Source organism: Pyxicephalus adspersus, chromosome 5 (assembly GCF_032062135.1).
Source record: "Pyxicephalus adspersus chromosome 5, UCB_Pads_2.0, whole genome shotgun sequence".
In the NCBI taxonomy this organism is placed as follows: domain Eukaryota; kingdom Metazoa; phylum Chordata; class Amphibia; order Anura; family Pyxicephalidae; genus Pyxicephalus; species Pyxicephalus adspersus.
This window is the reverse complement of record NC_092862.1, coordinates 78,607,527-78,679,615: the sequence shown is the minus strand read 5'-3', so window position 1 is coordinate 78,679,615 and position 72,089 is coordinate 78,607,527. Positions and strand designations below refer to the sequence as shown.

Below are 72,089 nucleotides of genomic sequence, written 5' to 3'. Positions count from 1 at the left end.
ATTAAATGATTAATGTTCCTGGTAATGTGCACGTAGCAAATATTTAATGAAATTCATAAAAATTGATGTATGTTTAGAAAATAATATTTGATATTTTTCTTCAACTACAGGAAAATGAAGGGGAAAATTTATCAGGGATAGCACAGTGTCATCAGACTAGAAAAGAAGAGGACAATGACCCATAAGAAGGGGTGGAACTTTTCTATAGATTTGACTCTTCCCAGAGTAGTCAAATTTTTTTTTAAGGCTCAAAGGCATAAAAAAGGGAAAACACTGCAAGAATTTAAAATGCTTGAATTTTATGTGACCTGCAAACGAGAGGTTGCATTAAAGATATCTGTGATGTAAGTTCATAATAGTATTTACAGTTGATTGCCAATGTTACTCTAATTTTAAAAATTGCAACTATACAATTCTACATGTTATTTATGGAACAATTGTGAGATCCTCTGAACTGAAAAATATTATCTTCTGCGCTTTAGATTTTAGTCAAGACGTTGTATGTGGCTGTAGGAATTGTCAAATAATTCACGTTTGCCAACAGTCCCAGCATTAGTTGAATTTCCACTACATGTTTGTGGGATTTAAATGTTTTAAATAAAGTTAACATAAACACAAAATACATTTAAAAATAATATAATATAAAATAAAACGCTTTAATTACTAGACAATATGTGCCTTGAACAAAGAATTGTATTAAAACAAGCATCATAAAATGACCTTTCTATTTATTTTTGGTAGTGTTCATTGAAGATAGTGATGAGGACTCTGGAGACTGCTTTAATGTTTTCCACTAGACTTGCCTCACCTCGTGCACAGGCAGAAGTGCAGAGGTGAAGAGATTTAGATAACAATAGCATAGGGGCAAAACACAGATGTGTTGGATGTTTTTGTAGTATTTCAAGGATGTAATTTAAAACACAACCAGGAAAGGAATTATAAGATTTACTTACAATATTCACTTGTAAATCTATGAATAACTCAATGAATGTATAATATAACATGAAAAACTCAATGTATTTGTTTGTTATATGTTTAACTGTTTATTTTGTAATCCACAATATTTTAGGTTTTAGTTTGTTACAGGAAACATCTGATATGCTATAGTGATGAGGTTAGGGCTGGTTCATTTTAGGATAGGACATAGATTGGCCATAGCAAACTTGAAGCGTTTTTATATGCACCTGCAGTTTTAGGTAGCTACAAGATCTTTAAAAAGATCTTTAATGAAATGATTACTATTACCCCCATATCAGTCACTATCAACTCATGAGACTTTCTTTTCAGGAAAAAGCATGACTGTTTTTCTTGTGGTGAAGGAAACAAAGATCTTGCCAGCTTGCAAGCGGTTAGGCCAAGTTCCAGGTCTGTGTGTTTGTATTGATTCTCCACCAGGGAATGTTTCAGTGAATGTCAGAATCCCTGCTTTATAAATAGAGCCCTGTTTTAAATTTGTGATTAATCATTTCATTGTGAATCAATGTAACAGAATATTTTAGTTTTTATTCTTTTTTCCAAATTAATAGTAGATAATTCTCATACTTTGATCTTTGCGCCTGTGACAGTTTCTTTTTAAAGATGATATTGGGTCCTTTAATGACTAGTTTTATTCTATCTCAAACTCTTCTGTTTTTTGTCATAGACAATGATGATGCTGTAAATTTAGGATGAATTCAAATTAATATTAGTCTTCATGTAGAAATAAAATGACTGGTTTAAGACACTCACATAGTTATATACTCCCAGCGATAAAATGATATCTAAAGGTCACATTTGCAATAAGAACGAGTAATTGGATGAAAACTCTGTTAATACATATGCAGACCATTAAAAGCAATCTTTTGCACCTCAAATAATACATTTTATAGGTAATTAAAAGCTGGATATGCATTTTATTTAAAGTCAGTGAATCACATTCAATGTCAAAAACTGACACAAAGGTAAAAATAAAAGCTTGAAAACCAAGGAAAATGAACAAAGATAAGATGATAAAATAAAAGTAAGATTCTTATACTAATATGATCTAATGTACAAAGGTTCTATTGTTGCATGTATAACCTACAATAAATATTTCTGTAAGTAATATTGTGTCACAACTGTTTACCATAAAAAAAGGTTTAGATGATACATTGTCCTATACTCACTTTAACAATAATTTAAATAACTAAACAAACATTACAGTTCATGTTACGTTAAAAATATTTCAGATTCAATATATTTGTTGTTTTGTTTTGTTTTTTAGTGTGTTTTTAAATGGAATTTCTTTCTTTGGTGAATTGACCACCTAATAGCATTATAAGTGTATAAGTGTGAACTTCTAACATTTTCATGTTTGGTGAAAGTGTTGCACTTTAGCTGCATTCAAAATGTACAGGCATTGCTGAACTCTCTATGTACAATTTTTTCTTCATCCAATTCCTAATAATTTGTTTTAAGATACATATTCTATGGCTTCAGCTGGCATAAGTTGTCCTTGATCCATATTGGTCTTTGCTTTCCATTCAGTGAATTTTGCATTTACTGAATTTATCCTGAGTTTTACATAATAGGTGGGGGTTGGCAATTCTCTCCACAGTAGGACTGTTACAGTCTAAAATTAGGGAAATTGGGGACATTGTTTACAGGGACAACTGCCTAACAGAGGAATCCCTGTTTTTGTTGTATTACAGAACAGACAGAAAGTGAAGGAAAATGACTGTATTATTGTAAATTATGGTAAAACTGATGGAAACAATAAAAGAAAAACTTGGCAAAAAATGCTAGGGAATCAGCCATCCTGCGTAAAAACGTCTTATCTTTGGATATCCCTACTAAAATCTGGGCTTTATTCTCCCAGTCCTAATATAACATTTACAGTCAATCATTATAAGTGTTTCATTTTTTTAACAGTTTGAAGATTTCAATGTTATAAAAAACATTCAGTATGATATCGCTTACCTTTTTTTTATGTGGGGAGCCAGGGTTTGGGAAATATGAGTGAAACAGTGTGAGGAAGTTTAGCTGTGCTTAGATTTTTCCCCTCCAAACATTGCAGTGGCCTGCTGAAAATAAAAGGCATCTCCAAAATCAAATGGTTGATAACGATTTGTGGTGGTCAGACAGTAATGTTAGTAGCTATTATAGTACTATAATGGGAGAAATTACTTTTGGGAAAAAGTTTGGTAACAGTGTGTCTCTTAACAATGTGAAATGACAGCATTTTGTTTCAGGTATTCACATCAATCTTTTCCCCACAAGTTTTGTGTAGTAAAACTTTGCCTATGTTCGCAGCAAAATTAGATGTGAATCAAACAAGGAAATAGATTTAGAAAATAGGCGTTGATTACTAATGGAAATGAAAATACACTTTCTAACAGACTTCTAACTCTTCCTATGCATTTTGTATGCTTTCCCTAGCTCTTCCTAAGAGCAACTTCCAATTCACAGATTCTATGACTGCTCTGTGTCTCCCCTCCAACAATATACTAAAAGCTTATTTTAACCCCACCACATTAATCCATCTAAGCTTGCTGATCATTGCCCAAAGCCCATTCATAGCATTATGGTTTAAAAGAAAATTCTATACTTTACAAATATGTTCAAAAATACATTGCCTGGACAACAAATGTAAAAGCTGTAGGATTGATAAAATCACATGAACACATGGTGATGAAAAGTGATAAATGGAGGAAGGAAAATTGCCTAAAATATTCATGAAAAGAACATTTTGTACTCAAGGGCAGGGAGAGATCATGTTCAAGATGGATGAAGGATATAAGTCCTAGCCAAGGTGGGGACAACGATGAGCCTAAAAAGAGCAAGAAAGATCAAGGCAAAGTGTAGAAAAAGCCAAACCTTTCTCTAGAATTGATAGAAGAAAAGGAACGCTTATCTGTTTGTCATTGACCCACAAGTCAATTACGAAGCAGCTCCGCTCCTCTGATTGCTGTTGCAGTCCTGTGCTATGTGTTCCTGCATAGAGTTTCTCTATCCAGGAACACAGTGTGAGTCTCGCTGGCTGCTCATGAATGAATGCAGCGTGGGAAAAATCCTCTGTTTTTTCCCACGGCCACGCTTATTCATAAACGCAAGTTGCATGACTCACTCTGAGAGGAGAGCGGCTGCATTTATGAATGGAGCCGTAATAGTCATCCTCGCAGTGAGATCCACGGGCACTACAGGTCAGAATGAGGGCTTGCCCTCATTCTGACCTGTAGTGCCCAGGGATTGCTTAATGACAAGGGGATTCCCACGGCTGTATTTATGAATGCAGCCACGATAATTCTCCTATAGTGGTTTCCTGAATTCCTGATGGTTTTGCAAAATTTCTCTGAAAGTTTGCGGATCCATTTGAACTATGAGGAAATTTTTGCGACAATGCCAGAGGCATTCTCGCTCATCCCTATTTGCCACTTAAATCTGTCTATCAATACAATCTGCTTGTCACTAATTGCCAATTGGCTGCCACCTTGTCAGTCTTTCACTAGAATTTGCATGTCACTAAGATACCTGTTGCTGGGGAATGCCAGCCACTAGAGTATTTGCCTGCTTGTAGAATGTTGTATAGATATTTTCCTGTTGTTGGCAATATAATTTCAAATTAATTTCGAGGATTTTGACTGCTGTTGGTAATATTTGCATGTCAATATTATCTGCAAGTTGTTAAGTTGTAACAATTTTGTTTGTAACTGTAACTGTACTTCATAATACATCCTTTCTATCTAATGTAAAATGTCCTTATATGCTCCCTTTGTAAAAAAAGGGTTTTGATAAAGCAAGATACTGATACAGCAATGAATAAAAGAGAAGTATGACAATTTTAAACAAATGGTTCCTATGTCCAAAAGAATAAAGAGTAAAGTAAAATAATGTAAAAAATTCTGTACATCACATTTCAAAAACCCACTCCACTCTCCACTTTTATGCAAATAGAAATAAAATCACTCATACTACCAATTACAAATTATAAAAGTTCTCAAAATCATTTATGTATATTTTATAGAGATGTGTGCATTTTGAAGATGATCAGCTAAAACATAATTGGTTCAGACATTATCATTTTAAATTTTAAATACTTTTACAAAAATGAAAATTTAAATTTGACTGTGTCTAATAAATTAGTACTATAATGCTGATATTAAGCTCTTAGGAATCAAACCAAGTTTAGCATGACTAAAGTGGTCTGTCAAATGTTAATTTTTTCAACTCTCTTTCCAACCTAAAATTCCCTCCCTTAATTTCAGCAAAAAGTTTAACACAGGCTTTTGACCACCTGAAAATAACCTCTGCATGAAATTACATACTGGAGTCTGTGCTGGATTTATTTACTACATCCCAAGGTCCGCTTTTAACTAATAAACAATCTGTTACAAGATTGTCCATAAAGCGACACACACACCACACATCAGATAATTGTCACCTGTGATGATTAGTCGATCTTGTCTTGGGCAAAAATCTGGCATGTGTACAGTGGACCACCAACATTATTCATCAATAGGACATGGAAGATTGATGAACATTGATGACTACTATGGAGGATAGCACAGCAGATTACCACATCTGAAAAAAACTGGAGTCTGTAATGGGTTTAAGTGTTATGAACAATCATACTTCTCTTGGGCACAAAATCTGACATGTGTACAGTAGACCACTAACATCATTCTTTAATAGGCCATGCCAGATTGATGAACATTGTTGGTCACTGCTATGGAGAATAGCAGATGGGGTTTCCACTTGCTCATCCTTCCTCTATTAATAGAACAGAATAGCAATGTGTATTCATTTGTTTATCTGTCACTGGAAACAATCACAAAAGATTGTTTCCACTGACAATTCTCTGACATACACTGGACTAGAATCATCTACCATTCTACTAGCAGGTAAGGGAAGGGTACAAACCCTATTTTCATTATGTTTTGCTGTTTGTGTCCCATTGATGAGATTGTCCATTACCACATGTTCCTGAGATTTGAAGCAGAACTATCAGAAAAAATAAAAAACACCACTTACCTTTAGTTTCACAGAGCCCCCGATCTCTCCACACATGGCACTCGAATCAGTCCCATACCGTCCTGGAATGCTCCTTTATTCCGACGTGAAGAAATTGCCAGGCGCCACCATCTTCTTCCGTCTTTTTTCCTTGTCTGTCTACGTAACCTGATCTTGCATTGCCCAGACTCGAGATTGGGTGATGTAGCCTACTGAAGATGGAAAAAAAAGAGTTCCGATCTCACTTTGCATGTGTGAGCTTCGCCTTTTTTTTCCTGTTGCAAGAAAAAATCCCTTCTGGGAAGGAGCAGCCCAAAGCCTCCTGGGAAACGTAACTTTTGTATCCCAGATAGCTTCGTCCCATGGTGGTAAAGACAGAAGTGGAGGGGCTCCCCCTTAGGAAAAAACAAGATAATTTGTACTTAATATAAAAGGGTTATCTACATTTTTATATAAAGTAATTCTGGTGATAGGTCCGCTTTAAAAATAAGAAAGAGGAAATCTCTAGAAAATGGGAGAAATTCTTCACCTATACAACTGTTACTGAAATAGTGGTTACCACTAAAAATTTTTAGATTTCTCAGAAATAACTGTTACAAGAAAAAAATCAAAAAGAGAGAATCTCCCTATCAGAGACACAGACAGCAATAAAAACCCGAAAGAGTTATTTCCGCTCAATTTAAAATGTTTTGTTTATACATACACCTAAATTAGGCTAGAGCTACCCTACTACACAGGATAATGTTAGTTTTCTATCAAGTAAACCCTAAGCAGTACCAATAAATCTGTAAACCAGCTTCACAAGTGATATTTAGTATAATCCTGATCAACTGATCCTATATAATGTGCAATTATTCACAAATGAAATGAGTTACTAAGTGGAACTCTATATCTCACTCATTTTAGCATTGGCAGCTTGTCCTTGCAATCGAATTAACAGACGGTGTAAATTCGCTGATCAAGATTAAATTTTTATTAAAAAAAAAAAAAAACTTCTAAAAAAAAAAGCACGGGCTGTGCTGATTACTAAAGGTTTTGAATGGGGAGACTTGTCCCCATTTAACCTTTAGTGCCTGGGGATCGCACGCAGGAGGATTCCCAGGGCTACAAAAATGAATGAATGCAGCCTTGGGAATCCTCCTGTAATGATTTCCTGAAACTACCAATTGGTGCACGAAATCGGTTTGCCGAAATTTTGCGGACCCATCAAAAGTTCAAAGAAATGCCTTTGGCATTCTCGCTCATCCCTAGTGGAGAGCCATGAGTAAGGAAGAAACCTATATTTGCTGATTTATAGGGAAGAAGAATAACAGGTGTGATGATAGTAACTATAGGATGGCCATTGTACTATATTATTATAATATAAGTGATAGACGTGCGTGGACATATTTTATTAATAATACTCTAGTGCACTTAGTGACTGGGATCTTTTAAAAGCTTTCAAAACAGGGTGATTTTTTTTCTTCCCAATGCCCCTTGCAGAGCTGCAAATTTAAAATTAAATGGGAATATTTAGCTTCAGTAAAAGTTTGATCCCATCCCTAGTGTTCTTGAATACATAGAAAAGTGAATAGAAATGTTCTTTGGTTGACAAATTTTTCTGTTAGTATTGGCATAGTTTACAATACATTATTTGGATAGTGCTGACTTTTGTTCCAGAAGGTATAAGATGAGTTACAAGTAACATTCTGGCCTTTTGATTAGAGAAAGATTACATTGCATACTTGGTTTATCTATTATAAATTGTTTCTCTTCTGTAAATTTACACTTGTACTGTAATATGCAATGTTAAACAGGCCATAAAAATACAGCTAAATATCATAAATGACAAAATCATAAATGACAAAAAACCCTAAAAACAATCAGTTTCCATATTGTTTAGAAGAAATTATTCATTTTAATGAAATTCTCAACTGTTTAAATGCAGTTCTAAAAAAACTCTGAATCAGTTCCCAGTATATTACTTACAAAGTTAATACTATTTCATTTGTCACTGCCATCTGCTGGTCTGCTTTGTTATATTACAACTATTACCTATAGATACAGCTACAGTTTTAAAACTAAATATCATCATTTTAAGTATCGTACAGTCAATTTTACAATATCATCTTAACCACAAAATAAAATAAAGGCAAAAAGCCTCAGTAATAAGAACAATTTAAAAAATAATTAAATGAGCCAGCAATCATGTTATAGTCTCATGCAATTCATTAAGGTTTCAGTAAGTTCTTTTGAGCGAGTCCCACCAGGACCTGTAAGATAGAGTTCTTTAACAGATGCAAGCTAATTATTTTTTCAAGTTCTTTAATTTCACAAAGCAATAAATCAATTAACAATGCCTAAATTATAGCCCGAGATAGGGCCCCCTTCTTGACAGGAGCATTTATAAAGGGTTTATAAAACTTATATTACAACATAATTCATAATAAAAAACAACACAATTTTTACAATATCCACAATATGTACAAACACTGATATGCAGAAAATACATTGTGGGCCTGTAATTCTTACTGGGCATAACTCACTGAAATATGTCCAAACAAGGGTCTGAGTATAATAAAGTTTGAAACACAAAATCATGTCAAAATATTAAAATAAATGTAATAATGAACTTTAAATAAAAAACAAAGCAAAAATCTGGTAAAACAAGGGTGCATAAATAAATCAAAATTACTAAAACATTTAATATAACTGTACAGTAGTATATATTTAAAAATAATATTTACTTTGTATTGGATTAAATACAGGTATTTTGTAGAGGATAGGATCAGACGGGCAGGACACTGGCAGGACCAGGTAAATCTTTATTCATTATTTTTTAACTACCCCGAGTGTGGCTCGGGGTTAGCGCTATCAGCCGTGTTTTTTTACCCCGAGCAACACTCGGGGTTACTGCTCAGAAGGTTAATAATAAAATCCAGCTTGATCATTTAGCAAATACCTAAGCACAGGTTATTCCTGCAGAAATAGGCAATAAAAAAATCAACGTTAGGATTTCCTATGGTTTAAGGAGAAAGACAGAAAGAAGGAAGAAGTTTTCCTTGCCAGCAAAGAAAAAGAAAGAAAAGTTGAAGCGCACGGGTTAAAGTCTAAAAAATTGTCACATATGACATATGTTACAATTTTAGGATAGACCAAACAAAGGATTTCATGCCCAGCATATAAATATACTTGGTAAGGAATCCTGTCACATCCCATATATATAAGTACAATCATACAAATATCCACTTTCAAGACAGATATAATCGACCAAATAATGAATTTAAAACATAAAATGTATTATATTACTAATAAAATCACAAATGATTAATTAAAAAGCTCAGACAGATCTCAAAATTTTCTCTCGACGCACAGGTATAGGCTGCTTCCTCAGGAGATTATTTGAGATCTAAACATAATGTAAATACAAATTCATGAATTATACAATTCAATATTATTTCCATTTCAATACAATAAACTAATTAATTGACAATCTTACATGTTAATTTTAATCGAAATATCTCATTTTTGCTACCTTCTCATAAAAATCTTGGAGTCAGTGTAAGGAAATTGGGACCAACTGCCAGAGCATCCCACAGCACAGGCAAGTGCTATAACAAATAGGGGTATAATTAAACAACCCAATCAAATAAATATTGATTAAATTGTCACCTGTGAATAATCATGTGCTTTCTCACAAAAATCAATTAATTTAATAATGTGTATAAGTAATCAATTAATCAAATCATGACTTTGTACTCATTCAAAATAGGAAACGAACATAAACAAATCCATAATGAAATAATTAAATCACCATATATAAACCATGATTGTGTTAATTGTGAACCATAATTAAATAACCAAAACTATTTAAATACTTTTAAAACTTATACCAATCAATTATACACCATCATTAAATATCATAAAGTGTGTAACATAATAATTCATTTAAGTAAAAAAAATATATACTTTATCGTATCCAAAATTTGAATAAATTACCACATTGTAAACTTTTTATTTAGCTTTTTAATTAATCATTTGTGATTTTAATAAAATTGGTATATTAATGTTATTTTAATAAATTTTAGGTTTTAAATTCATTATTTGGTTGATGATAGCTGTCTTGAAAGTCCCCTCCTTTGGATCACACTTTTAAGATAATTAAGAAATTGAATTCATTAAATAGGATATTTTCTTAAAATGTTAACATATCAAGTCAGAAACATTTCTCAATGCCAAATCCAAACAGATAAATGCATTGTTCTTTACCTGTTCTATACTAGATTATAATGAAATGGATGCAGATCTAATTACCACCTGGTTTTTCTGCATTGTAATGGAGTTAGGCCAAAGAGGTGGATAATGATCATTTACCAGCACCTATTCCAATATGTAGTTCTAACCACACACAACTATACTTTATTTAGAGGGACTGTCCCTTTCATAGAGCCAAGTTCCCTTTTTTGGGTGGATGTCTTGTTTAACTTGACTAAAAAGTAGTATTTTTCACTAAACCTTTTATTCAGCCTCTAAAATATTTAATTTCTTCACTGTAAAAACTAATATAAAATAAAAGTAATTTTGAAAACAATACAGTTTCATATTCATTTTTACATATTGATTTTAATGGCCTTTAAAATGGGGGTGTGGCGGGTGTATCAACATAATTTGAGCTAAAAATCATTTCTCTTTCTCTGGGTGCTTTGTCCTATCAGATTCCAGACCTAGAATGGCTCTTAAACCAACTTCAAAATCATTTGTTTGGACACTGAAGGCTTAAGAACAACCTTTTCAGAATATGGTACAGAGCATATCTTTATTTTAGGGGGATATTTTTAGCATTCTCTACTATGTATTATATTTATCACTTGGATCTCTCCTTCACATATTTTGGGATTGCCCCATTCTCCAACCTTTCTGGTCCGCAGTTAGGGACATCGTCCAACAGATGAAGAATTGCCAGATTCTAGAGGAACCTCCTTTTTCCGTAAACATAAGTCCTTTTCAGAGAAAATGTATAAGAACTCGGTGATAAGACACCTTCTAGTGGGAGCAAACTCTTGTATTGCTGCATATTGGAAGAAGCTTGAACCACCACCCATTCAATTGTGGTTACGAAGGGTCAATGAAATAAGTCACATGGAAGATTTAACCTCCTACTTACGGGGAACAAGTTTGTTGCTGTTCTTTCCTTATGTTTCTTTTGTTAATCGACTCTTGTTGGGATTTGTTAACAACCCTTAATAAAGAATAAAATAAAAATAAAGAAAAAAAAGGAAGAAGGTATCTTTATTGGGAGTGTTTGCATAAGGTAAAAAAAACCCTTAGCAGAATGTTAATTTTCATGGTCTAAATCTTACCGAACCAAGATATAGTCTGGGACGTCCATTTGTTTAGGTCCCTAGAAATGGTTGATAACAAAGGGCCAAAGTTGAGCTTTTATATCTGCAAAAGATCTGCTGGTATAAGCTAGCCCAAGTACTCAAAAGGTTATCCCTGTCGTGTTCCATTTTGGATGATGAAGGCCTCCGCCAGCATCCCATTAACCCTTACAGATGCCATGGGATTAGAGTACAAGGTTGCAATCCAAGACATAAAACGTCTTTTCCAGGCTAAAATGCAGAAGAGTCCGCTTCATAAACAGCCAGTTCACCCTGACGAAGGCCTTTTCCGCATCTGTGGAGAGTAGCATTGTGAGTTTCCCCATTGTCTTGGCCGCCGGGGCCAACTGGTCAGCTGAGTCAAAGGACTTGCCCCCAATACAACAGCACCACCTACTGAAGAATATCAGCGGACACGTGGGAGCAGGGTGTTTCTAGAGTTAGGAAGACAAGGGTTGGATGCATAGGTGTGGCTGAATGTGGCAGGGGGTCCCGGAGAAGTATAAAACGGGACAACTGCCCCAAATCTCTCCTTCTCTCTTGAGCCAAGGTGCAGGGTACAGAGGACGGACTCTTTGCGTAACGTGTCTTTCAAGAAAAGGGATAAGGGAAACAGATTTTGTGAGATGTTTCCAGTACTCAGCTGCGATGTAAAAGTTTAGTTATTTCTGCCTGTCTCCCCCTTTTTAGTCATGACCCATGTTTTATCTGGAACCCTCTGACCTCAGCCTTATGGGCCTCCCAGACTATAGTGAGGGAGCACTCTTGGTCACTGTTGGCCTCAAAATAGTGCTGCAGTGGGACGAACCTGACGTGTCCAGGCCATGCCTTAGGGCAAAACTAAAGACCCGTGAGTGGGACATAGAGCGTTGCAGGAGTCACTGCTCCCCTCACCAACAAACCCTTCACAAATAACAACTTGATTATTTATCTTTCTAATTCAGCCCTTTAACATTGTAAGTCATTATTTTAATCTTTTGCATGTACGTATTATCCTGATAAAACTCCAGAACAAAAAATCAACTAAGTGCTTATAGGGGTAATGGAGTAGGAGAGACATTGGATCAGGAAATCGGGGGGAGGGGGCTCCCATATAAGCCAGCTTTAGGTTACATCATAAACACAATATAGCTTGGACCATAATAAACAGTATACTGTTTGCATTCACAACCATGCAAATTCAAGAAATTCAATTCAACCGGTAACAATAAAATACTTTTCCTTTAGGACAACAAACAAAAAGTATACTTTAGCCAGTGAGTGGTGTCAAAACGAGGTACAGTGTTACAGTCTAGATCCGTTGGGGATCAAGTCCACAGCTTAATGAACTCGTGCAATCACCCAAATGGGTGTGTAGAGAAAGTCCTTGGGGATCATCCAATCTCTTCAAGCAGGTTTGTCCAGCTTGAGATTTCTTTTGTGGAGTGGGCCATTGGGATCCAGAATAGCTGAAAAGCAGACGCTGTTCCATCGGTCAATTCAGAATCGCCACTAGGGGGAGGTCAAATACTTACAAATAGGAAGGTCAGAAGGCTGTCAGAAAATCACAGTTTTGCTTTCTTCGTGGGCCACCAATTGAAAAGGGAATGCCCACCGATATTACACAGAATGCTGTCAAAATAATTCCATCACTGGTTTGAGTGATTTCCTTAGTAGAAGGGTATGGCGTGAAAGATCTTGCAGGAGGTATATCTTGCTCTCCTGGAACTTGATAGAATCCTAAGACCTGGCCACTCTCTTAATGGCTTCCATCTCTGGGAACTGCCCAGAGTTGTTCTGTGAAGAGCGCGGACAGGAGAAGAACGACTCTATCTCCTGTGACTGCTGGCTCTGCCCGGTTCTCAGGTCGCTTCTGTGTAGCTTCTTCCACATGGTTGCTGCAGGGGATCACTCGGTCTGCTATAAGGCATGCTTTACAGAGCTCAGAGCGTGAGCTGGAGAATTTCGCTTCTACTCAGCCACGCGCATGCTCGGTCTTCCAAAAGATATTTTAATTAGTTCCTTTACACAGCTGTTTTCCTTTCAATTTTGTGTTGAACTGTTGATTGCATTATTAACACTGGTGAACAATTATGAAAAAGTTTTTGTTGACTTCAAATTTTAGGCCTATTTACACTAAAATAGGTATGTTGATTCTGAAAGTGCAGTTAGTTTTCTTCAATCACCTCAGATTTTTTCTCTACCGCTTATTTTAATGCGATTACTGTAGCATGAATTTGTATAAGCTATTCATTTACACGCAAGACAGTGTGGTCAGAGGTTGTGTGCTGGTCTACGTAGTGAATAAGCAAAATTTATTTTTCCACTTACACACATATTTTCTTTCTTTCAGATCATGCCAGGCTCTGCTGTTTCTTGTCGTAAGTACCTAAACAACCAAGATTCATTTTGTAATATCTGTGGCAGTTTCACCATTCCCAGTCAAAGGGTGAACATCAGCACATTTTTAGAGCAAGCCTATTTGGCATATTTCAAAGTTAAACCTGGTGATCAAGATAAGTCTTGGGGCCCTCATAAGGTGTGCAAACAGTGTGTCGAGGGTTTATGGATGTGGACAAAGGGAACACATGATAAAATGGTATTTGGTATACCTATGGTTTGGCGAGAGCAAGATCATTTCAATGACTGCTACTTTTGTATAGTGAAAACTTCAGGTTATAACAAAAAAATAAATGTAACATAGAGTATCCAGGTCTACCATCAGCTATATGCCCAGTGGCTCATTCAGATGAAGTCCCAGTGCCGGTTTTCGTTACACTACCCTCTCTTGAAGAACATGATTATAGTGATGATCTAGGTGACAACAATGATGAAGAGTTTGAAATTAAAGAGGACTGTTTATAAGGAATTTGATCAGCATGAGTTGAGTGATTTGGCACGTGATTTGGGAATATTGAAGAAGGGTTTAGAACTCCTAGCATCAAGACTGCGTGAGAAAAACGTACTTGAAAAAGGAACAAAGGTATCATACTTTCGAACCAGAGGAATTGCATTTCTGCAGTACTTTAGAACTGACAGTGGCTTTGTGTATTCCCATAACATACCTAGTTTGTTGGAGGAATTGGGAATTGCAATCTATAACTCAACTGAATGGCGACTATTCATCAATAGCTCAAAGCGGAGCTTAAAGTGTGTCCTCCTTCAAATTGGCAATATATTTGGGTCAGTCCCAATTGGCCATTCAGTTTCTCTTTGTGAAGAATATGCAGACATAAAGAGAGTCATTGAGTTGTTGTAATCAGCAACACAATTGAGTGATCTGTGTTGACCTTAAAATAGTATGCTTCCTTCTTGGTCAGCAACGCAGATACACCAAGTATCCCTGCTATCTGTGGAAAGGAATTGGCCTCCAAGATGTGCCCTAAAACCGGGTGATTTAAATATTCTACATGAGCCACTTGTTGATAGAAAGAATATTATATTCCGGCCTCTGCACATGAAACTGGGTCTGATGAAGCAGTTCGTTAGATCTTTTCCAACTGACAGAGACTGTTTCAAGTACCTAATTTTGGCATTTACTAGCCTATCATTTGAAAGACTAAAGGCTGGTATGTTTGATGGTCCACAGATTCTGCAGTTTATCAAAGATTAACATTTCATCAGGACAATGTCAGAAGTCGAAAAGAATGCTTGGGTATTATTCAAAGCCATTGTCAAGAAATTTCTTGGAAACACACAAGCAAATAATTACACAGAAATTGTCCAGAAACTCTTGGAGAGCTACAAAATGCTTGGTTGCAATATGAGCATCAAGGTGCATTTTCTGCAAGGCCATCTTTCTAACTTCCCGGAAAACCTTGATGCAGTCAGTGATGAGCAAGATGAATGATTCCACCAAGATTTGAAGGTCATGGAAGAATGGTATCAGGGTAGATGGGATGTACATATGATGGCTGACTATTATTGGAGCATCTGGCGGGATTGTCCTAACACTGAACACTCCAGGAAAAGCTACAAGCGTAAATTTTTACCCATAACCGCTTACCCGATTAATTTTCAAATGTTTTACTGTAAAAAAATGTCATAGAGTAACAATAAATCATTTGTATGAACAGAAGAAATTTAAATAAACAGTACATTAAAGTTATTATTTCATAATTTTTTCATTGTATGTAAAATTTGTATATTTTTTGACAAAAAATGGATTTTACCCTGTATCGTAAAAACTGGATGTAATAGCGCAAAACTGGGGTCATTTCTGGATTCACCACCCAAAAATTAGTAAAAAACAAGTGTAAGATCTAACTCAGCAAAAAATGCGTTCCCCAGCGTAAGTTTTTGTATGTATTTTGTAATAAACCCAAAAAAAAAAAAGTTTATAACTTTCATACCTAAAGAAAGGGCTCTGAGAAATGCCAACCTGTAATGCTCCACCAAATCAATTTTGTTATCCCACCGTAATCTGTTTTACAATTCAGATGAATTATTTGGATCAACAGGAGTTTGTAAGAGACAATTAAAGAGTGGGATGAATCAAGGAGGAAAACTAGGACATCTGCTGTTTAAAAAACAGAACCCCAGCATGTGATGTGGCGTGTACTATTCTAGCTGATGGATGTGCGTTAAACATTCTACTTTACAAGAAAATTATACAGAAACACATTTATAACAAAGAAGGGAAAGAACTAATTTATGATATGTTAACTAGACAACGTAGTTCAATAAATCACACTGATAATACACCTCCAGAGGTCTCTGACAATATTTTAAGTTAAAATATCAAGAGGCACTGAAAAACTGTCATCTTCAACATAGCAACAATACAATTATTTCACAAGTGTCCGCATGCCAGGGCATTTTTGAACTACTTTGGTCACCTGAGTTAAGAAATCTCTTGATAAAAGAATAAAGAATTATGGATAAGCCATTAAGTCACTTCAATAAAGAGTTCAGGAGGAATATATAATGGGAACTACATTTAGGCATTGCTCTACCTGCTGTTATGAATGATACATGAAACACTTTACTTGGTATCATGGGGTTTGTATTGATGAGCTGCCAGTGTGACTTTCATTGGCTGTGTGCGCACACTATCAAGAGATTTTGCGCAGTCATGCTTTATTTGAAGACCCATTTACAGAAGCAGGTTGCAAGGCTTTTGCTAGCAATAACACTAACAATAACACTACAAGTTTGTATGCCACAATTTACTAGCGTAGTATGTAAATATCTTTTTTATGTATTTATTGCTATTCATGAATGTTACAGAAATAGTTATAAAATAGTCAATCGTAGAAAGTTTAAAATTTAATTTAAAAATTTAAATTAAATAATAATATACCTACTATTTACATTTTTGGCATACCTCAATAGAGGTATACAAGTAAAAGGAACCAAAGTGTCTATTCAGAAATCAGCCAAACTACAGCTTCCCCAGGATTTATATTTTAAATCTAACACTCTCTTTTTGAGTGTTTTTAGATATCAGAAATATGTTTTTCATCTGTCCCTTCTTGTCTTTATTGTCGACCTTTAAAAAAAAAGGGTGTTTCAAGTAAAAAAAAGAAGAATATTACGTTATATAATATTATATATAAGGGTTGTTTTTTTTTAATATTATTATTATTACCCTTATATGTATATTAATAACATTGAGTTTAGGTCTGCTTTACCTGAATATAAAAAGAAAGGTCTTATACAATGTCTCTTTAAATAAATAACTGCATATGCTGCATATGAAATATGCAACAGGTACAACATAGGAACCAGACCATTACAAGTTAATTGGATCTGATATTTTAAAATGTTTGCACATAGAAAATTGTATTAGTGTACATATATAAAACACCACATTACAGTATAATTTCTATAGCCTTTACCAAAGGTAATTTCTGAGACAGCAATTCCCAGTAGACAGTTTGACAATGTATATTTGCAGAGGTTAAATGTTTTACAATAAGCAATACCCACAGAGAAAAATGATCTCTACTGTGTGAACAAGTTCACTAAATGTTAACAGTGTGCCAATTACAGCCATGCAGCTACCATCTGGAAGATTATGAAATGTAACCTAATCACTGATGCCTAATATTATCTGCTTCGAAAACAGAAGCATAAAATGATATAGTAATTTATTACAAAATGGGCAACCATTTATAACAATATATATATATATATATATATATATATATATATATATATATATATATATATATTGTTATAAATGGTTGCCTATAAAGTGACCAATTATATTATCATAAACATGACAATTCTGCTTCTTATAATGATATTCAATAACAATTAACTGCTGAATTAAACATACTGGCAATAATTGGTTTTCAAAAAAGTGTCATGCTTAGAAGTCTAGCCACCCCTTCTAGTTGCTTTGCTGACATGATTTTGTTGTAACATCCCGGAATGTTATGACCTTGTTTGGATTTAATCCAAACTAGGTGAAGACAATTTTATAGTTTTAATAAATTCTCTAATCCTTGGAAAATCTCAAATTACATTTACATTCAACAGCTATGAGCTGCTGTTGAATGTAATGTTGAGCAGAAACAGTATACTAAACATACTACTAAAGAAAAGCCTGGGTATTAGGTATCAGAATCACTTTTGACAGTTTTTTTTTTTATATTTTTTGTGGAGGATAGTAAAGTTTTATAATATTTTTTCTTTACATACCAAGATTTGCATCACTAGACTCTCACCCTTACTTCCCTCCCACCTACATGGTGATCAAGTGGGATTTGTTCCGGGAAGAGAGACGAGAGACAAGACAACTTGAACTATCAATCTCATCTCTAAGGCACAAAACATCAGGTGCCGCTGTGCCTGCTTTCTGTTGATGCTGAGAAGGGATTTGACAAGGTTGATTGGCAGTTCCTAAACATGATTCTGCAGCAGTTGGGCATGGGCCCTATGCTCAGGAGAAAGATCATTGCACTTTATCTCAGCTGCTAGAGTGCTAGAGATATCCAACGGCACAAGGCAGGGTTGCCCATTCTGGCCTTTACTTTTTGACATGATAGAACACCTAGCAGTGGCCATTCGTAACAACCACTCTGTACACGGTGTTTAGACACAGTCTCGCCACCACAAATTGGCCCTCTTCGCAGATGATCTTTTACTATACCTTAAAAACCGCATATTTTTCACCCTCCCTACTTCCAGAATTCGGTCATTTTAGTAATTTTAAAGTGAGGTATTCTAAAACAAAAGCCTTGAATGTGACTCATTCACCACACTTGGTCACAACACTTAAAAGGAATTTTCCATTTAAATAGAAAATTACCTCCATCACATACATAGGCATGGCAATCCCAGCATATCTTAACTTAATCCAATCTGTTAACTACGTTCCACTACCTAGTAGACTATCTAAAGATCTTGAAAATTGGAAGCCCAGGGCAATCTCATGGATTGGTAGAATGTCAGTTTTGAGAATGGTCACCCTTCCCAAATTCTTATAAATCTTTCAAACTATCCCCATAGACTTGCCTAAGAGGTTCTTCTGAACCTTGCAGTCTCTTTTGATAAAATTTGTTTGGCGTGAAGGTCCCCCAAGACTTAAATTCTCTCTTTTTTGCTCCCCCAAACGGGATGGAGGCATGGGTCTGCCAAATTTTGAACTATACCACAAGGCAGTGTTGTTGGCATGTATAGTAGACTGGCAAAAGACATCCGAAGACAAACTGTCAACCTTAGCAGAGCAAACTTTATTTTCACTAGATTTGCCAGCCATGCCATGGGTTCTGAAGCTGGCATTGCCCAGAGAAATATACATGTCCCCCCTCAGCAGGGCTACCTTACAAACATGGTGAACTGTCGCAGATCATCTTCATCTTACTAAATATCCAGGCCCACTTACGCCTCTGTTGGACAACCCTGCTTTCCCAATGGGTATCTCAGCCTCCACCCTTGGTGGATATAGTAGAGTTCTGGCCTCAAGCCAGACACTTTGTTGACCCTGCAGTGGCTCCTTCCTACCCCATTGGGAGTTCATTGATTGCTTAGACACCAACTAAACTCTTATTGTAAGGTCTTGCATGCTTCTCCCTATCTGCACAGACCCCTGACAGAGTTTGAAAAACTGTGTGTATCCTGCGATCCCCCATGCCACATGGTCTGTACATCAAATGGTATTAGACGCCACAATGAATTCCTCGCCTAGATACATCTATGTATGTAGCATGACATAGAGACTTGGGTCAAACCATCTCCGACATCGACTGGCTGAAGGTCTTCTGCTCTGATGCATAATACTTCTGCCAGTTGTTACCTTCAGGAAAAGAACTACAAAATCTTCACCAGGTGGTATGGGAACCCATTTTTACTGAACCATATGTTTCCTGACCAATCCAACACATGTTGGCGCTGTTTGGAGGAAAAAGGAACATACCAGCATATGTGGTGGTCCTGTCCGATTATTCAGACCTATTGGAAAGAGATTTTCTCTGTATGCTCTGAATTTTATGATCAACATTTAACCTCCATGCCCAAGATAGCTCTACTCTCACTACTCCCAGGCTCTCCAGCGGCTCAGAAAAAAACTATTATATGGTTACATGTTCTCAGCTGCTAGGCAGCTCATCGCACTTTATTGGATGGATTGCTCTGGTCAACAAGCTCATGAGATTGTTAACAGACTATGTCTTTGATTCCATGGTTCTCTTTTAGACTGTGATTCCCAGGTATCCCCACCCCTAGCTCCCCAAACCCCCCTGTATTATTATTGTTTTATATTATATGTGTTTCATACTGTGGTCTTTATTGGGTGTAAAATTGCTGTGTTTTCATATTGTTCTATTTTATGACTGTACTGTTGGAATTTACCTTTTAAAATACAAATAAAAATAGATTTACATATAAAAGTTTTCCTAATTCTATCACTCCTCAGCCACGCGACCAATAATGGTTGGAATACCAGTAACAATACTAATATTAACAACAGTTGAATACAAGAACCATTTCTTCTGCTATTTGTCTCCAGAATGACATAGAAGTCCTTTGAGTCATCTAAAAGCAGTGCCAAAGAAAAATGGAAATCATCAAGTGTCATTAATTAGTTTTTTTCTGAGCCCAACCTAATGGGATATAACAACAAAATCATGCCAGCAAACATGCGAGAAATCAAGTGTCATGCAATAATTTTTTCTGAGCCTAACATAATGAGATGTAACAACAAAATCATGCCAGCAAACAGCCCTCCATGACACTTCATGTTTTTTTGTTTCATTTTGTAAATCTTTACACCTAACACTGGTATCAACCAACATTTTGGCATTCTTATCATAATAATTGGCAGAAGTGTGAATCAAGCAGCACCTGAAAGCTTTGCCAACCTGGGGAATATATGCCTAGTGCTGAAAAGCCCAGGAGGCCTTCCCTTCTCTATTCAAAAAAGCAGTCACGTGTAATGGGAGTGAGCCTTCTCTCATCCCTAAATGAAAAAAAAACAGGTATACATAACAAAAAAAAGAAAAAACACATACTGTTATGTAGACACAAAGGGTACTTAAATAAGAACTTAAAAGGAGGGCTTTGGTCCAAGTTTTTTTTACTTCAGGTATGTAAAGAGTGGAGTCTGCTAAAAATGTTTACACTTAGCAAAAATGTACTATAATCTTGTCCTAGGTCGTTTATTATTTAGGTATACCACCCCAGTGGGGATGATCCTTGAGCCATGATATTTAGTGGAATGACATATGGATTACTTGACTCCTCCCCAGCTAAACAGTGTTGTTAGTTAAAAATCTCATTCATTGCATGAGCAAAAAGAAATGCAAACTTGTATCATTTAGGACCAACTGTCATTATAGCAAAAACCTGATTTGGGGTTTTGATATCTTGATAGTATGTCCCTCTTGAGCATGGTCTTGTAGATTTGGGGGAAGAGAATACCCTTAAAAGATCAGACACCTCAATTCAAAGAATGCATACATAGTCAAACTTTGTGTGCAAAGAAGAACAATCTGTTGTCTTAAAAGGCTCAGTTTTGTACAAGGATTATAGATTTTTGCTACCTTGTTATAAGGAAACAGACTCAGAAACTTTTTGGAATAAAATTGGAACCAAAGATTATTTGTGGTGATTCAAAAGTTGCAAGGTGAAAAGATCCAACCAAAATGTAAAACCATTACCAGGAGGATCATCTGCCCTAAGAGAAATACAGAAAATGCATCTGCTGAAAAGAGAGGAGGGCATGGATATAGTCATATTAAAGGTCCAAGTAAGAAAAGCAACCATTTATCAAGCCTTTTATTCAAAACTTGAAACCCATTGACATATGTAAGCTGGGACAAACTTAGCCATCATGTTTGATAATTGTAAAGATTTTAGAATAATAATCCTGGAAACTGTTTAAAGGGATCACACTTTCCTTTAAGACCTTAAAAAGAGGCCGTGGCAAAAAACCTGGGTTAAGCAGTACAATAGCAGCTGCAAAAGACCAGATGTTTAGCATTGCCCCATTTTCAGATTGCTTAGGACATCAGTGACCAAAGGCTTACCTGTTTGTGAATAAAAAGATGGTTCATCCACTGGCATTTTTATCTTGCTGATTGAGGTATAGGAGAGTCCAATGCGAACTATGCATAGATGCTTAGGTTTTCAGAGATTTAGGCAAGCTTGTTCACTCTAAAATATACTCTATATTCTCTAGAATATACTATAGATTCTTTGGGGAGAGGGGAAGCTCACTAAGAGGAAGGGGTATCTGATAAAAAAAAAAAAAATAGGACTCTAGAGTTTTTGTTGTGATCTTTGAGCAGGAATATCTTTACATTAAACAACAGTTTAAAAAAAGTCACTGATTTCGTTTGGTAAACCCTTCATTGCTTGTTAATAATATGTACATATTTTAATGTCCATAGCCACCCAGATGACATGCGGCTTTTTAATCTTCATGTCCAACTTCTAGGAGACACAGCAGTGCTAGAAGTCGGATGTGCCTCCTAATGAACGCTGGGAGAAATATCTTGTATGAATATAGTTTTAACATAATTATATAAAATTACAATTATAAGTAATATTGTTTTGTACCATTTAATAAAGTATTTTTAAAACTTACTACAACAGTTCAAAAAAGTTCTCATAACTATTCAATAAAATCACCAGTTACCTTTGTTGTACAGCTTTGGCAACTATACCTCCATCTGCAGATGCTTTTTCTATAGCAGTGATCATTTGATACCAAAATTTTTTCACCTTTTATGTTCTTAATAGTGTCTTACTCAACTGCTGTCAGATTACCTTACCTAAAAAGCAATAAAAATCTTTCAATTTATGATGAAAATTTTGGAATCTCAAAGGCAATTGAGCTAGACCTAATGTATATTAGGTATTTGTTATATCAAAACTGAAGCAGTTTTTGGGTTATGGTCAATATTTTGATTAGATATATGAAAATAAATAGTTCAGATCAAGTATTGAATCATTGGACGCACCAATCTATTCATACTAGTGTTTCTCAAACTTTTTATTATTGAGAACCACTGCTAAAATTACTATATCTAGATTAGTGTGGTGGTAAGTAGGTAGAATGCCTCTCACATTGCTGGCAAGTGGGAAGGCTGCCACCATTACAGATGGCTAAAAAGCTCATTGGTGTCAGTGGGAACTGACCTATGAGGCGCAAATTGCTCATTTCCCCCTTGGCAACCGCTGGTGTAAGAAGGCAGGTTATCCCTCTTATCTGATAATTACAAGAATGTATAGGGTGGCCACACCTGTCGTTAAAAATAACAGGAAAATAGAGAGAAAGAAAGAGATGGGGCTTTGAGGTCGTAATCAAATAAATCAATAATATGTATTTATACCAAGATTCATACATAACAGTGCTCAACCCAGAATTTTTTTTCAGCCGGGTGGGAAGAAATTGTAGGTGGGTGGCAGCCCCTGTATTGTGACCAAACTCTTTAGTAACCACCCAAAAACAGCCGGGTGGGTGCTGAAAAGTGCCGGGTGGTGCACCCGGCTAAAAGGGCCTGGGGAGAACCCTGCATAATTACAAATACATAGTCACCAACCCATTAATATCATGGGGTGGAATTGGACACACAATACAAACAGTTAGCTAGCATATTTTGTTGAATGGTTTAAGTCTTTTTACCCAACACGTTTCGCCACTAAGAGGTTCCTCAGAGATATGTAGCAGTGACTGTTAAAGTTTGTGTAGTTGCCAAATAATTTACTTAGAGTGTGTCTTGCAGCAGAATATTAGATTAGGTACAGGTAAAGCTGGTAGCTTGCTTAGAAGGAAATAGATATGAAGAAGAGTAACAAAGTTTGGTGGTGTAATCAAATTCTACACTTTTACGGGGTCTCTTCAATTCCAGGTTCATGCGTTTCAATGGTTCAATTGATTCTTCACCAGGGAATGTTTGAAGGAATATCAGATTCCCTGCTTTATAAATACCAATATTTTTATAATAATAATATTTTTATGTATAAGGTTTAAGAAAAAGAATTCTGAATAAATATATATGATTAAAAAAACTTATTACCGGTAATTACCGTACATTATTAATGTTACTTAGATATTTTCTGATTCTGAATTTGTATACAATTGGTACTCTTTCTGAATAATTAAGGGTCTATATTGAAGGAAAAGAAAAGCACTTTACACTCAAAAGATGGCTACTCAACAACAAGCCATTTCTTTTTCATGTTTGAAGGAGCCAGAAGGTATCGGGACCAATGCAAGACAAAAACAAAAAAAAACAAAAAAAAAAAAAAAACCGTGGAAAATAAATTATTATAGGTTTTTATTATGATTACATAGGTTATTGATAATGCAAATTTTAGTGATGATGTTTCTGTTTAAACTGAAGCCCACAATATCCACAAGTTCCTGTCTTTGTTTCTTTGTCCTGCAGGAAAGAAAAAAATAAAACTTGTAAATACTATAAGCATGTGCCATTTTACCATTCTACACTGTTAACATAATATCACTGAAACAAAGTAATTTGGCAATAGTTCTTGCAATGGCAGGTTCTTTTTTTTTTTATACTTGAAACCTTGTCATGAAAATTTTACACTGTATCATAAATCCCCATGGTAAATTTTAAACTCATGCCTTTTTGTGTAGGGGAAACAAGCCAACTCTCCATTTTCAGGCAATCCTCTGTTCTGTATTCTATTTCTGATAGTATCAATTTGCACTGGTGGACTCCTACACAGTAGTCAGTAGTGCTCAATCCCCCAGTCAGATTTAGTCCTAAATGCCAAGAAATATTATTGTACCTTTGAAAATACATTATATCCCTATGATGCAACTTTTGAGTGAGCCATATTCTCAGATACCATTATCTCAACTTAAGCTAAGTAGTCCAAATACCTAAATAATGAAAAAAAAACAAAAAAAACTTGCACTTCTATTTATTAAATATTTACCTCATTTACCACCTTTTTTAAATTCTGTAAAAAGTATGCGTATGCATTAAACATAGGTGTATAAGTGCAGATGTGGAAAGGGGGGATAGATTTTCATTTTATCTCCTTTCTAACCCTATTTGTACAATTCTTTAAATAACACTCATGGAGGAAGTTGCATATTTTTTTTTTATTAGATTTTTACACCAAGTACTTGAAGAGCAGTTATGGTCTGTGTTTCTACACTCATGTTTTGCTAATAGGATGTCAATTTTCAGCTTTTTTGTGCCTTTTTCTGTCAAACTGGAAAAGAAAGTTGTGATTAATCAATGATCCCCAAAACAGACAAAATAAGAAGGTATCTCCAGAACTAAGATTAACAAGGAATTGTAACAGATGGTGCGGCCTCCAGAGAACACAAACCTCAAAAATCACTACACCAGTCTAAGTTTACTGTCAAAAAGAGGAAATGGAAGAATAATTAAAGTCCAATGGAACTGTAGCAAGTTAGCCAGAATGCTCAGAACAATTTAGACTATAAGCATCTTTAAAAATTACAACACATGTGCACATAGGAATGGCTGCTATGGTCAAAGTATACAGTGTAATACGTAATGTTGTCCACTGCACTTTCTTCTAAATGCAGAGAAGCGATTAAAGTTTTACTTTCAAATTCCTTATGTATGTTCTGGGTCAGTCTTCCAGAATAAAATAGAAAATAGCAGTGACAGACAGGCAACTATTGCATTTCTCTTCGTAGACACTGCACAGGCAGCATATGCCCAACAGCCATGGAAATAAATAGATGAAATCTCTCAGGAAATTATTTTATTGAGGAAAGAATGTTGTAAACCACTACTTTAAAAGGAAACTGCACATTGAATATCATCCTGACCTAGTGTGGTATCATTGACAAGATCCAATACATAAGCCTCTTGTAAAAGTCTTGGGTTCCAAGCCAGTGAATAAGCAGTGAACTTTCATCCAAGTCTATGTAGAGTTCATACACTTCTGTAGGGAGATAAGAAAAAAAAAAGGAGGGGGGGGGGGGGGGCAGATACTCCCTAATGGACTGAATGGAGAGTGAGCACATGTGCAAAGCTGCAAAGAGATTCGTCAGGGATGTGCTGTTGCAGATATATAGTAATGCTGTCATTAGCTGGTTCCTCATTTTACAAAATATGTATAGTTTCACAAGAATCACTACAAAGCAGGGTAATTCCAGGTTTGAAAGGACTTACCAAATTGATATAAACTTTAGGATGACCCAAAGCTCCACCTCCTCCATCACAGGATACAATTCGGTTTTCAGATTCATTAACAGGTTGTTCTGCAATCAAGTTAATAGCAAACTGCTCATTCACCTACAAAAACATTATAAAATGGATTAAATCCCGTGTCTTCATGAGGTTGTACAGATACTGAGTTGTAAGTAGCAATCTATGATCTAATACTCAGATAAAACCTACATAAAAATTCAATATATGTCACTAATTTATATAGAAAAACAAATTTTAAACGGATTCCACTGTAGTAGTGTGTTTTGGTAAAAAAAATTTTTCAATACCACTAGAACAGTCTCATAGTAAGAAAACAGATATGATCATAACTCCAAGAAGCTTCCATTTGCACAGAGTACGTCTCTGTCTGTCTCCTTATGGGGGTATTCCTAATAGGTGCATTAAAATGATGTACTGTTTCCATCTGCTCATGCTGATGGATAAGACAGCTAACCGCACATAGGCTGTGTTACAGTTTAAAGTAATGTGATGTCTCTGTGACTGACAACACAAATACCTTCCAGGTTACTCTGGCAGACATCAAGGCACCGACTGTGGCAGCTGAAAGACCCCATCTACCTACTTTGTGGGACGGCCATGCGATGCCTTGACACTTCTGAATGACAAAAAGGCCATACTACTGTCACTTAATGCACGGCACTCAAGGCATGGATGACCTTATTATTAATGCTTGGTCTCTGAAAATCAATCCTACTGGAGAAATACAGAGACATTCTCTCTAGCAGATAAATGAGTAAGGGACGGGAAATAAAACATTTGCCGTGCTTCGAGAAAAATACAAAGTGGCCAACAAATAGCTCAGCAAAGGATCTGCATTATGCATCACCTTCATCTGATAAAGCCTCAAGATATTATTACAAAAAAAAAAAAAAAAAAAAAAAAAAGGAATTTTGCACATAAAGTTATAATCACAACCCATCAGTGAAAAGGCAAACATGCATCTATATATTGTATTGGATTCTTTTTTTTTCTTCTCATTTGGTCACATGAATTCAGACTTCATACATGTTATCATACCCTTAAAAAGTAGGTAATGTCATCTCAAAAATACAGGGAAACATGTTAGCTTTTCAATTACTGTATGATTGGTCTGATCACAATTTGAAGATCACATATCTTCTAATTTCTTCAATCAAATTCTGTTTTTCGGATTGCCATATGTCTTGATTTCTACATTCTTATATGTATGATGTCTTACCTAACAAGGTGTGTACATTTTTTGTACCAAGATACATGTGTATAAAGTATATGGTTTAGACCATTTTGAAGTCCTATTTTAAGGTTCCTCTGTCCTCCCACCCAATTTAACAAATGACATAATAATACAAATATTAACAAAAGCAAAACATTTGCATTTTCCTATGAAACTGAGCAAAAAAAAAAAAAAATAGAGCTAGCCCAGGATATACCCTACTACCAGCAAGTCAATACAAAGAGCATAATCATAAACAGTACCTGTTTCTCAATAGAGTTGCCATCCATTGAGGGGAACAGGAAGAAATACTATTGGTAAGCCCAGAAGCTGTCCACCTGGCCAAAGGCCAAGCAGAAGTCCAAGTGATGTGGTTCACTCACTCCTAGGCTGATATTCTCCAGACTCAGAACAACTGAAGTATATCTTCCATGTCTATGACTTTCAAGCTTTTATCATCATAGGAATCACAGGCTAAGAGATGCCCCAGCCCCTTACAATGAGAAGCATAATACCAAGTTAGACTTTGGGAGAGCAGACTGATGCTTAGGGCCCTTGATCTTTGCGTTAGATGACTAAACAGATAGGTAGAGTATCCACCTGGGCCAATGAGGATCTCTAGAATGACCCTTTCCCTTGATCCTCTAGGATCAGGCAAACAGAGTAACTTGATTCAATGGGCGGGGAAACCAGAGTATCAACTACTTCTTATAGTCAGCTGTTGAGTCCTAGAACACCTCTAGCTATAAAGATCAACATCCCATGTCCTGGTTCTACTGACTAAGGAAATCTAAATGCCCATTATCTACTGGAATGTAAAGGATGACAATGCCTATTATGCACCTCTAGCCAATACAAGGGACGGTTTATTACTCCTGAAGCAGCAAAACTTCCTGTCTGTCCCCGATGATTGATGTATTCACTGCCTCGATGGTAAAGCACCGAATTTGGATTGCATGGTCTTCCAACAGATTGGTCCAATGATAAAGAACAGCCAAATTACCCTAACTCTTGATGTTTTCTTAGGAAGCAAGATGGCCTAGATGCCTAAATACCTAGTATTTGAGAGCACACTATGATAATCTTCCAAGACTTCCCTGATTTAAGGGACAGATTCCTGAGCCATCAAGCCCAAAATTCGCCCCAGCCCCCTTTTAGTGGGTAGAACGCCCAGCTGTCGTGAGCTCCTGGTCTGGCTCTCATCCACGGCTCTCATCCGCGGCTCTCATTCTCTGAACAGACAACAGGGAGGCTGCTTGGTTCTCAGCTGTCATTCGTTCAGGGGATTTTCAGCTGCTGGTAAGAGCCAGGTGGGGGGAGAACAGCACAGCTAGAATGAGATCCGGACATAGGTTGTCCCTCCCCCATGCTCTAGCAGTGCTGTGGCTTTTATTTAAAAAAAAAAAAAAAAAAAATGTAAAAATGTATCCGCCCCAGTGTAATGACGTCATAGGCAGCACTATTAGCTGTGCATGTCAATGCTGCATGATATATTCTGCAACTATACAGCTCTCTGTGTACAAACCTTCATATCTCCTAAACCATATTTCACAATAACTTGAAATTTTCAGGGTGCACAGAGGTCCCTCTTAGTTAATAATAACCACCATATTTTAAGAATTTAAAGATATGGGGATCAGAATTGTAAAAATACAACATGGTTTAAAAAGCAGTGCACCTAGGAGTCCTTAATTGATACTTTCATAGCAGGGAGCATTAGGGTTGGGCCTCTAAATTTATACCTACCCGTCATAAATCTATGACTTTCATACTATGTTACCCTGTCTGTTTCTCTTTCAACGCCAATTTCTCTAGAATTGTGGGGTGTACAAAACCAAAAATGTAGGTGCAAACCCCCCCCCCCTCCCCCCACTAACATGTCATTACTATAACAAAGGCATTGCCCTGTTACACATTACTGCCTACTTCTAACACTTTAACTGTAATTTCTCTGGAATGAGGAGATTTAGAAAACTGAAAACGCAGGGGAACATCTGTAGATAACACACCCTAAAATTTCATCACTATGGCATTAGAACACAAAAAAACTCTGCCAATCAAAACAAAAATCGGGGTTCTGGTACTGGAAGGGTACAGTCATGTGCAACAGGGCAGCATCTTTTAATGGGTGGAGGTTATGTTGTAATGATGCCAAGGTGAAGAAAGTGTGGGAGTGTTAGCCACAAGTGACCCACTTGCATCCTATATTTTTGTTTACCTGCACCTCCCTGTGCTAGTGAAAATAGGGTTAAAGGGGCAGGGGGGTTTGATGGGAGGAGTTTTTAATGTTCTATTGATGCCATGGTAATGACATTTGGGGGGGGGGGGGGGGGGCTGTACACGTGTCCCACACTTGCACCTACATTTTCAGTTCCCTGCACCTGCCCATTCCAGAGGAACTGGAGTTCAAAGACTAGAAGCAGAAAGGGTAGCACAGTATGACAGTTGTAGGTTAGTGAAAAGTAGGCATAAATTTATTCTTTTATTATTATTTTCTTTTTTTTTTTTTTTATTAAATATGGGCAATGCTGAGAGGGGGATACTGGCTGTCCTGCGTCTTCCTATCACATGCACAATGCTGTTAATGCATCACCACATTTTACATTATATAAAGGGTGACTTTCCCCTTTTATATAATGCAACAATGTGTTGGTATTCTTTTCCATTTTTGGGGAGGACCCCTCCCTTTTCGTCTTTACTGCCAAGGTGGTAAAGACTGCAGGGTAAATGCCCAACATCTGGAAGGTATCATCAGGGGCTTTCCTATAATCTAAAAAAAAAAATTGTTCCATCTCACACATGGGCAGAAAATGTGCCAGTTTTTGTACTGCTAATGTGAACTAAACCACATTATACTATAACACTACTACAAGGAATTACACTCTTAAAACATGGAACACAAAGAAGTTAGATCAAAATACACAGCACTGAACAGTTTGGACATAACACAAAAAGAAATATGGAACAATTGGGCATTCTAACAAGCCAAGCATTAGAAAGTTGGAATAAAGTATAGGGGGAAGGTAGAACACTGACACAATAAGAGGTTACTGGATACCTGTGGCATAAAGAACTGGGAGCACTAAATTTGCCGTGTCTTGCCCACCCACTTTTTTACTAGACAGCTACAGCTTCCCACCACCCGACAGAAAACAAATCTCTGGGGGGAAAACTGAAGCCATAATCTCATTCTTGATTGAAACCAAAATCAACTTGTCTGATAGAATTTGCAGATGTCAGGAGTGACATTGAGCAAAGGAAACACCTCAAAACAGACTACCATCAGTTCCAAAAAGCTTCATGCAAATGAAGAGTTGGACAGCTTCTGAACTGAACAGCTTAAACCCAACAATGAAAAAGTCTAGTCTAAAGAGTGTCCAAAGGAAAGGACATTTTGAACTCCAAAGTGATGAGTCAGCTTTGGAAACATTTTTTTTTTTTTTTTTAAAGTCCAGGACCCAGTGACACTTCTTTTGTGCTCCCAAAACACCCAAGGTGGAAATGAGTGGCAGAACTTGAAGCACCATGCCTTGGTGCATTGGGATATTGTTAATGTCCACAGAAGCCACAAAGTCTCACTGGTGAAAGGAGGCAAGTTGAGGATCAAGATTATTATTATTAACCTCCTAGCCGTTAAGCCCGACCTTCGTACGGGCAAAAAAAAATGGCTAGGATGGTTAACCCTGAGTTTTTTCACATCCTTACCTGGTCCCGCTGTGCTCATCCAGCGTCGTGTTCCAGCGTCGTCCTCCGTCGATCTCCCTCTCCAGCATCGGGTGTCCTTCGTCGGGTGCCAGCGGGACCGGTAAGAAGCCGGCCGTCATCTTGTGTGCCGCCGGCTGGCATCTTGTGCCAGCCGGCGGCACAAGCCGGCCGGCTTCTTACCTGGTCCCGCTGATCGTCCACGTCCTTCTTCCAGCGCCGGATGATCTCTGAAGCGAGAAGCCGTCCAGCAGAAAAAAAAAAAAAACCGGACGGCTCCTCCCTGCGTGCGCGATGACGTCGGCGCGTGTGCGGGAAATTCAAATAGAAACTCATTCATTCATTTTGTATTGGATTCAATACAAACTCCTGTATTCAATCCAATACAAAATAAAAAAAAATTTCATGAAAAACAGTGGATCACTTTTGGTACAGAAATCTAGACCTCAGTGTAACGCTCAGGTGGTTAATAAAAATAATAATCAGTTTATATATAGCGCCAACATATTGTGCAGCGCTGTACAATTAAATAGGGGTTGCAAATAACAGACAGTTACAGTGACAGAGGGGGAGTTGAGGCTCCTGCCCCAAAGAGCTAGAGCAAATGCTCCTTTTTGTTTGGGAATAGTAAACAAGTTAAAGTAACTCCCTAAACCATTCATCTACAAGTACTGGGGCAAATACATCTTTCTAAAGAAAGCCCAAGAGGCCCCGATTGGGACCTGCTTGTCTGTGCAGAGACACAGGAAGATAGGAAGTGAAATGACAGGGAATGAAACTGGAATTTGCAACTCCAGGCACACTACAGATCAACAGACGCCCTCTGACGCACCCCCCCCCCCCTCCAAATGAGGGAGCAACTTAATGAGGATGTAGCCTTTTGACAATTGCATAAACACTTTTCAGGTGGCTGAGGAGAGGACCCAGCCACACGCATTGCCACAGAGGAGGACTCACAAAAGGTAGAACTCTAACAGCAGAGCACAGCACAACTCTAAGCAGAATGCATTAACACCATCAGGGGGCATTTTGCATAGGACATAGGAGCCTATAGTAGAAAGAAAACGGAGATGATCCAGGAGAGCAGGACAGTCACCTAAGTTTTCAGAGTTATAATTGGGGATGCAGCATGATTAAGCATCATAACGGGTCAAGTTCCCATTAGACAAATTCCCCTTAACTTGTTCTAAGAACAACTGTGAATCATCCATAATCAATTCGTGCTCCTGCAGAACCCAGTGTTGTTTGTTTTGGCTCTAGTTCCTGACTGCAAAACAGAACTAGCTACAATTAAAAAGAGTCTGCGAGATCAAATGAGGTCACGACTCCTTGAAATCAGATTGGTTTATTCACATGCTTATATTACAGACACTGGTTACCATTAATTAAAACATTTATGTAAAGCATTTAAAATGCACGTCAGTTTACCTGGTAAAGTATAAAATTACAAATGTGGCAACCTTATAAAGCAGCGGTCCCCAACCACCGGGCCGCGGCCCACTACCGGTCCGCGGCGGTGTTTTCAGTGGGCCGCGAGTACATGATCCATTATTGAAAACGAAGCGGCACCCAACCACCATCCGCGGACCGGAAGTGGTCCGCAGCGGTGTTTGTATGAGATGCCGGTAAATGTACACAGTAGTCTGTGTACAAGCAATGCGAGCACATGACATGCAGCTCGATTGGCTGTCAGATGTCATGTGATCGCTTTGAAGCAGCAGAGGTGCACAGAGAGAAAAGAGAAGATGCCAGAGTATGTCTTCTCTTTTCTCTCTGTGCACCCCCCCCCCCGGTCCTCAGAGAAATTTCCTTCCGTGAAACCGGTCCCTGGGGCCAAAAAGGTTGGGGACCGCTGTTATAAAGGGTCTATAATCTTTAAATGTATGCCAAACCAGTCCTCCAAGTTCACCTACTTTGTTTAAACATTCTTCTGATGAGGACATAAAGCATCTTGGCAGGAGCAGCACATAAACTCCAAGCCATTATAGTGCCTAGGAGTTTTATTGTTGATCCTTTGATGTATTCGACGCAATCACATGAAAATTCCTCTGAAGCTGCCACTACCAGGGCAATGTATCCCAGGCTCACCAATTTCTATGAGGATGGAGAATGGTAGGAATACAGCAAACTAAACACTTTGCTGATTTACCCTATTTTATTACCCTGATTTAACTATTTCATTCTAAGCATTGCATATCAGCATCCTCATAAGTTTGGCTAAAACAAAATGCATAAATACATGTGTAAAGGCGGCACTCAAAGTATTATGATCCCTGTAAATGCAGCTATGGGGACACAATGAATATGTTATGCTGAGGCACCAAGCATGGTGAAGCTGCCAGTAAATAAACAAATATAATTAGGTACAAATAGATGGGACAGTATTTACTGTATGATGTACCAAGTCATGAGAAAAAGTAAAGTGCACTCTGTTTAAATTCTAGGGTTTAACAAATCAGGACATATTAAACAGAAAAAATCCAAAAGTTATCTAGACCGTAGCAGCTACTAAAACGATTTAAATCTAACCTAAAACAAATTCCACCATGTCATTACTTAATAAAAACCTCTTTATGAGGCAGATAACCTGGTATTCCACAAACCCTAATCTAACCACATTCTCTACTGGCAAGGCAATGACTGCTATTTAAAACACATTCACCTGCAAAGAATGTTTACTGAATGTCAAATTCTCCGTTTTGTTACCCAGTGCTGCAGGTAGCAGGGCCACCAGATGTAAATATAGAAAAATAGGTCCATAATGTAAACAAATGCTGCTGCCACATTTGGAACTACTTTATTCTTGAGTTCTGATGCATTGTAAACATTGTTAAATCCTAAACCACACAAGGTACCAAAAAGATTGCTAAGAAGCATTTTTTAAGATGTCTATTTCTTCTTACCTCTTTCTGTTTCCCCACAAATCTTACTTTCCTGTAGTCGTTATCATCATATACCTAAAAATAAAGAATATTTTTTTATGTAAAGAATTCATATAGGGTTTTTACTTTAATATTAAGAATACGTAGTAAATACAGATCATGACATCTAGGACAGTGATGACTAAACAATGAACATTCACTATTACAGCTCCAAGCGATTCCCATAACTCCCCTCTCAGACTTTTAGTGTCCCCGTTGGAAGAGTTCCATAGGTTCTTGTTTTAAGGACAACTATAAAAATGTTGAATTTCTCCTCACATTCTCTCTCAATGATTTTGGTCACCAGTATAAAAACAAATTGAGACACAAGTAGTAGTAAAACTCCACTGAATCTCTGTCATCATCAATACACCATTATATGCAAACTAAAGGCAAGCTGTGTTACTGCCAAAAAATGATTGCTTTCGGAGTCTTGCAGTCTCTATATTGTAAAATCTAGACTGAGAGATGAAGAAACAACATAATGAGTTGGGCTGCATTGCTTATGTGTTAACTTGGAGCATGATGATAGAAAGAGAGAACCGAGTGACAGAGAAGTGATCTCTTTAAACTCAATAATATAAACCTCCGGCTCCAGAGATTGTATAATTATTGCAGTTGTTCTTCAGGCCGGATATAGCCTAGCCAGTATTCCAGTCTGGCCTAATGCCCCTTAGTTATTTATTGTTGGATGAGGCCTAACTGAATTGTTGCGTTATCGCGAGTTATCCCAATTACTATGCCTAAAGAGCAGAAGCAATGCGCAGCTATGAGTCTCCGGGAGGTTGACCTCGAACTTCGTGTCTTCAACCGCGATGGACTGAAAAATTATTATTATTGTGTTTAGTGTGCGACGACACCAACAGCACTTTCAAGTGGTTCGAATCTCAAGGGGCAATTCAATGCAGTCCCGGTTGGAAAAAAAACTTTCCTTGGACACCTTGTTTCTTCTGTCCTAGTGTGCCTTCTTGACCTCCTGAAATGGCCTAGTAGTCCAAAAAGTTTGCCGACCCCTGCTTTAGGCCAATACAAAGAAAAGTCCACAAAAGCAGGGCCACTTTCTAGGTTGAGGGGAAGTCTTACTTGGGTTTGATAAAAAAAAAAAAAAGCCAACGTGTTTCAGGGCTCTTCCCTTTCAGATTGGGTTGTGCGGTTTGGCAGAGCTGTGTAAATGTCAGGATTGAATTGGCAGCCCCCATATATATGTATTTGAAGCAGAACTAAAGTGTTATCAGGCTACAGAAAGGGACAGGCGATGTCCCCTATAAAACATTATTACCTACCTCATCGCCGTCTGCTGGGACCTAATGAATGTCATGTGGACCCAGCCAACCAAGATGGCTGATGAGCAAGAAGAGGTAAAATAATAGCAGCATTCTGGACAGAACAGGTGAATGTATATAAAGGCAGGTAAGGGTATTTTATTGCAGAAGGGACATTGCCTATCCCCTTTGAAATAAAGAACCTTTTGTATTTCTAGTGTTCACCTAAGTGTTTTATACCTCCCCCAGCCACACACAAATACCCCATAGGACAAGCAAACATCAGCTGTACTCCCTATGCTGCCCTTCACTGTACATTGCCATGCATAACACTGCCATGTATACACTACTACATACAATACATAATAAGTAGTAATAGTAATTAGGACTAAAACATAGCCTGACCTGTCCGGTGTGAGTGACCTTCTCCCCAGACTGGGACTGCAGGGCGCTGTGATGTCTCCAGCTATTCGTGTTCACACATCGCAAACTACGGGCGACACTCGCACAGCTCAGTGTGCCGCCACTCAATCCTTTACCCAGCACACCTTTCACATAAATACGACCCAAACCGAGCCAGGAGGCCGCCATCTTTAATGTCACCTCCGGCTTACTTTCCCTAACCCAGGAAGCAGTTCGAGCGGCTCTCCTGTAGAGTGGAAGGACCTGACGAGTCTCAACCAATAAGAAGGAAGAAGGACGCGTCACGTGGCTGCTGTCATAAACTGTAGCGGTGTACACGGGGTATTTGGAGGGCGTAAAGTGCATGTGGAGGTTAGTAGTGTGAATGTGTATATGTTACAATATCTCTGATATAGAGCGAATGTGGCACCGGCGGCATAGTGGTGAGAGGAGAGTTCGGTAATGGCGTACAGTATAGAGCGCTGATTATACATTGTACAGCACGTGTTATGGTTTGCTATGGATAGAGACATTACACCGTGGTGATATTAGGAATACCTGAGAGAAGATTCACAGAACTCTGCCTGTCACAAAGATACAAACATGGAGGTCAGGGTGACACAGTACAAACTTTAGTCTAAAACTCCCCACACATCCTGCATTGTGACAGAGCTGTACAGACCTGTTCCTAAATTCAGAATTCTTACTTTACATAGAAGCATAGACAACCCTTTTATTTAAAGTAAAACATTTTTTTTTTTACTGCAACTCAGTTAATGGGTCAAGACTTAATAGGAGCGCGGAGCCTCCCAAGATGTGTGATGTAGGTATCCCGAGAGGCCCTGGCTGCTCCTTCTACACGGAAGGAGTCCTTTCATGAATAGGAAAAAAAAAAACGGTCTGACGCGTGTGCAGTGAGATCAGCAATTTTTCCCCCCCCAATCTATGCCACCTGATCTTACGTCTGCGCGGTGCAAGATCAGGTGACGCAGGAAGGAGAATCCAGAAGAAGATCCCGGTCCGAAGAAGGATACCGGGATGACGCAGGACAGGATGGAAGAAACCTCCCGACAGATCAACTGATCTGCAGCATTAAAGGGGGGAACTGTGATTTCATTGTTTTGGGTTTACTTCCACTTTCATGGAGAGGGAGGATAAGCTGGTGGCGCCCCAGAGTGTCTCCCCTATAGTAAACGGAAGTGGTCTTTAGCTGTTTATTGTCTGGTGGTCCAGCAGGAGAGATCACTCAGCGATAATGGGGAGACAGTTGTTCAGATGTACGTCTAAAAATGAAAATCTATTCTCTGCTTTAAGTGCAACGAAACATGCAATACTCACCAGCACTCATTTAAATACAGTGTTCATCCTCCTGTTCCTGAAAATGATCTTCGCATCTTTTGATCGCCTGGCCAGGAGTTCATTAATTCCCAGCACGCGTAAGGGAAGCTGTAATTGCCAGGCATCATTGGCAGCAAAGTGGGCTGCAATCAGGCAAGTAAGACTCAGAAGGAACATTGCCTGTCCCATACTAGAAGAAAAAAACCTACATGACCACCAGTTCAAAGTAGGACATTAGTGCCCCCATCTTCACCTGGTCTCCTTATGGGTGTCGGATCTCTGGCCATCTTGATTGGCTAAGTTGAATGACATAACTCTTGTGCATGCACAGCAGATTTATTTGGTCTCCCCAACCTCAGGGGATGCAGGCATACCCTGGCTTTCTACTCTGAGCTGCGCATTCTAACTTATTGTACTCTAAAGCTACGTACACACGTCAAATTTTTCTCGCCCGATTATCGGCTTAGGGCGGATATCAGACGAGAATCTGGTGCATGTACAGCCCACGTTGTTCATCGTCTGTGGATCTGTCCTGGCGGATCCACGGACGATGAACAACGAGCGATCCTAATGCAAGGGAAGGGGGAGAGTGCACAGCATGGTGCCCCTCTGTCACTCTCCCTCCCCTCTCCATAGAGCAGAACAGTGCTGTATGTACAGCATCGTTCATGCATCGTGCGGTTCTTATCGTTGGAAAGGGTCCTGAAAGATCCTTTCCAATGGCAAGAATTGCACGTGTACACGCAGCTTAAGACAACATCATGAACAGGGAGGTGACAATGTTTTATTGCAGAAGGAGCATCACCTGTCAAATGTGCAATAAAATCCTGTCTGATCGCAGTATTTAATTGCAGAGCTATAGTTTGTCTATAAGTTAGTGCAGGTTCTGGCAAAGAATGCATAAGCAATTCTTTCACCAGAAGTACCATTAACCATTGTTTAAAAGTTTTCCCTCCCCAATTTTAAAATGCATTCTTTTTTTTTTCTCTTTTTTACTTTTTTTTTTTTAACTTGTTTTCTTTTCACACTCAGGCAAACAAGGGTAACCCTGCTCCCTCCTGGCATACTAACTCCCCATATCCTAGGAGGTAGCAGGTTCCACAAAAACCCAGCGTCTGGTTGTGTAGGCATGCAAGGGACCTGCCACCTGTGAACATGAACTTAAAAAATGGGATTTGCTATACTTTAGTACTGTTTATTGTCCCTAGGCAGAACCCAGAAAATTTGCTGTATATCTCCAGCATAAGTTCTAAAGCACTATTAGCCCTGACCGAAAATCTCACTTCCTACTATGTGAGTGTGATTAGTTACTCTTATGTACAGTATCATAGAATGTACATCTGCAGCACAATTTCTTAGGCACGGTTTCCTCTGACTTCTAGTCTCATATCCCACTATGTGAGTGAGCCCAGGCACAATTGTGCCAACAGTCCTCTCTATCCTGACATGAGAAAGGAACCCCCTGCCTGTACCAAGATAGCCATCTCCAGCTATAGAGACTGCTCCAGTGCTGAGGGTTAGGTCTATATGCTTCCTTTGCCTAACCTGCTGTATCCTATCACCAAATCATTTCTCCGAATACAAATAGGATCAGGTTCTGCCAGCTGAGCTCATTAACAATGATGGAATAGTGTAAAGACAGACCTGAAAAAAAGAAACAAAATCAAAGTGTTGGTTTCTAGAGATGCTTCAGGATGTAGTAAAGACCCATGTTACCAGCATTGCAGAATTATTAGACATGTAAATGTTTTTTAGGACCAGACACAGTGGTGGCACATTTAAACTTAGCAGGAGCCATAAAAAGTCTTAGAGATTGGGCTAAAATACCTTTAAATACTGGTGCTGGTTGGTCTGCTCAGTTTTTAAAGGAGACATGAGAGTTTGAGTCCATTTTGCAAACATATTGTTAGTGGCTGTGGGGGCAGGTCAGATCAGTGGGTGGCTTGTTGATGTAGGTTGTATATTTTAAAAGTAGTGAGGAATCAATGGGGGTGTAGGAATTGCATAAGACATATGATTGATGAAAGGTATGAACGTGTGGGGAAAAAGAGGGGATGATAGCACTGCTGGAATTTGGATGTAGGGTGTGAATGGGAAGAGGAAGAATATTGCAATAAATGCTGAAAATCAGTTGGTGACCATCGAATGGCTAAAGACATAAAAGCTGGTATTCAGCTTTTTACTTAAAAATATGTTTTATTCATCATTTTCTAGATTCTCAGAACATCATTGAAATAGGAGCTGGCATCCTACATGTAGCAGAAAAAGGCATTCTTGTCTTCTTCTATCATCCCATTCAGCTGCTTCAGTACTTCTCCAGTCACCAAGAGAAAAAAGTCAGTCACAGTCTTAATTTTCTTTAAATCACCAAACTCCTTATGGCAATTGTAATCTGAAATACTAAATAAGCACATTTGACCAGCACGAGCAACCAAAAAACATCTTTTGCATCTTATTTGTTTACACATGTTATACAGGTAATCCCCGGGTTAAGGACATACGAATACTTCCTAGATATGCATGGGGTTTCCCTGCTTGCTCTGTGCAGGATGGAGGTTTGATGGGGGAGGGGGCAGTTTGCATGACTTGCAGAAAAAATCTTTTGCTAAACACAGCTGGGGCTGTGGGTGATCTTAAGGAGTTCTTTCTGCAGCCTCTTGTAACCCTTTAACCCCCTTAGCTTACTAACTCTGTCTGTATTTTCACGAAAAAAGCGTTACATTTTTTTGCATGGAAATTTATTTTACATTGTAGGCCTATAATTCTTAGGCATAACTCACCGAAATATGTCCAATAATTAATACATTTAATAATAAACTGTAAATAAAACACACAAAGGTCTTTTTAAAAAAAAAAAAAGTAAAACGTAATATAACTGTACAGCAGCATGTATAATGTATAATATATATATATATTATATAAAGGTTTCTTTGTATTCGACTCAATACAGCTATTTTGTATTGAATCCAACACAAAATTATTTGAATTTCCTGCCGCTTCTCCCGCACCAACGCATGCACTGATTTCACTGGGAAACGGTGCCAGGGGATGCCAATGGAACAAGGTAAGTGTTTTTTTTTTGTTTTGTTTTGTTTTTAGCAACCCCCGAGTGTGACTCGGGATTACCGCTTTTTGCATGGTAAACCCACATGGTAAAAGTGGGAATCCTGCTGTGGGGGGTTAATGACCAAGACAAACTCTGAAGTTGTTTCTTTTTGAAGAAACAGCTTGCTCCAGAAGAACAGCTTACTGTTAATCAATGTCTAGGCACCATAAAGTTTTGTTTTTTTTTTTGTTTTTTTTTTTGCTTACTTTGTGGTTAACTCACAGTGAGGATTTTATACAGGAACTGATACCACACTGCCTAATAATATGTTGAGACAGACATCTGTCCTAATTGCATTTATTAAAATAATGTACTTGTTCCGACTTACATACAAATTCAACTTAAGAACAAACCTACAGTCCCTACCTCATATGTAACCCGGTGACTACCTGTCTATGTAACCTCTTTGTTTCAGATGCATTATGTGTGCATTGTTTCACCTAGTTAACTGGTATTATAGAAATGTCAGAAAAAAATGTAGTGCTGTCTCTCTCTAAACAAATCTATTTCAGCAGTATTTTTGTGGATTCTATTTTCTTTCCACACATACCGTACCATACTGTACGGTACAATATTGTATTTTTATTAAAAAAAAAAATAAAATCTGAAAATTGGTACACAAAATGTCAGCTAGGGTTAACTTTTAATGCTCCTTGTATAACTTTTTAATGCTATGCTTTTTTTCCCCCTTTAGCTATGACAATGGCATCTCTTTTGCTGAGAAGAGCCCTATTTTCATTGTCCAAGCCTCTGTCTTTTGTGAGCCACAATGTTGTTCATTATTCCACGTCTTTCAATGGCTTCATGCAGTATACCGTTTCAAAGAATTTTCAGTGCTTCAGAAATTCCAATTTCCTCACCAGCAGTCACCTCCTGCCTTTACAGCAGACCTCGGGGCTCAAAACAAAAACTACCCTCAAGAAACGCTGCAAAGACTGTTTTTTTGTTAAGCGACGTGGGAGGTTATATATTTACTGCAAGAGGCATGGTAAACACAAGCAGCGACAAGGATAGATGAAATGCTGTCTTATTTGGCAAAAATATCTTTGTAGTTTCACATTGTGAATTAAATAAAACATGCATTTGTAAATGTTTATGCTGTACTTCTGATAAAGCTCAATGTTTTTGTAATTTGATGGATTTTGGGATGATTTAGATGGATAGCCCATCTATAGACATGGGTGGTGTCCAAACATTCATTATCTGGGTTGTACTAAGCTGATGGATAAAAATGCATTATCAGTTTATCTACTTTGTAGCTGTTAAGGTTTTGGGGGAAAGTTGTAGTATAAATGGCTAATCTGGCCCTGCATATACAATCGTGAAAAAGGACACCCCAAAGAAACTGTCATTTCAAATAAATGTTCTATATTTGAATTAAACAGGACAATCATGCCTTAAATGCACAGCAGTTTTTGTTATGGCCTATGATGTCATCACCAAGCTTCACACATTGATCTTATTTCCAGCTGATTTAGGTACACATCTAGAACTATATCTCCCAAAAGCTTATGCATATATAAATTGTATTGGCAGACTCCTGAAAGTCAAAACTTTAATATTTTGCAGGTAAAGACCTTCATGTATTCATATAGAGTGGTACAAGGAAAGGTGTGGGTTAGTCAATGTTCTGTAATATAATTTCACTATAGATCTACAGACATTTTTCCATACTTGCAGTGTTTTTAAGTTCCCATAATCAGAGGGCTGATTACATTTATATCAGTGTAATCTGGTGATCGGAGCCTGGTGATTGATGATGTAAAACTCCTATTCTTGTTGCAGATAAGTGAAAGGCACTTCCACATGTCATTAACACTTGCTGTTTTTTTATTTATGGAATTTTATGTTTAACTTACAATTTGTGTACTAAGTAATTACCAACAGTTCTACATTTCTTGTTAGCTCAAAAAATGAATTCAGTTTGTGTTATGGTCACTCATTAGATGGCACAGTTTGCTCATGTAAATTGTGTAATAAACTCTTGCTGTTGGGAGAAGAGACATGCATTTGTTACACACTTTACCTGAGGACAATGTACCATCTACTGGTGGCCAAAATTAATGCACAAAAGAATATTTACCTGCAAAAAAACTCATCATAACCAACTAAAAAGTACACCTTTTTTAAAAAGGGTCAGAGTAAGCCCATATGATTAAGATTTTCTTTTTCTTTTTAAATAAATGTTTTAACAATGATACGCAAAAAAATGTATTTACTCTGGTTGATTTTATTGTCTATTTTATTACTGTTTACTGTGAATTTCACACTTTGTGTCTTAGGTTTATACTTGAGTCATAGCATTTCATGTGAAAAAATAAGTGCCTCTGTTTCATTCAGATTGGTTTATAAGAAACGAAACCCACTATTTTGACCGTTTACCAAAACAAAGCGTAAGTTTGAATTGTTCAATAGGAACTAGTTTGCATGGGTGGTCAGGTGGCTATGCAGTTGCCCCTTTCTCTTAGCAAATAACTTTACTTTGTGCAGATGCTACAATATTTGTATAGCCAGCAGCTAAGAAATATTGGGCAGTTGACAGCTGCTGTTGATGGGGCCTCTGAATGTCTCGTCTTCCCTGTATTCAAGCAAACGGAGCACCGATTTTAATTGTTTGGATCTGATGGGTCCAAACCCTAAAGTGCTCAGGGCTGTGAGCTTCCAGGTTCTTTCTTTACTCCCACTCAGCACCCTTTATGCATTGTTACTTTTCCCTGGAGACAGCTGAGCATGGAAACCATGATGTGTGGCTGGGGTTTTATTGCAGGTCCTGCACGTATATAAGTGAACAGGCTACTGGTAAGCCTTGCGGTTGCTTGTAAACACGTTCACAGTTCTTTTTGCTTTAGCTTGTTTTACCTTTTTAAGTGTTATGGAATGTCAAATGTGTGGCTCAGGAAGAATACCAGCACAAATATTGAAGATTACATCCCTGGGTTTCTTTTAGTGTTCTGGGGTTTGGTTACTACCAATTTATTGGTATTTGTATTCCTTCTAGGGAGATTTATCGTTTCTCTGGTTGTTCTGGTGACCCCTGTCACTGGGACAGAAAGTGATAGTAAATAGAAAATGTTGAATTTGGCAGTTATTAATTATTTTAGTTATTATAGTTATTTTATATATAGTTATTTTATTTATTATAGTTATTAACAGTTACTGTTAGAATAGGATGTGGGGGAAAATCATTCAATGGTTACACCTGGTGCCTATGCAAACAAATACAAAATTAAAACATACAATATTGTCATGTATATGTAATACAGTCCAACATTAGGAATAAATAATTTCTACCAAACATGAGAATGCTAAGGGGTAACAAACCCTGTGTAAGAATAAATGAAATTAAGCAATCTGAGTTTCTTAACAAATTAAAGGCAAACCAGTATATATTTTTTATAAGTCTGAGATTAATAAGTCTCATCTATTGAATTCCTTTAGTGGCTCCCCAATGTTCTCATGTAATTTTTTACAGTGACATATTTATATGTTCCTTTAGCAGCCAGCTTTGAGGACAGCTCAGCAGGGCAGGGAGTTCTCAGATTTCCAGTCTGCTTCCCTGGGCAAATATAGGAAGTATTTTATATACAGTAAAGTTTACATAACATTTGTAGGTAAAAATCTTTCATTATAAAGTCTTCACAAAAAGTAGAGAGAGGCTCTAAAGGGATTGTTGAAGAACTCCAGTTTCAGGGAAAAAAAAATAATCTTGCTGTGGGGTTCGCCCCACACTGCAGGTTTTAGATAAAAGAGAGATGTGGATTTCGTCCACCTTTAATGCAGGACTATAGGTCTTGCATTATAGGGGATTATATCGGTGCTTGAGGTGGCAGCCCAGAGCCGATTAGGAAAGAGGCTGCGTGGTAATGGTTGCACAGAGGTGGAGGCTATGTGGAAGTGACATATAGCATAAACTTCCCCTTAAAACTGTTTGATACTAGGTCCATTTGCATTCCCTTCCTCCTCGTCCATATTCAGTTTAAGGAAAAGAAATTTTGCCCTCCTTCATTTCTAAGGTTTTGCAAATCAGAACATGATAAATAACACCACATAACATACTGCATTCTGCCATAATTTATTTACCGAAGACAAAGTTAAAATGTAGAAGCAGTGTGAGAACAATTAGGTACATACTACCACTTACATAGGAATTTAGAGGGAAAGTAACAGCCTCGTTCTGGAAATCAAATGCACTTGATTAATTGTTTATTTTATTTAATTTGATAGAGTTGGGACTTTTAGAGGCCAAAAAAGACTATTTTAACATATACTTGAAATTTTTCTTACCATAACAGTTTATTATAAATAAATATACATATAATAAAAACAGAAGCAAAGAAAAAGAGACAGAGGGTTTTTTGGCATAAATTAGATATATTTACTTCAAGTTTTGTCAGTAACACTGGCCCAAATCATAAAGTATTTGCAGCTTTACGTAAATAGACTGCCATTAAATATATAGCTATTTTCATAGTATTATACTGACACAATTTTATGTAAGATAGTAGGTTCTTTGTGATCATACAACAAAGCAATGTCTCCAATCCTGATGTGCTTCACTAATTGGCTTCCTCAGGGGACTCTCAGAGACAGATTTTAGTAGTGGATCATTTGATCTTAATATGAGAAAGGTTAAAAATATCTGTATTTCAACTGGATCTTAGTCATCCCAAAGGATGTTGTAGGATCGGGTAATTTCCAGACTAGAGTTTAAAAATGTCTAGGATCTTTGTACGTATGGCAATAGTGCAGAAGACTGCTGACCGCTTCCAATAATAATATAATAAAAACACTTTAAAACAACAAATCACATTAATCTCTCCACATTCTATAACCTGTCCTTAGTCTTTCCTTGACACGTTTGTAAACAGTCCACTTTTTCAGGAGGAGATTTCAAAACATGATAACTCCAGGGATATGTAGTCCCCTCGGGAACTTAGCAGCAGGGTTCAAAAAAGAGTGGAAGCCGAACCAGATCCTCAGTCCAAGCTGGCAAAAAAATATATCAACGGGATAGGTAAAAGTATCAACTATCCTGGTAAAAATAGGCACCAACTGCAAAAACCTCACCAAAATCAACTAGAAATCCAATGAAATCCAACATCTCGCAAAATCAAGCAAGCTTTATCAGATTATAGCAGTTGATTAATTGATCATCAGCAACCTCCCCTGAAAAAGCTGAAGATTTGGCAGTTCTCTGGTCTGCAGCATTCAGGTGTGTGTTAACTTAAGGTCAAATAAAGCCATCAGCAGTTATCTTAGAGAAGCAATTGTTGCTGCCCATCAGTCTTGGAAGGGTTACAAGGCCATTTCCAAACAATTTGAAGCCAATCCTCCCAGGAGTGGACGTCCCACCAAAATCATTCAAAGGCCAAAGAGTCCAATACTCAGGTCTACAGGCTTGTATGTTACAGAAAATGACTGAACAAGTATGGCTTGTTTGGAAGAATTGCCAAAAGCAAGCAACTTCTCTAAAACAACAAGACAGAAATGACTTAGGTTTGCAAAGTTGTATCTAAACAAACCACTACTAAAGCAATAACCAGTGGGCAGACAAGACCGAGTGGAGCTGTTTGGCCATATTGCACAGTGCTATTTGTGATGAAAACCAAATACCGAATATCAGCAGAAAAAAACCTTAAACTAACTGTCAAGTAGTGGAGGAGTAATGGTATTTGGCTTGTTTTGCTACCATAGGACCTGGGCACCTTGTAGTAATTGGGCCAGATTTATTAAAGTTCCCCTAGACTGGAGAAGAGAGACTATCATGGGAGAAACCTTTTTTGGACCAAATGAATTCCAGGTTTGCTGGATCACCCAGGTTCTCCCCTGAACCCAGATGTTATTAGATTTGTTTATTGATGTTATAGATATTAGAATTGAACTATAATGTATTTTCTTTTTCTCATGACTGTACCTTCCTGCATCTTGCCTTTCCCCGCACTCAGATATTCCTGTTTACTTACCATCACTTTTAAATTTCTGTTTACTTATCCTCCACCAAAAGTCTGTTTAGTAGGAAAGGGAAAGAGAAAAGACAGCTCCGTCTACTCCAGCTATTGAGGTAGCGATGCCATGAGAGAATCTCTCCTTGATGAAAATAAAAAGAGAAATATTAAAAGGTTCTGCAAAAATTTACAGCAGAATATGTTAATCTTCCCCTGCCCCTGATTTTTCAGTGTTCAAAGAAGCACACTATGATAATGTAAAAAATAAATTAATAATAAAAAAAAAACTTCAAAGAAGATTTATTCACAATATTGGAGCAAAAACAAAGGATATCACTGGAAAGAGGACCACAAACAGTAATATACAAAAACGGTAAATGGCAGCCAACAACGTTTGACCTTCTGGCACTAGTGGGTTCTTCTACCAACCTTTTGAGGTATAACAGGACACTTCTTAACCAAGCCCATCCCTTGTGGGTAAACGTAATGTACTTTTGTCTTTTTTTTGTAACCTGACTAGCGGTAAAACTATATACCATGACTTGATGTTAAGATCAAGGTAGAGGAAACACCAAATTGCAATCCATCTTTCTAATAGGCCCATTTCACACTAATGCACTGCACTGATGTTCTCTAAGGAAAGAAAGAATATTCTACAATACACAGGTATCAATGCTTGTCAGTAAAAACACATGATTTTAATCCACTGTGTATGTAGTAGTGATTATTTCCAAACTATTTGAAAGTTAGTTGGAAGTTTATACCCTTGTCCTGTCTTATAAACATTTGATTTGGTGTAAATATGGTATATATTATATTTATTGTACATTATGCTGTGGAACAAACAATATTTTTATCAGTTATTTAACTAGCACTTGCAATAGTTGAGTCTTTACTATTTTAGAAACCCTTTGTTATTCCTATTTTTCTGCATATAATCCCTTCTTAGAAAAAAAGCTTTTTGTTTTCAATGACATACAATAAAAAATAGGGACTTTTAAGACACTTTTCCAACACAATGATTGAGAATAATGTTTGGAATCAATTTACTTTTTGTTTTCAATGTGTTTTTATCTTATGGTGAATAAAATATTGTTATTTTGGAATATTATTTGTTATCTAGAAATGAATTGAGTGATGAAAAGTGCATTAAATGTTCCCTTCTTGTCTTCTCTATTTTTTATTGTATGTTTAACTATAGGGATATAGCTTTGAGTATGTGTATACCGCAGTCATAAAGGATGGATATAGTCTGAAAAAATACTGAAATTTTCTGTGGCATTTAAACAATGCCTAGTTGGTACTAAAAGTCCCAAAGTGTGCTAAAAAAATACCCCCACACTATCACCACCACCACCAACAGACTAAACTGTTAATACAAAGTAGAATGGTTCCGTGCTTTGATGTTTGTTTGAATTGTAACCCTACCATCCAGATGGCAACAGTTTTTCTTTTATAATATTTTTATTGAGAGAAAAGAAAAAATATGGAACAAGCATATAAAGTCCAACAGCAAGGTACAAAGGTTACATATACATACAACAGACAACATTAGATATATAAAAAGGAAAGACTGTGTGTGTGTGTGTGGGGGGGGGATAGGAATTTCCCCTAGACGTCAGAAAGTGAATCCCTGAGTGGGCTCCGAGGGAGTCTAAAAACATAACAAATTACTCAGTGGGTTAAATATTATGCAGCACACCTAACTGCAACAAAGGCTGTGACAGAATGTAAGGGTCTAACAACATTATATGCATTGTGGAGAATCCAAAATTATAATGTATGAACCTGCTCAAGCTACGACAGTGCGTACAGGTAAAACCTCTAAAGATATAAAAGTAAGAGAAACCGCAAAAAACAAAGAAAAAAAGTCAAAGACAAAACATATGCAGTAGATCCCTCCCAAACTCAAATATTGCCATATGATTGTCAATTCATGGAGACCAGGTAGTTAGTTAGGAACTTATCATGCTTCTCAAAAACAATAAAGGTCAATTTTTCATTAACCATGATACCATGGACATGAAGAACGGCTTGTATACTAACAGAGGGAGTCTTCCGGGAGTGAGCAATAGTCTGTTAATTGCACTTAAGACAAAGCCAATACCTTTTTGTATTGGCCTGGAAACAGGTATAGACTTACCCAAAAGGGCCTTCAGAGGTCGATATGAAGAATAGTGCGGATCATATAGACCCTGACCCCTACCTTCACTACCCTGGGACATGACCACCATGTATGAAGCAAGGTACTATCCCCAGGAGAGCTGGAGCTGGAGAGTATGTATGAACAAATTTAGCTATATGAACTGATGTTAAGTACCACCAAAAGAGAATCTTATTATTATTACACAGTATTTATATAGCACCATCATATTACACAGCACTGTACAAAGTCCATAGTCATGTCACTAACTGTCCCTCAAAGGAGCTCACAATCTAATTTCCCTACCATAGTCATATGTGAATAATGTAGTCTAAGGTCAATTGTTAGGGAGAAGCCAGTTAACCTAACTGCATGTTTTTGGGATGTGGGAGGAAACCAGAGTACCCAGAGGAAACCCACACAGACATGGGGAGAACCTGCAAACTCCATGCAGATAATGTCCTAGCTGGGAATTGAACCTGGGACCTAGTGCTGCAAAGGCCAGAGTGCTAACCCCTGAGCCACCGTGCTGCCTGGTAATCTTATATGCATTTTCCAGGGACAAAATATTAAAGGAGCATTTTGCACTGGCAGCAGAAATATCATTTTAATCAGCACTGTCAATAGCCTGACCTAAATCTTCTTCCCAGCAATATAGATATTTAGTCTTAGACAAGGATTTAGAAGAATACATTGAGGATTGAATGGGGGGTTTTGAATCCAGGAGCTTAGGGTGATTTCTAACTAAGGATGATACAAAACGCTGAATTTGGACATACAAAAACAGGGCAACATTTTTTCAATGTTTACTTGTCCAATTTTGGAGAGACTGCGCAAATCATTGTCTCAGTTACCTTAACTGACAGGAGTGCCTTTTGCTGCTGTAGCCCATCAGTTTTGAGGTTTGACATATTGTACATTCAGAGCTGCTCTTCTGCATACCTGAATTACTGTTCTCTTTCTATCAGCTTGATCTAGTATGGCCAATTTCCTCTAACCACTGGAATTAACAAGGCATGTTTACACAGAGAAGTGCTGCTCACTGGATACCATACCTGTTGTGGACCGTTCTCTGTAATGTTTTTTTATAAAATTTCTAGCAGATCAGCAGTTTCAGACCAGCCTGCCTGGCATCAACCAGCATGCCACATTAAAAATCACCTAAACCACCTTTATTCTCCATTTTAATGCTCAACTTAACTTCAACAGGTTGTCTTGGGAATGTCTGCATGCCTAATGCATTAGGATGCTGCCATGTGATTGGCCTATTGGATATGTGTGTTAACAAGCAGTTGAACAGGTGTACATAATAAAGTGACCAGTGTGTGTATAGCATTTCTGTACTGTATATATATGTCAACAAAATTCAAATGAGAAGTAAAAGACTATTCTGTTTTTTTAAGGGTATTGACACAGAAAATACTCCGATTATGTTCCGATTATGTAGATAATTTGTGCACGATAGATAAGGTCGATTTATTGTTGTAATAAAATTGTTCTTTTAAAGAGATTCTCAGGTTTTATAATTTGAAAAGGCAGCCTTAGATTAGGCATCTTTCAAACCCATATCTACTAAGTAGATAATAAATAGGTCAGTTTACAGAATTGCTCCCTTTAGACTCAATAGTAAAAGATATTTATATATAAAACTAGCTAACTTTACATAAAAACATCATGGAAAATCTAAACATTCCAACTGATTCAAGCTTCTAAAGCTACGTACACACGTGATCTTTCACGATCCTTTCCAACGATAAGAACCGCACAATGCATGAATGAGTGCTGTACACTGTTCTGCTCTATGAAGAGAGGAGGGGAAGAGTGATGGAGCAGCACCCTGCTGCGTGTTCTCCCTCTTCCTTTGCATTAGGATTGCTCGTCGTTCATCGTCCGTGGATCCGCCAGGACTGTTCCACGGACAATTAACGATGCGGGCTGTATAAACGCCAGATTCTTGAGGCAATTATCGAGCAAGAAAAATTTGACGGTGTGTACGTAGCTTTATTAAAACAAAAGGTGGATAATAAATGTATTTGTAACACAGTATTTAAACATAGATGAATGCATGTGAATCCCTTTTAATAATATTTTTGACAGTTCTCTTCTCTTCTTGCTAGTTGTATGAGTTCATTTGAACAGAAATATCTTTTATAGATGAGGTGTTAGTGTTTTACTGTCGTGTTGACACAAAGCACTGACATCACATTTTTATGTGTGCTAACTAAATGGACTACTATGATATGATGTTTTCTAGCTAAATACAGCTGGTATATATGAATGTTATGAAAAAAAAAAACACTTGCCAATATGCTACAGCGCTTCCCTGCTCTCATTTGTATGCTCAAACTTTACACTAAGTGCATTGATTCTAAACGTAAAATTGTGCTAAAATTTGCTACCAAAGTTGTACCTAAGCAGCTGGCTGCCAATAGGTTTTTGAACCTCCAAGAATGATTATTGAATCTGTACAAGTTGTCCCATTACAACAGATCACCCCCCTTATATTATGGAGAAAAGAAGAGGGGAACTGTTTTGCAGTTGAAACATACTGCCCTAGGCTGATAATGATGTTCCTCCATACAGTTTAGCAAGTGAACACTAAAACAAAAAAAAGAGCAAAACTAATATGGTCACTGTATCTAAAGACTTCAAAGCTATAATACTTATATTTCTCTTGCTGGTTTTAAATACACTTAAAGTTTGAAATGGGCACTCAGTTCTTATTTGTTTCTGTAACTAATTTAGGTAACCTGGAAACTAAGAAGGGTGGATCCATCCCAAATGTTTTTTGTAGTGAGATATCAGCACATCAGCACAATGTTATTTTTTGTGACCACAGAGTTAACTCATTCTTTCCCTTTCCTGATACAAAAGACAATAAATACTACCCATACACAAAAAGTTGAAAAGCTACTGTTTGCTTGTGATGTGAATGTTCCTATCACCTCTAAGGTGCTGCCTAGCAAAAACAGATCCTCACAGGCAATGATCAAACTGTTCTTATCAGGCACCAAAAATCTCACAAAATTGTAATATTTAGGATTAATTTAGAATACTACTTGATGAGTATTAGAAATGATGTCATTCATAGCATTCAAGATAAAAAGCATGCATGTTAATATATGTTCTTTTTCACAACTATAACACCTGCACAATTTTTTTTTCATTATTATTTTTTCTTTAGAATATAGTAGAGTTTATTTACATAAAGCAATGATCCATGAAGGTTACCATAACACTGAAGGACCATATTAGCCGCTTGAATGAAATTCATTAGAAATTAACTACCACTTAAATTAATTTTCCCACATTCACAAGGTTGTAATGGCGGAAAAAGAAACCGTCCATCAGTGTGAACTGACAGGAGAGCTGTCATTGCATTTATTTATGGGGGAATACATTAACCCATAGTGCCAGCTTTTCCTTTGTCTGAAAAGAAATCACTTTTCAAAGAAAGGTTTTTTTTACTGCTTTACTTGTTTAACCCTCTAATGCATACATATACGGTATAATCTTGAGCTATTGTGATAGTTTTACCTATATACAGAGCAAGCTTTGGTAAAAAAAAAACACTAAAACCTTATTGTAAATAAAATACAATTTGTGAACAATCTTTGCATTACATAAAACAAAAAAAACAGCATTAGATTGCTATAAAAGTATTTATTTTACAGGATGCATTGGATTTTTTGTGTGTGTCGTTTTTAGATTTTTGGTTGATTATTATTGAAATTTTTAGTGATACCAAACTATAAATGTAGTTTAGGTGTGTCCACTTTTTAAAGTAACCATAGGTCCCAGGGAGCATGTCCTAAGCGTGGCCGTATGAGTAGCAATCCCTGGGTTCCTGGGTAACTGACATTTAAAATCACATTATAAGAACATTGTTACACCTCAACCATGCTTCAAGAGAAATGCAGGAAAACTGACTACCCATTTCCAAAACCAACCCCTACAGATATTTTACCATGACAAACCATTGCTTGAGACATCCTTTTTCTAAAATGGTGCTGGCATGGTAATCACGAAACCAGTCCTCACAGCCAGTTTCACGTTTCCCACCAGACTGTAATAAGTACATGCCTCCGAGCAATGCTGCCTACCTCAACTGGAAATTGGTTCAGACCCAACCAACCTTTTACTGCAGCATAACTTTAACTTACCTGGTGACATATTAGTTTCATATAGTCTTTATTTTCAAACAGGTAAAACATTATAATCAAGAAAATAACATACAGTAAACAGGGGTCATAGACAAAAACAATAACCTGACCTTTCATATTAGAACATTATTTAAAAAAAAAAGTAATGTATGCTCAAATGGGGGCTCAAATGAGAGATATTAGGGGAATAAAGGAGAATTCAGACAAAAGGGGATAGGGGGTGTAGAAAAAAGGGGGTGACAATAGTAATTTAAAAGTGATATTTATATCAAGATTACATTTTAAATTGAAAGTGGTTCTGTTTCCGAAAGATTAGGAGGTGACAACAGTTTCTATTTTCTCATTTTATTTAGCTTATTTTTATTTGCTCATTATTAGTTTAACCGTAGTTGGTGAATCTACCACGGAAGGTGGCACGGAATTTAAGTTCCAGTATGAGCCAAGTGACTTGCAGTACCACAGAATGTATGATAAGAAACCTGAGTTTATAAGAGGTGAGTTGCTGAAAGAAAAGGAGTTTATAACCTTTGTGGTACTGTTTTATTTGGAAACCAAGGGCCAGCCATGATGCACTACAGTGCCTCCCTTCATGGTTTTTCTCTGTTGTTTTTCTATGTTTCGAAATTTTTATGTTTTTATTTTTGTCTTGTTTTTATTCCCATGATATTTTTTTTTTTTTTTATTTCATGTCCTGTTACACACCACATTGTTATGTACTGTATTTTGTTTGTTGAGTGTTTCAGATGGCATTTAAGGTTGTACCTTTAAATGTCCAGGGAATGAATTCCCCTGATAAAGGGTCTACTATCTTTAATTATCTGAGATCCCAAAAAATTAACATTGCATGTCTGCAGGAAACCCATATTTCTTCTAACTCTGAATTGAGATATTTACATTATTGTTATCCTCAATTTCATCAAGCCAATGCCTTTGGTTAAAAAGCCAGATAGTTTTTCCTCAAAATACGAGATACACTCTTTTTGTTCTTTATTAAGTGATTTGGCAATGACAGATGTATAGAGGGAATGTCATCCTGTGGCAAAGTTTTTTACTTACTATTCCCATCCACATGGCTCTCCTACCACTGGTGACTGAATCTCGCATCTCCCATCCAGTGCTTTTGATGTGCTTATACACAGCTATCTGTGTTTCTTTTGTAATATGCTGGATTACTGTTTTCAATGACTATATTTTATTTTTTCAGTATTTGTTGGCTTTTTTTAATTTGTTTGTATGTTCTTTATCATCGTAATAAAAAACTTTGTAAAAGGAAAAGGAGTTAAAAGAAGTGTATTATCATCTATGTAAGGTTTTCTGGAACAGTTTCCAATAGCCTGCGCAATGTGATGCTTTCTGGGTAATCCAAATAGCTTGTCTCCAGACAGAAGTTGGTTTAGAGACTCTCAGTTCTGTTTCCTATTTAGACATTTTGGTGGTTTTATTAAAAATAGTAGTGTTTAATAAGATATTACAGTAGCAGGAGATTCCCCTAGGAGTAGGGGAATGGTTACATAAAATTTGAAACATAAAGGAAACATAAAACCATAAAGGATGTAGAATTAAGCTTTCTTGAATGTTATATGTCTTTATGCAATGGGTGACATGTGTATAATGAAAGTATTCCTATGTAGGTAAAGAATATTTATTGGCTAGTTTCAGCAAAGATTTGGGTACCTCATTTTTAAATAATTGAGGTATGGTAAGGATTTCTTTAGATTTCCAGATACAAAGGCTTAGGCTTGATACTGTAATAGAAGCTTTTGTGGTAGGTTTTGTTGAGTTGGGAGGTCTAAAATAGATGCAATTAGGGATATTTCTGAATATTTATTGGTGGCTTCCAAATTGTGAACTACTGGAGCTTCTAAATCCTAGATAGAGCTGGCCGCTGGCATCCTGTCAATTCCACTTCCCACCAACAATTAAAGTAATGCTATCCATGTTAAAATTGTCTACATGACTAAGTGGTGATATATATTAGGTGTATAACATACAGATGACATATGTATGTAGTCTCTGTATATATATATGTATACACATTTTTTGTACATATTATATTATTGTTCTATATATATCACTTTTGACAAATAATAGCTAAGTCTCTAAATCCCTAGAAGAAGCTGAAGGAATAAATAGAACAAGTTATATTATTTGTATGAATAACAGGATGCTGAACATCTGTTACACTAATGGAAAAATATGCCTGCATCAGCTTTTACTAGATAAGGAGTTGTTTTTGCTTACTCAGCATAACTGCATATGTAAACTACGCCTATGTTTTCCTGTATCCTGTATGTATAAAAAAACGTTTTGTCAAAATAAAGATTAGAGAATATTCCTAAGACCATACTGTGCGTGTGTGTTATAGGGATATCTCTCCAGACGTCTGTCTCTGTGGGTGAAGGAGAAGTTAGGGTGCATTTGAGGAACTAGAAGTAGAAGCAGATCCTTTCAGAAGCCCCAGAGCGACTCGCGTCAGTATTGAGACAAGACATTAGAAAATAATTCATCGTGTTGTCCACTAATGAAATGTACAATCTGAGTCATATCTGGTATTGATAGGAGCATCATGTGTAGTTCAGGCTCTAATCATTATCCGCCATGTGTGGTTATAATGAATAAGTTTTACTATATTGCCACAAAAGCCGTCTTTAGTTATTTTCCGTTATTCTCTTTCTTTCAGTCATTTCATACGGATTACTGGAGTAACTGGAGTGCAGTGAGCAAGTCAAAGGATGTTTTGTGCTGAGGAACCATCACTTTTAGGAAACCACTATGTGGAAAAATGGCTTAAGCAGCCATCTTAGAGTGTGGCAGTCATATCCCTCTTCCCTGCAGACAAATCAAACACCTAAATATAGGGCCAGACTTTGGTGTCTGGGTAATTAAAGTAGAGACATCCCTAAAACAAAATATCTGTGCCAGGCAATTGATGTCTAATACATCCAGGTGAAAGAGCTAGAACAATTCCAGGACAACAATACTGGACATTACTGGACACTGGCATGCAAGCCCAAGCAAAGGGATCAGGTGGAAAACATAGACCCCCTTAGACAAATACACTTAAGCTGGATAACTTAGAAGGCAGAAACTGATAGAACAATGTCAAGATCAAAGACCTCCCAAGACCACCCTGGCCTCCCATTAAAGTAGACCTAAACTCAACATTTTTACTTTACATAAAAGAGTAGACAATCCTTATATGTAAAGAGAAAATGTTATTTTTAATTTTTTTGAGTGCAACACTCTTTTTGAAAAAAAAAATTAAAAAAGGGTGCAGCACTTCCCTTTTTAGTCGTGATCGCCTAGGCCAGGACTTAATGGGAGTGCAGAGCCTCTCGGGATACCTACATCATGCACCCCGGGATGCTTTGGGTCTTTTTTCTGCGCATGCCCGAGATCTTGGACATGTGCAAAAGGGACATTTTTTCTATTAAGGGAAAGAGATGCTCTTGCGTGTGATCGGCTCTCTTTTTTTTCCCTTTACAGTGGGCTACGCCACCCCATCTGACACCTGCGCAGTGCGAGATCAGGTGGCATACCAAAAAGCGGAGGAAAAAAACAGAAGAGAAGAGAAAAGATGGTGCTGGGATGAAATGGAAATTCAGGACGACTCGGTACCAGATCATGGAAAAGACCAGCGCCATCGAGGGACCTGCGGGATTAAAGGTAAGTATTGTTTTTTTGTTTTCAGTTTAGCTCCGCTTTAAAAAAAACATTGTCCTTAACATCTTCAGTCATATCCTTGACAAAGCTAACCGCTCCAAAATTTTACTTGACTGGATGCACACATATGCTTCCCTATACCTAAAACCATATTAATGATTTTTTTTACCTTAACATGTATGCTAATGCATGTGTAATCCTATATTATCTTATATGAAAACCAATCACCTACTGGGCTTCACTGGAAGGCACATCCTGGCAATGCAGCAGGCAACAGTCTCTACCTGCAATCAACACAGATTGAACAAACAGAGAACCATATCTGGCTTTTTTCAGAACATTTTGTAGTACTTAAACACAACCAGCATATTCCATAATTTTAAGTGCATTTTGCTTTGTTGATCTCTGTGGTTGAAATTGTTTATTCTATTTTATATCCTTTGTTTCTTTCTCACTATGCCATGCTATCCTTATGTTTTATACCCTGAATGGTGGATAGGCCTCCTGCCCTGGAGCTTGTCAAGGGCAGGATTATTTTCAACCCATTTTAGGACAGTTTTGTTACACATATTGACAGTACATCTGCCCCTTCTTTTTTTGTCTTCTTTTTTTCTTTCTCCCTCTTACTTCTTCATTCTTTTTCTTTAACAATATACCTCCTCTTTCTAATTTTAAATTGTGAGTTCTGAGGTAGTCCTTTTGATCGTACCCAGTTCCTTTCCCCCACACTTATACCATTTTTTGTTTCGTTTCTGCTTTTAAATACCTCAAAATGATAAAAAAAACTACCCAACTACACTAACCTTATAAGGAGCTCAATCTATATTTACTCCTGCTTCTCCTAAATATCATGCAAATAAGGATTTTAATGTGAAATCCTCATTTACAGAGTAAGTGTTGGACAGTGTCACCAAAACAGGCAAAGTCATAATTAAAAGGAAACTTCTTAAACAAATACATATATTTTTGCTGTTGATGGACAACTAAATAGTCATGTTGCAGCACTGTATGGTTATAGTCAGGTGGGGTCCCAGCACCCATCCACCAGCTCCTGTCCAGTTTCCCAATCTCTGGTTGATCTAATAATGTTTATACAGATACCTGGCTTTCACAATGAAGAATAGAAAATGCAGATATGCAACAAACAAAGTGATTTTGTTGTAGTTAAACATAAATGAACTGATCATTAGCTGCTTTACATATTTGCATAGTTTTCAGAAATAAATCAGTTAAAGATTTAGTTCAACATATTTCATAATAAAGAAGTAAATGGTACCTTTCCCTTGACCTAGCCAATCAACATCCTGAGTTTATGAGAATAATCAAACAACAAAGCATATCCCATTTGCGTGATCCCTATTTAGAACACAGGTACAGGCAGACAGGTAGCCATGCAGTTCAGAAAAATTACTGTAATTATTTCACAGTTATAGTCATGTGTATGATAGGGCTTTCTGGAAGACAGTGTTCCTCGTTATGCAAAATTCATTCTGAAAGATACTCCATAATGCCAGCTGGAAAGCAAGATAAATTGAGCAATGACACTAAACTACATGGCTCTCAAAATGAAATAATGAAGTATTTATTTCAACTGTCAATGAATACATTTATCACCTCATTACCAGCAATTGGGCTATGCAGAAGTATTTTTCTTTATTGCTTTATGGTAAGGTCTCCTTGTGCAAATTTAACTAATTATACATAGAATTGCACCTGTATAGGCTTTATGGCAATAATTATAATCCTAGTGTCATATACATAAAAGGTATTACTGTATGTGAAAGGCTGTACTTACCAGCTAATGTGTGATGCTCTGCATATACGTAGGATTGAAGTCACCTTAGTTACTTTGTAATAAAGAGAGGCAGCATTTGTTAGTTCCAACTTAATTGTAACATTTCTTGTTCCTCAGGTTCATGGTGGTCAGCCAAAGATCCACTACAGTGTTCATGCATGTCTAGCTAACTTGGATTAATGTTGGAAATTTTGATCATACTTGTGTTTTTCATATGTCTAAGGTTTTTGTGCATACAACCATATCAAAATAATGAAGTGAAAATTAAATAATATATAAACATTTCCAGATTTGTAATTTGGTTTGGGAAATAAACTTTGTAAGTCTTTTTATCGCAGGAAAGAGTAAAGACATGACCTTATTGTTAAACTGCTGTTACCTCACTAGCCCATCACAATTTGCATCATAATTGTACGATCTTCAATCTACAAAACTGGTCTGCCTGGAGTCCTGTGGTTTGTAAAGAGAGATATATATAGGTAGGTAGGCATTTGGTCCCTTTGGAGTTGAAGAAAGAAATTGGAAGATAAATTCAGCAACCCACTTAATAAAAGTCCAGAAAATTTGTATTCAACAAAAAATAAAATAGGCCAATTTACTGAAATATTTTTGGATGTTCACTTAGCAAAGTGCATGACTCTGCAAAGCATTTTTCGCTTGGCATAGTGAATGACGTAATACGCTGCTGACTTTAGCCATCCAATTAAGTGTTATTTTTTACTGTAACTATATTTTTTTACACGTTGCATGTGAATGGGTATTCTTTGCAAATTGAATTTTCACCACATTCCCTAAGCTATCTGAACATTTCCTTGCAGTTTTATAGTTCACTTTGCTAATTTATTGGCTTCAACTCTAAAGAGCTACAGGGACCCCCCCCCCCCCTTATCAGGGCTGCAATAATAAAGTATAAACGCCTTAACTGGACTAAGGGATCAGCGAAAAAAAAACAGATGCTAAAGATTGCGTATAATGCCTGTTTCAATTTAAGTTAGGCAACATCCATGTTTTATTGATACCTCAAGTCCAGACTTCAATAATTCATTATTCCATCCTTGATGAAATAAATGGAGATCCCTATACCCCCCCCCCCCCCCCTTCAAAAAAAACAAAACAAAAAAAACTGAATAGCTCATCTTCCTTAACACAAATCTTCCAATCGTTGTGTGGTTGTCATGCTGATTCTCTGGCTGCATTATGCATTATGCCTTATACTGCTTTAGTCTTGTGCCAGCGTTCCAAGTCAGTGACTTTCTCTCATGACAGTTTTCCAATAAACATGAAATTATGTGCACTTAAGGAAAAAATTGTAGTGATTAATAAACAATCAATTCATCAAAATGTTGCTAGCATATTATATTAAAACTGTTTTAAACCTACTCAGTATTGGTATAATACTAAATAGCAGCTGAGACATTACATAAATATGCTTTACTTATTATTATTACACAGTATTTATATATTGTTATTATATTATGCATTACTTTACAAAATCCATGGTCTTTTCATCAGCTGTCCCTCAAAGGAGCTCACGATCTATGATGTCGATGTCCCAACCATAGTCATATGTCTTTAATACAGTCTAAGGTCAATTTTAGGAGAAGCCATTTAACCTAACTGCATGTTTTTTGAATGTGGGAGGAAGCTGGAGAAACCCATGCAACACAGGGAGAACCTGCAAACTCCAAGTAGACAGTGCTGAGATTCGACCCAGCATTGCAAAGCCCAGAGTGCTAACCACTGAGCCACCATGCTGCCCTTTGTACTGATACCATTTGTACCAGTTATTTTGTGACTTACTGCTTACTTACTGCATACAATATCTTACAAATGTAAACCATTGTTGGTATTTATGATGGGGGGGGGGGGGGGGTGCCTATTTAATCTCCACTTTTAAAATTTCAGCATATATAACTGATTTCCAGGGAATACTCATACAAAATAATTGTAACGCAGGAGTTGGAGTTCCTAAATAAAGCTAAAGATAAAAGCTATTTATTTTTTACAACTGATCGTATTCTGAATTACAATTAGTAAAAATATAATAATATATTTTTCAGGAGAATATCAATTCTTTTAACTGAAAAATGAATGTAGAATTATAGTTACTTTTGCAGCCCTGTTGCTCAGGTGTTTTATAGTAAAGTAAATTCAGTAAACCCACTGGGTATCCAAGGATTCTTTTTAAATTTGAGGTGCACTTTTCCTACAAATTGTATTATTAAAGGAAAGATAGTAGAGAAGTTTAGCAAAATGGTGCAGGGTTTTCCACAGTAAGGCAGCAGTGTTTATATTATTTCTGTGCTAGATATTACATTCTATAGTTCTGAGCCAGTAACATACATTTTTCTCTGTTTTGTTATAGTGTTGTAATCCATTCTTTAAGCAAACACATACATCACTGATCTTTATGCAGCAAAAACTGTCTATTGTTTATAAGCAAATAGTGCACAAATTGGGTGATTAAAAAAAAAACTGTATGCGTGGGACCTACATAAAATTAAGTCTCCTTGCTGGATGCTGACCCCAACACAGTAGGAACTAATTGTTGAAATATTGATTTTTTTAGGTTTACATTTTACATTTGCAAATTCTCAAGGGTTGGTCTGCCTTTCTGATTTACTTACATTTAAATCTTCTATTTGCCTTCCGTTCTAATCTTCCTCCGACTTGCAAATGACTGTGCTGGAGGAAGAAAAAAGTAGAAAACACTGAAATGAACTTTTACCCAATTAAAATTTTACAAGTTTTACTGTTTTATCAACAATGATAGAAACTTATTTCTAGCTTTATTAAATATTAATTGTAGAGCACATGCCTGAAATGGTTAGCCACATGCAAAGGAGATGTGATTGTCCCACTGCTATTCCTACAATAAGCTTTGCTTCTCCCTTGATACCCACTCTCCATTATTTTGTTGGCAGCATTTGAATTCAGAGCTGGTTATGATTAACCTGTACAATGTGTTCCTCTTAATGCAAAGCTGTTTTCTTACCCCATTCAATTCTACAAAATGGAAAAAGAAAGCATATAGCCTGAGGCCACATCAAATAATACTAGTGTCAAGCTTTAAAAAACATATTTGTTTTTTGTCCTCCAAGGACAAATGATAGGCATGTAAAGTGTTTTCTCTGTTCCTGTTTCAGGGAATACTTAGTTTAAATTTAACTTCTGTCAGAGAAAACATAATTTATTGTACCTGCCATATATCGTGTATCACCACTCCTGCTGTAGAGGTTAAAATCCTACACAGTAGATGACATGTGCGATTACACGCTTGCAAAACCTGATTATGGTTTCTTTGGGGCTTTTTTTTCTTTTGAAATGCATCATCTTAAACTCTACTACATACTCTATATAAAACAACATACATCTAATGTGGTATTAGATTCTACTGTTTCACAGCTCAGAAAATGGGTTTTACACACTGCTGTTAGTTGCTGATTTCTGTTAGACACCAGCACAAAGTAATAACAACTAAAGTAACATAAAATACAGTTAGATAAGCAATGGACATAGAAGAAACTAGGTCTAGTAAGACATATAAATTTGACCATCTGTATGAGTACAAATCTTGTAAGATCTGTCACATGTCAGTAAACCGTATGGGAAACTGAGTTTTAAGCCGCTAGGTTCTGTTCTGTTCAGTCAGGCTAATATTAACCTGGCAAATGGCATATGGTGGTCAAATATTTCTTTTTACCATAAAATGTAAAGTTCTATAGCCAAACCAATAGAAACCTGTCAAGCTGAATAATAAAAGTAAGAAATCAAGATATTTTCCTAGGATCTTTTTACCTCTACCTACAAGGTGGAAAGCAGCAAAGAGAAAGAAGGATAGCTATGTGTTCTGGGATACCTGGAATTGGTGCCAATAAATTCACCATGGATTATCAAAGAATAGCACCTTGATCTGCCTGCAGTCAAGTACGTTTGGCAATTCTCCCGATGTGGGCCATCATAAATGAGGGAGTGCTGAGAAGTTCCTGGTTTTGCCCCCTTCCAGATGAAGTAGAAAAATGAGTGTGGGGGGCATATGCCAGCCTAATATCTTAGTATGTAACTGTTCAAATATCAGGTTTCTGCGATTCTTAAAACTGTTTTTTCTTTTAGTGAGAAGCTCTGATGGCAGAGTCACAAACAAGTTGGAGTTATGGTCCATCATGAAGTTTTCGTTTCTTCAGGGAAAGTCAGCAAAGGACATTCACACTGAGATGTCACAAACACTGTGGGAGAAGTGTCCTTCCTACAGCACTGTCAAAACCTGGATATCTTGTTTAAAGACTGGGCATTTCACCGATAAAGATGAGCCCCTCAGTGGGCGCCCCCAAACCTCAACTGACCCGGCAACCTGCGATGCTGTCCATGAACTGATTATTGAGGATTATTGAAAAAAAAAAAAACCCAGATACTTGACATCTCACGGGAGTGTGTTGGGTTTGTTATCACTAGTGTTGGTGTTTGAATTCAGGTTCTCCTTATATTCGACCCAAATATGGCTGTTTGAATTCGGATAGACCCGACCCAAAAAACACAGGATTCGACGACGCAAATTCATAAACCAGGTAAACCCTGATGACACTTGAGCTGTCATCAGGGTTTACCTGGTTTATGAATTTGCGTCGTCGAATCCTGTGTTTTTTCCTTTCCCCAGCCAATCACAGAGCACCAAAGGTTTTGAATGAGGAGACTTGTCCCCATTTAGCCTCTAGTGCCCTGGCGATCTTCTCAATGAATGCAGCCACAGTCACATTTATTGAGAACAAATGTTTATTGAGTGTGTGATCTGCAGCACTAGAGGTTTATTACCCTCTAGTGCCGGGGATCTTTCAATGAATGCCACCACGGTCGCAGTTAGAGAAACTCTATCCAAGAACACATACAACTAGTAAAGGGCTGCAAGAGCAATCAGGGGAGCGGAGCTGTCATCTCTGCTTCCCTGATTGCTCTTGCAGTTCTTCACAGTCCCGAAAAATAAACTGAATTTTCCCACTATTGACCTTAATAGTGTTCGAAATCGCCATTCGATCACCCGAACAATATCCCCCTATTCGATCGAATAGCTGTCGAATCAAATAGTGAGATATTCCACCAACACTAGTTATCACCCCTATCCTAGACATGTGCAAGCTTTTAGCAAAGTGGGTGCCGAAATGTTAGAACAGTGATCAGAAGAAGGAACGAGTTGAAGCATCCAAAGCCGTTTTGGCCCATTTTGAAGCTGCATAGGACTTTTTGGTTAGGTTAGTGACTGAGGATGAAACCTGGCTCCACATCCATGATCCTGAAATCAAGGAACAGTCAATGGAATGGCGCCACAGCAGGTTCCAGCAGCCGACAGAAATTGGCTAAAAATGTCATGGCGTCCGTTTTGAGGAACAAAGACGGTATTCTGTTGGTGGACTACCTACCTCAGGACTCTAGTATCACCTGACAGTATTATGCAGTATTATGCTCCTGGTCCAGCTGAAGGAGGCAATTAAGACGAAACGCTGTGTAAAGTTGACCAAAGGGATCCTTTTTTTTTGCAGGACAATGCACCTACGCACACATCCAATGTTGTGGCTGCCAAATTGAATACCCTGGGTTTCCATTTGGTCCACCATCCCCCCTACTCACCTGACCTGGCCCTTTTGGATTATTTTCTGTTCCTGAATTTGAAGAAACACCTTAAGGGGCAAAGTTTTGAGGACATTTCTGATGTCAAAGATGCTGCTGAGAGCTGGTTTGCGGCCCAACCAAAGGACTTTTATTTGAACGGTCTAGAAAAGCTGAAACTATGCTGTACCAAGTGCATCAGTCTCAGGGGGGTATATGTTGAATAAATGTGCTCATATTTCAGAACTCTGGCTCTCTTCTTTCTGGGCAAAGCCAGAAACTTCTCAGCACCCCCTCGTATGCTGAATACACCACAAAGACAATGCAGTTGAGGGATACTTCTGCATTTGTATGTAATTGGTTATTTTTTGTAAAGTTTACTTTTACTACATTTACTAAGCTAAGGTAAATATTCATTTAAAATGCATAATTTATTTTGCTAGGTGAACAACTTATATTTCCCACTACAGTTTTTTCCAAATTGCTCCCACCAATAGTTTATGCTTTGCAGGTAGTCTTACATGAACAAAGATAGAGTAGTAAGTCTTTCAGCAATGTGGATTGTGTAACTAACATGCATCTACCTGCACTGTTGGTGGGACTTGAGAAGAGGTTTGGCAAGCACTGCTTTAATAAATCAGCCTCACTGTTGGTGATTGTGGGCTAATCCCCTTGTTGCAGAAGTTTCAGGGGGTCTCTTTTCTTTTCCATCATGACTGTGCTCCTGCACACAAAGCCATGTATTCTCAACTCTTGTGGAATAGTTTTTTTTTACTATTTGGGATTTCAAACAAGGTAGTTTAACAAGATTATTACAAAGTGTAACAGAACTGGTGTTCACAATCTTGTGGGCATACAGTAAACCTTATATTAAGACAGTGCCCCTGATTCATCAAGCAGAATCGGATTATCGGTCGCGCATTCGTATTAGCGATCCGGAATCGTACGCGGTCGCGCTATTCAGCAACGGAAAAAGCTCGCGCACGGAGCCGCGCTTATCCGACAGCTTTTTCCGGCTGGTAGTGAGGCGAGTGTACGCGCATACTCGCGTCCGGACCGCGGTAATCCGCGATCGATGGCCGCGCGTACGTTCGCGCTTCCAGCGAGAGCGGATTTCATTGATGAATCAGGGGCATTAGGTTTAATGGATTAGGATGCATGTAAAGCAATTTTTTTTTCAGCAATACCTATACAGTCATAAAAGATGGATGCTATATTTTATTATGATAAAGAAAACCAGTGGCCTTAGGTAAACTGAGGTTCATATTCTTTTTGAAGATGGACTCAAGCTTTACTTACTTAATTACTTCCACATTTAATTACCACTCTCAGCTCTTTAAACAAAGAAACTGTACTTTACTGGTAGTTCTATGATCCATAAGACAGCAAGTTGGGCAAATTTATCCAACAATAGCTTCACGTGCCACCTGCATGCATCACAAAGGGAATCTGATACATCTTTGCACTGCCTGCACTCCCTGCTTTAATCCAAAGGCCCTTTAAATAATTCAGTGTCCTGTAGGGATGTAGGAGTTGCCAGAAGAAATCACAGAGCACGAGGAGCAGAAACTGTTGAAATCAGAAGATTCTTCATCAATCAATAACTTTTTCAGTATAGCAAAGACTGGTGCAGAGGGAAAGGGAGTGTTTATTAACAGTCTTCTTTTTAATCAGCAATAGGGTCTTTTTGTACCTTAATAGAATGACTTGTTACTTTCTTTTTATCTAACACTAAAGCAGTAGGAGAGCAGTAAGGATAAAGAGTAATTTATTACCCTTTATCTTTCCTTCAGATATAATAGGATTTTAGAATCAGTTTTGTATATTAATGTAATGATTGAGTGGATTACTCCCATGTCCATTTCACTTGATAGGGAAAACAAAAGAATTGTTTCCAACTCCTTTTCTTATTAATAAGGATGTCAATTTCTGTTTTTTGAATGTTTGGCTTAGTTATGTTTAGACGCCAGAAGTTTCATTAAACAATTTTTAAGCATAATTAACTTTTACTGCATGTTTTCACACACCCAGCTTCAGCTGAATCTTTTAACCTGCAGTTGACCCTAACACTAACTGTAAACCTGGTCACATTTTTTTAACTGCTATTACAATCTCATACTATTAAATTATTACTGCATTGAATACTGTAATGTTAATACTAACATACTATATTAACTATATTAACTATATATTAACATACTATCATACTATATTTTGTTACCTATTTGAAATTCACAAACTTATGGGTTCTGGAAAAATTACATGCAAGAATAAAATTTGACAGAGATTGACACTACACATTTTCACTTTTCTACAATCAAGAACAAAAATGAAATTTCGCAGATATCTACACCACACATTTCTCACCATTTTGCAATAAGGAGCGCTGACATTTAGTTTCTTGTTCCTTGCTTTTATACTTCTTTCTATTATCATGTACTCGTTTCCATGTAAAATCATTAGCTGTGGTGTTAGCAACCTATATTTTTTCCTCATGACAAAAAATGACCGTCCTTACTGACTGGGCCTTATTTATTACACCTCTCCAAGGCTGGAGGGCATACACTTTCATCAGTGAAGCTGGGTGATCCAGCAAACCTGGAATGGATCTGGTTCAGGATTGAAAACATTTGCTAGCAAATAGCAAATGACTTTAAAGAAATCCATTCCAGGTTTGCTGGTGAAAGTGTATCCTCTGCGGTCTTGGATAGGATTAATAAATCAGGCCCACTGTGTTTAGGTTCTGTTGATTTGTATATCTAAAGCCAAAACATCTTTTTACTTTTAGGGGAGAATTACATTTTTTTCATTTGTGTCTCCTTAGGGGGATTTCCCTTCATATCCAGTCATGTGGACATAACAGGAAGAGAGAATATGTCTTTACAATGTGAGGGGAAGCCCCACTTAGACATTAAACAAGTATCCCCAACTGAAATATCTCTTCTGTATTTTTGTTCTAATGACAATTCAATCATTTGGATTTACCCTAATTTTTATGTCCTAGTCATACTGGTGAACTGGACAATTGGAGAGAGTAAATGCCCATAACAAAGACAAAGAGTGCAATTCAAACCAGACAGGAGACTCTCCAACAGTTTATATAAAATGTTTTGTATGTTCACTATTACAATATATCCAAAATGTTTCCATTATCAAATGACGGGTAATTTTTAAAATACAAATTATTTACTTTGTTATTGTTTTTATTTATCTTATTTGGTATTTATTCTTTTTTTGCCATTTTTTTCTGTGACAAAAGTAATTTCATATCTGAATATCCTAAATTTGAAAGTAAATTTCCCTGATGCACCTGAACAATGTTTTTTACCTGATGTACAAAAATACACAAAATATTGAGCATACTCAACATTGAAGGATGTGTAATCATATTCGCTTTACTAAAAAAAGTTGTTTTAAACAAATCATTCATATAAAAAAATCAGGAACTGCTCTTCTGGCATAATGCACATGACTAAATATTTGTATTCTGTAAACATTTGCTTGAATTGGAACAGCATAACAAATTATACATTTGTAGGCAAGCTCCAAACACTTGTATTGCATCCAGATGTACAATGAAGTGAAGGTCTTTTGATGTCTGAAAAACAAACATACCAAAAAAAAACTTTTTACTTAAGAGAATTGCATTTGCCCTTGTGGCTTCAAGTACATCAGAGAAGCAGCTCAGAAATTTCTGATAGAATTTAACAGCACAAAGCTGCAATTTGTACAAGGAAAATTTTGTATCAGAAGAATTTGCCTGACATTTTTGGAGGCTAGACCCTCCTCTGTGCAAATAAAACATAAACTTATTGATCATTTCTTAATCTACTAGTCTTAGACTGTCTTTTATTCTGTATATTATTTGCAGTTTAAAGGGTAATAACTAATATATAGTATTAAAGTTAATTACACATATTTCTTCTAGATTCCTGTAATTCTTTAGGTAGCGTGCTTTGCTGTTTGATTTAGGTTTGTGCGCATAAACATGTCTGGTCTTGTATACATTAAATAGATTGATATCAACTTGTAAAAGAGTATGGTATGCTACAAACCATTGCTGAGGCAATCAATACTTAAAGGGGCCGTGCTGCACCCCTTTTTTTTATTTTTAAAATAAAGGGTTTTGCACTTTAAAAAAACCAAAATTTTTACCTTACAAAGAAAGGTCGTCTACAGTCGCTACAGTCTTTCTAAAAACAGTAATTCTGAACAGTGCACAACCCAGAATTTTTTTTTAAGCTGGGTGGCAAGAAATTGTAGGTGGATGGTGGTCCCTGTATTATGACCCAACTCATCAGTAACCACCCAAAAACAGCCGAGTGGTTACTGAAAAGTGCCAGGTGGTGAGGCAGGCTAAATCTCAACAGAAGTAAATCATCATTCTAAAGACCTATTTCTTTCTGAAAATCAAAAATCAGAACTGCTCCATAGAAATCTGAATAGGATATGAAAGGTGTAGTCCTTTTAACCCTACAAACAACATATCCGTACCTGCAGTGTTAAATAAGTGTGGAAAATTTACAAGTTCCCAAAAAACACTAACAGGTTTTGAATATGCCTTAAGTGAATATTCTAATTTGATTTTTCAAAATGTAAAAAACCATTAAAAATAACATATAAAAATAATTAGATTTTCACAGTGAAAGATTTATGTTAACTAACATCACCTGCCTTCACAATTATTACAAAATGTAAAGGTCATATGCTGAGCCATGCATTAATTGGACATGAAGCTTTCAACGTTCCAAGAAATCTTTGTCAATGCAATCCATAGATAAATGTTAATTATTTCTATATCATATTTTGTTTTAAAAAAAGGATATCTTTTGGCTTTTTGGGGCAGTACATAAAATTGCCATCGTACTAGAATGGAAACAACAGTTTCTTTAAGAATATCATTGCAAATACAAACAGTTTAACTTACAAAATAGCATGCTGACATTAATTGAAAACTTTGCGACCAGACCAAGTTCTGTAGTTTGCATAGCAGTAACCTGTAAAGAAAACACTTTGCATATCAAAATTATTGTCACAAAGTATTCCTAAAATATTTTTGTTTGAATTAAACTTTAATTTTAGATATATAAAAACACAATTCTAAGCCAAGTAATAATTACCTCTTAATGCAATACTCACCCTATTTCCCCAACTTTTGTCTATAGGATTACAGTTTTGTGATCCATCATTTCTCCTCTATGTCAGTAAGTAGGTATTTCTTTTGATTATGGAAATCTTTGCTGCTGTTGACATTGCGATAAAACATTGAGAAGTATTATAGTGAGGGCTTCTTTTATGTATAAACAGTGATTACATTGGTCACATTTAAAATGGAACTAAACCCAAAACAGCAAAAAAGAATACACTTACCTACAATCCCGCAGGGCAGTCCGATCCCTCCGGGGGTGTCCTGCATCGGGTCCCACGTCGTCTCGGCATTCGTCCAGAGAACATCTTCTCGTTGTAGCGCTTTCTGATATGATCTTTTGAATTATTTTTTGGAATACTCACTCAAGAGTAATCTTATTGCGAAGGTCATTTGCCTCTTTTTTGAAAGCTGTGTCGGTGGTGAAGTTTCTTTTGAGTGGTAAATATTGACTGTATGGTATACAGTCAATAAGAGCTTTAGGATGTGCATTCCAGGTTTACAATATACTTTATTCTTCACATAATTGAACTTAAGTGGATATATGATATTAAGTGACACAAGACAACAATAATTGATATCTGATGCATGATAAATTGATATGCTTATGCTTGATAGATATAATAATGTATTGGTATTATTACTCAATTAATCAATATAAGTTAATTTATGATAAAAATTAATGTGGACTAAAATGTAATATTATATTTAATTTATGATTTATGTAGACCGTAAAGTCATTACTGCACACCCCTGAGGAAGCCAAAACTGGTGAAACGTGTCGGGTAAAGACGCTAGTTGATCTTTTTTAGTGTATGTAATTCCAAACCCATGATTTTACAATGGGCTTGGAGAAATGCACATGAATGGTTATTCAATTCTGTATGAATGCTTGTATAAATACATAATTATGTTTTTTTCAAAAAAACTGATTTTTCCCCTTTTTAATCTTACATAAAAATACCTACAGAGAGGCCACTACATATTCCTTTCTAAAAGTATAGGGATACAGAGGAACATTTTCTCCAATCACTTCTACTTTCAGAGAAAAGCAATTCATGTGACAGATAGCAAAGGGATAAATGTTCTTACTGCCACATCTTCAGGTCCCTACATTTTCTTATTTCTGAGAAATAAGGATTCACAGAAGGTAAGTGGCCAGATAAGTGTGACAGGGTAGCACGGTATGACAGGTATAGTTGTTCTTATCCTGTGATGGTACAGCAGAAATAAAATTTTAGGGAGAGTTAGCTACAAAAGTCCCCCACTTATCCTACATCCTACAAGCACCTCACCAGACACTCAGTCCCTCACATATCTTGCAACAGCAACTTGTTATGTTTAGGGTGCTAAAATTTGATAGAGTAGCACCTCATGTTTATATCACAATTGGTGAAAGGGATATGAAGGTTTATACATGAGGATAATGACAGCTGCATGGACACAGACACAGCTCTCAGGGAGCTAACACTATGCATGCTCAGGAAGCTTCCTTTACTTCTGACAGCATGATCCAATAGAGAAATATAGGATATGCATGTGTTCCATCTCCCGCAAGACAACAAGAGAGAGGGAATGAGGAGAGGGCTGGATCTGGCAGGTTCCACAGGCTGGAGGTTGGGCAACTTTGGCCTTTAGGGTTTAATTACTTAATATGGGGCCTACAGTCAATGGTGTAGAAAACATTTTTCAGATGTTAATATTGTGATGGTATATTGTCTTTGTCTGACTAGAAAAGTAGAAATCACTTTGTCTTTAATTAAAGCACATTGTAAAACTAGTATGTGTCTCTTGTCTGTATTTTATATTTATATTTTTTATGATAGTCCCAGTTTATCAGTAATTTTTTTAAATGTACAACTATCCACTAAACACTGTGATTTTGACAAACGTACTCTTTTGAATATAGGGACATTTGCACAACCAAACTGCAGTACCTGTGAATCTTATGGGGTCATGCTTATTTCTATCCCATCTAGCAGTATGTATAGAATATGAGAGGCTGTTGCAAGCTCTAAACTGTGTCTGTGTTTTAAATCTGTCTTCTTTAAAAAGCTTGAAATAATGATTTTCTTTTCTATTGACTGTGATCTTGTATCCAGACAGAATACAAAATTAAACCAGACTTCTAAAAGCAAAGTTTTACATAGCTGCTGTGTAGGCATTGGGCTAGAGAGCTCTGAGATAGGAGAAGGGAGGGAGGGATAATGAGACTACATTACCCTGTATGCATTGAAGCTATCATTTTTTGAAAGTTACAATAATAGTATAAAAATAAGGAAAAATAGGAGATAATATTCTAATTTGTCAATATAAAGCTAAATGAGTAGATCAACCTATCAATCAGTTAACAGACTAATTAACCTATGAATCTAACCCTTAGTAATTAGACCCTTATTAATTAAAATGCTAACTTATCAGTTAATTAACCTGTGTACCGTAATTTAAACCAGAAACTACTGTTTCTAATGGATCCTTTCAAATTATCTGGCAAGGTTTTGGCCATAGGTGTCAAAGTAACTTCTAAGGACCGGGATCTGTGCAGGCACAGTAAAACAAAAAGGTCTCATTTCTGTATGTGATTACTTGGCAGAGACAAAGGCAATGGTATAGGACAAAGAACATAATTTCAGGTGATAACCAAAAAAATACCAATGCATCCTAATGATTCTAAGGCTGTGGCACCCTGAAATTAGCAGTCTTCCACTTTCAGAGATAATAAGGGCAATCTTCCTGTTTGTTAACCACTGCAGCCACATACATTGGCCAGGTACCAACCTACCTCCCACATCACCTACTACATGTAAGTTAGTTGAAGTTAGAATGATACCTAGTTTACCCCCTAAGCACAGAGGTAAAGATGACATGAGTCCAGGCACAGGGTGATCAGAAGGGGATGAATTGGCACAGGGTGATCAGAAGGGGATGAATTGGCACAGGGTGATCAGAAGGGGATGAATTGGCACAGGGTGATCAGAAGGGCATGAATTGGCACAGAGTGATCAGAAGGGGATACATTGGCACAGAGTGATCAGAAGGGGATGCATTGGCACAGAGTGATCAGAAGGGGATACATTGGCACAGAGTGATCAGAAGGGGATGAATTGGCACAGGGTGATCAGAAGGGGATGAATTGTTAAATTTATACAGTTGATATAAAATATTTTACTACAGTATTTGGTTCAGAATCTTTTTTTTCTAGATTTTCCTCCTTTAAAATTGGGTGCTTCTTATATGCCGGAGCGTCTTATACGCCGAAAAATACGGTAATCAGTTGACAAATGTAGGTAAAAAAAAACCTTATTTTTATTTGTAACGTAACTCTAACGTACATATGTATGTATTTTTAACAGCAATGGTTAGTGAGAGTAAGCAAAATTTCTTTTGTTCCCCTTAGTTAAAAGGAAGGGTGGTATAATACTAAACTTGTACACAGAAAACTATATAACCTGGGGCCTGTCTTCGACAATGTAGGCTGCACATGGCTAAGGCCACTTATTGGATGTATGGCTAGGGTCACCCATGTGAATGCTATTAATTAATCTAAAATGTTACATGCTAAGTCGTTAGACATTTAGCTTCTCACAAACTGGTGAAAAGGAGCTGTGATATGCATTAACATAATAATTCACTTTACCTTCCCATCATTTTTGGGCATCCTGGGATTGAGAATCCCACTTCCAGTTATTATTCCCTAAAAATCTGCTTGAACTTTAGTTCCCTATGTCTTGCAAAGATCACTTAAATGATGGTTTTGCTTGTGATGTA

General features: G+C 37.0%; 1 protein-coding gene and 1 long non-coding RNA gene across 2 annotated transcripts; one reads left to right on the top strand and one right to left on the bottom strand.

Annotated features, from left to right (window-relative positions):
* Nucleotides 1-24,020: 24,020 nt before the first annotated feature.
* Nucleotides 24,021-35,665, bottom strand: NDUFS6 (NADH:ubiquinone oxidoreductase subunit S6). The gene is made up of 4 exons (XM_072411926.1): nt 35,428-35,665; nt 33,743-33,796; nt 25,886-26,008; nt 24,021-24,142 (listed from the first exon to the last, which is right to left on the bottom strand). The coding sequence occupies exons 1-4, from the start codon at nt 35,611-35,613 to the stop codon at nt 24,074-24,076; spliced, it is 432 nt and encodes a 143-aa protein (XP_072268027.1). The 5' UTR covers nt 35,614-35,665; the 3' UTR covers nt 24,021-24,073.
* LOC140331161 (uncharacterized) lies at nt 35,662-40,705 on the top strand. Its single transcript, XR_011920869.1, has 3 exons — nt 35,662-35,796; nt 38,977-39,098; nt 40,563-40,705. It is a non-coding gene; the product is annotated as an uncharacterized lncRNA (long non-coding RNA).
* The last annotated feature ends 31,384 nt before the right edge of the window (nt 40,706-72,089 follow it).

Bases quoted from the DNA above. Each gene is read 5' to 3' on its own strand.
- NDUFS6 (XM_072411926.1), bottom strand. From the start codon at position 35,613: ATGGCGGCCTCCTGGCTCGGTTTGGGTCGTATTTATGTGAAAGGTGTG. The intron at 26,009-33,742 runs GTAAGAAGAAAT...ATGTTTTTGTAG, and splicing joins TTGTGGGGAAACAGAAAGAG to GTGAATGAGCAGTTTGCTAT. The intron at 24,143-25,885 runs GTAAGTCCTTTC...TCTTTCCTGCAG, and splicing joins CTAAAGTTTATATCAATTTG to GACAAAGAAACAAAGACAGG.